Raw genomic sequence first — 72,089 nt, 5'->3', positions numbered from 1 at the left:
CAGTCAAGACTCAAGGGCCGTCTTATGAAATGAAACCCTCCGGCAGCTGTAGACTGGACTACAACAGAGTTACAGTGTAGACTGGACCCTCCGACGAAGTTGCAAACAATGAAACCCTCTGAACAATGAAACCCGCGCAAAGTTGCAAACAATGGAACTATTGTTTAACCCAGCGAACAATGAAACCCACGAGTTGCAGTCAATTTGGTCAAACGGGCGTAAAAAATGAACTTAAACGATTTTTTTCGAACCCTAAACAAATTTGTTCGTCAAAAAATTCGAGTTGGTGATGAAGTTCGAATCCGCCATAAAATTCGGCGAACTTGAACAAATAAATTCGTTTTCGTTTAAAATTCGGCGAATTTCGAACTTGTTTGTTGAAATTCGCCGAACCTGGTGACTAAGGGTGCAGCTACATAATTTTGGCATCATTTTTGGCTTAAGAGGAGGATCGCACACGCAGAACTTAAGAACTATAGGCAATTCGACTTTATTTCTGGTAGCTAGTGGAATGTGAGGGCCACCCACATGAATAATTCAAATTTTCCAAGAGATATGTTGGAGGGAAATCGAACTAGTGGAAGGAGGGGCCCATAAGAGGCTAAGAGGCCCAAAGTGATAAAAGAGGAAGGAGCTCTCATTTTGCAACATTCAGATCATTTGACAAACAAACTTACCTTTGCACGCTCTGTTGCTTAGCGAGTCTATCGGCTGTTTAGCCACGAGTCCTCCGCAGGGAAGATTCAACCTCTACGTTGGGGAACTATCCGTGCTCGCCCTAGGGAGGTTGTTCCATAGAGATTGCAGGAGTTCTAGCATGGAAAAATAGCCCATCCAACCACGCAGAGCAGGAGACTGCGTACTTTCTGGGCAGCCAGAAACATAGAGAGAGTGAGCCAATCAAGAGGTCTCTAGCTTGTTGGGAGTTACAGGAGTAGGAAAGGTAGTGGGCTCAGAACATTTTCTTTGATTTTTTCAGCCAGCCAGTCAGTGATTACAACAACATGCATTTCTAAGCAGAGGGGTTGCGCAGTGGCCTCTAGCAGCAAATTCGTGGGGCGTAGGAGAACAACCATCCGAGCAAAGGGATCATACGGGGAGAAAGGAATCATTTATCACAGGAGAAACCAACATTTGAGGGGAGTTTTCAGGTGGATTTGCAGGATCTTTTCTGCAAATCGAATTTGGCAACAGTGGCCAGAGAGGGCCTCCACGGAGGTCGAAAATCTAAAGTCAAAATCAATGAAATTCCCTTCTGGGTTTCGTCCAAGGAGTCTAAGGGGTAAAAGGACATAATTTTCCGGGCGATTTTTGGGCACCTTCCAGTAGGTTGACGTTAGAGGATCAATGGTTTCACTAGGACAACGCAATGCAAAGTTGTGCAACAACTGAACAACCATCATCTCAGCCGTTACATCACTTGGGTTTGGCCCAACTTGTACTTGATACAAGCCCAGGTGCACCAATTCATTTATATTGTACCTATGCTCTCAGATTTTATTACATATGGCTCAGCAGTTCCAGATTTACAGTGTTTTTATGGGCGTTTGATGCATGTTTTTAATGTTATGTTGCTGCATTGTTTAATTGTTCAAAATATCACTTAAATCTCTAATTGGGAACATTACATATATTTTATTAACATTAAGAGATAACTGAGGTGTCACACTACATTGTTTCTACGTTCATTATTGTTTATGGGTGTGTATTCTACATTGCAACAAATGTTTGTCGAGTTCAAAAATAAAAGTTAGTTATTATGATTTTTTGCAAGAGAACCAAATCAAGGTGTAGATGTGGGATGACTACCCTAAGAATTATTTGTATTCTATGCCCAAATACTCCCTTCACATTCCAAGATGAAAGGTTCAATTTCGAGAGTAGTTTTCCTCAAGCGCTTTTTATAGGGCTCAAAATTTGTATGAAAGGTTGACACCATCTCAGACTATATTAAGGATGGGTGTAGATTGGTCAATAACAAGACAATATTTTCTTAAGATTTTCACAATGTTGTTTCGTGTATGGATTTGTTAATAGTCGAGAGTTTATCAACTAGTCCAGTCTGAAAGATTCAATTTTGAGGGTAGCTTTCCTTAAGTGATTTTTATAAGGCTCAAAATTTGTATGAAAGGTTGACACCATCTTAGACTATTAAGGATGGGTTTAGATTGGTCAATAACAAGACAATATTTTGTTGGGACTTTCACAATGTTGTTTCGTGTATGGATTTGCTAATTGTCGAGAGTTTATCAACTAGGGTGTGAGATGGTGTGATATTGATTGATTCTCTTTATTGCTCTAACAATGTACTAAACTTTCTCCTCTTAGAGAGCCTATGTTTTTGATTTTCCATCTCTGACCTTGTAGTTACTTATTTTTATTTTTATTATACTTCACATTCCACTCCTATTAATTCTCTATAGTGGTTTTGTTAACTCTCATCACCTTTTTACATGTTGGAGATATGCCGGCTAAGCCTAACTTGTAGTTGCAGTGGGCTTTAAATCCTATTTATTATACACCCTTAGGGGTTGGTAGTGGGCCACACTACTGCTAGTGGGCGCCCACTAGCAGTAGTGTGGCCCACTACCAACTCCTAAGGGTATATAATAAATGGCATTTAAAGCCCACCACTGTGACAAGTTAGGCTTAGTAAGCATATCTCCAACATGTAACAAGGCGATGAGATTTAATAGAAGCACTACATCCCTCATATAAATATAGGGAGAGAAAATTTGTTCATAATTATCATCACACACTTCGGATTTTCAACTCTCTAGTTGAATTCAACGTTCTTTCTTGTGGAGAAATTGGGATCTAAGAATGCATTTTGACAGTTTGGAGCTCTTCATTCTTATGCGTTGTCTATCTGCAATGTATTTTTGGCTACGTGCCGAACTGCCCCTCATTGAAACAGATCACTAGCTCGATTCTCTCAGCAAAACCCCGCTCCAAAAAATCAAACTAACTGATCAATTTGGTGTATCTCCAACTGATCCTCAAGCCTCCTCTTATACGTTTCCTGTTGAGTGTTCAACGACCAATATTAGGTCCCTAATCAATGGCTAAGATTAAATTTTGCTTGATCCATGTGATTTAGAACATTCGCACATAGTTTTATATTAATATCCATTAATATTTTAATTTTCCTAAGTTTAGACTTAGGAACCCCATTAAAAATATTAATTATTTTAATATCTCTCCAACTGGGTGGAATTTCCCCAAACCATTTCTGGGTCTTGGAGATCTTATGTGCCTTAGCCTCTCCACCAATTTTCATGGCTAGAGCACATCCGATGCTACCCCAAATCAACACTCCCTCTTAGTGAGGAATGTGCTCTAGTAATGTTTCACCATGGAAACATCAAACTGATCCTCCGCACCGCTACCTGTGCTGATGCTTCGCCTGCTGCCTCACATCATTTACACTGCGGCTTCCTGTACTGCGTCCCATGGCACTGCCACTGCCAATGCTACTGCTACAACTGTATTGTAGCTCCCTCTCAATATGTTGCCCATGCTACCCCTAGCACTGCCACTACTAACTACTGAACTGCTACTCAGTTATTGAGAAGTAGGTAACTGACTTGTTTCATATACTAACATCCTAGTTAGTCTGGAAGCCTTTTAAAACTGAAGCTTCCTCTGTTGCTATTATGTGCTCTCTCTGTTGCTAGTGCATACAGCTTTGTGCCTCTCGCACTGTTGCAACCTCCACTGCACTGCCTCAGATTTTTGCACCTAAGCACTGCCTTGCTGCTCCATTACACTTTGCTACACCCGACCCCTGTCGACCTGCTACTACCGTTAAGGGCTTCCGTAGCCGGATATGATCCAAGAGTTTGGGCACCTCGAGGATCCTGCCCCTAGTATGTAGTCCTCCAGACTACAACTCAGATGTCTTCCCACCTCTTCTCTAGAGGTGCATGAGCACTCATGGTACAGCCGTCATCAGTCTAGACCTCTTTCTCCACCTTAGCTGGAGTTGCCTTAGAGTCGGAAGCCTCTCCCTTGTTTTTCTTTCTGGGACATTGCGATGCATAATGTCCCAGCTCCCCACAATGGAAGCACTTCCCCTCGGAGATATCCTTCTTTTTTCTCTTCCCCTGCTGTCTCACAAATGCTAGAGCCGTATCCTCCTCCTCCTTCTTGATTTGACCTCCCTTGCCACTACTCCCCATCTTGGTCATCTACCACATCTCCTCCCATCCTGGAAGAGTGTCCCTACCCAAAATACGTTGGAAAAATGTCTCGCACTCCTCAGAGATTGCATTCTGGGTAGTCCTAACCATAAATTTTGGATCTGGTGTAGACCCTATGGAAGTGAGTTGGTCGCGAATTTCTTGCAACTTGAGAAGGAATGGATCTATTTTCTCTCCCTTCTGCATCTGATACGACCGCAGCTGATTCTCCAATAACATCTTCCACTGCACGAAATTTCCCTGATACAAGGTTGTCAAAGTATCCCACATCTCCTTTGCTGTGTTCTTTTCAGCAATATGTGGTATGACATGATCTTTGACCCCTTCTAGTATCATGCACTTCGCCCTCACCATTGCATCCTCATATTCCTCATTCTCAGCTGGGTCGATCGGGATAGCCATGGTTCTTAAGGAAAAGTCCTTGATGTGATGTCAATCCAGGATGGCCAGGATCCTGGCCTTCCAGATGAAAAAGTTGGAAGCCTCGTCCAACCTGTCCTGATTCCTCCATCCGTTCACTGCCATTTTAGGTCCTCTTCTGGACTCCCTCTGAGATTTGAATTCCCTCTTGGAAATCTTCCTCTATGTCTTGATTTCCCTCCTGGAGATCCTTTGGCCAGGGGTCGAACCGCTCCGCTCCAATCCTCCTTGCAACTGCAAGTCAGATCTGGATTTCTTGGCTAAAAATGCATCAAGATGGCGACTCCCCCTACCTTGGTTCTGTCTCCTTAGGTATTGTTCTGCATCGACAGAAACAACATCCCAGTAGCTTCTTAATTACAATCTTCCCACAACTTCCCAAGCATGTCCACTGAAGAAACTAAGCCTTTCACGCTCTACGCAATCCCGACAATGGTAGAATTTGCACCTCCTGGCCACAATGTTGATCCTTCGTGGCTAAGAAAGATGATTGGGCACTGCGTAGGTCTGATCTAGCCCTCTCTGCCTCTGCGCTGACCCTCCTCCTGGCTTGAAATGATGACGCAGGTCCTCTGCGTCACTTCTTCTCTGTTGCTTCTGCTCTGGAACAACGTTGTCTCTTGGGACCGCTGTTACTGCTACAAATACTTAAGATTACTACTGGTGCCTTCAGTCCTCCTGTCATCTGCACTGCTCTGATACCATGTGAAAATTTCTAAGTCTGACACGTCAGAAATCCCTACTGCATTATCTGGTTTATTTTCTCGTACTTGTTCTTCTCGTTAACAAGTTATTTATAAATATAAATATCGAAAATGAACATAAATGCAGCCTTAACACATATACAGATCAACAACTGAAATAACTGAGACAAACACACAAGATACACTGTTATTTTTGGACAATCATCCCCGGAAAAACCCAATGTGGGAGAACCAGTGTAGCAGATATGAGGGTTTTATTATTATGCAGTTTTTGGATACAACTAGGGTGCTAGAAATGGCTCACCCAACAGAGAATGTCCTCGGCAGTAATACCTCTCCTCGAAGATAGATATTTGGCTGATCAATCACTGGATGAATGATCCCACAACTACGGCAGCTCTTTGCTGGAAAACAAAAGCTGCTCCAAGATTCTCTACTTCTCTGCATCACTCTGCAAGAACTACGTCACTATTCCCAGCTCACCAACACTTAGTCTGCCCTACGAAAATCACCCAGCACTGCCTCTTGGCCCTGCGTCAACTCTGGTATCCTCTGCGCAGCCACTGATGCCTCTACTTCAGCCTCTAGGCTCTTTGCGTTAGCCATGTGGTCCTCTGCATCACCCACGCTGGCCTCCTCAGCCTTTGCATAGCTCCCAGATGCCTCTGCGTCAGCCTTCCCAGGCTCTGCGCTGTGTCTCTGGCACTATCTCTGCCTCTCTGCTCTGTATTCTTGGCCTCGTGCCCAACTGCCCCTCACTGCAACAGATCACTAGCTCGATTCTATCAACAAAACCTCGCTCCAGAAAATCGAACTGATTGATCAATTTGGTGTATCTCCAACTAACCCTCAAGTCTCCTCTTATACTTTTCTTGTTGATTCTTCAATGACCGAGATTAAGGCCCTAATCAACAACTAAGATTAGGTTTGGCTTGTTCCATGTCAAGCTAGTGATCTATTGCAGCAAGGGGAAATTCGGCATGAGGCCGAGAATACATAGCAGAGAGGCAGAGATAGTGCCAGAGAGATAGCGCAAAGCTTGGAGAGGATGGCCGTTGAAGGACCAACGAGAAAAGTATAGGAAGAGGCTTGAGGGTCAGTTGGAGAAAACACTAGAGTGATCAATCATTCATTTTGCTAGAGCAGGGCTGCTAAGCAAAGTTTAATCAGTGATCAACAGCGAGCGGTAGTGGGTACGAAGCAGAGAGGCAGAGACAATACTGGAAGACCAACACAAAAGCAAAAAGAGCGAGAGCAACAACCAGTCCAAGCTATGCAGAGCCCAACAGAGTCAGCGCAGAAGCCAAAGGGACTGTGTCATCCACGCAGAGGCTGCTAGAGTGACGCAGAGGGTCTCAGATGCTTTGCAGCGCCTCAGAGGGCTGACACAGAGGGTCCTGGGGAAAAGTGTCCACAAATGCTGCCTCCCTGGAGACTGCTTGCACATCTGTCTGCTCCACTCCAATGGCTGGCCCCAATGGTGTCTGGTCATCCGCCATCATGGGCTCAACATGATCCATTAGCTGACTCTTCAAAAGCGACAGATCTCGCACACTAGGCGTGTCATCTGTCTCCTGCTCACTATGTTGAATCACTAGTTGCTCATTTGCTCCCGTGTCTCCTTCCCTCCTGGGAACAATCAGTTGCTCGTCATACTCCTCTACCACCCATGGATGTGCATCTGGGCTACTGACATCAACTACACATGACTGCTCGTGCTCCTTAGAGGTATCATCGTGTGAATCCATGGACTCGTCCAAAGAAGAGTCCTCACCCTGAAAGTTAGAAGGAATTTCCTCCTGCGCTACCTTTGTTACCTCCTCAGTGTCACCCAAACATGAGTGGTCAGGTCCCCAAGGTCCGTTGCAGATGAAGCAATGCCCCTTCCTCCTCATCTCATTCTTGCTGCATGATCCACTAGACCTGAGCAGTACCTCCCTAGTCAATTGTCTCCTGAGTAGCCCATTGTTCTGCTCAACCAACCTTTCGTCTAGGTCATAAGTGGCAGGTGAGACTAACTACTCTCTCCTCCAAACAAACAACAATCGAGACTGCAACCCCCAACAAATGGCATCACGACTTGTTATACAGGATGACAAGATGGACTGCATGTGTGCTACGACTATGTCAAAATGATGTTTCCTAAGGCTGAAGAAGCATTGGAACATCTGCAAGATAAGATCATCGCACTCAAGATCAAACATGACTTCATAAGTCCTAGTCATGGCCATGCCTTCTAAGATATCAAGCTTCTTCCCAAAGGTAGAGCCTGAACTGTTGTCCAAGTCTCGGAAACTTCCTATCATCAGTCCGAAAACTCTCCTCATAACATCATCATTGTAAGAAGCTATAGGGGCGGTTAGTCTCATGATGTTACTGAGGCAAGATGCAATTGGGAGTCTAACCTCTTCAAAAGGTTCCTCCAAGAACTTGTGTTGTATGAGAGCAAACATGGTTGGTTTTAGAGCCCAAATTAATTTCTCCCCTTATAACTAGGTCACTTTGGAAAGGAGGGCATCTAGTTCATCAAGTTTGAAGAGAATCTTCCATGCGACCCTCATGTGCTTCAAATCTGATCCAAGTTTGAAGATTTTGTGTCCTATTTCCTGCTGCTTTTGTAAATCTTTTGGCGGTTCTTGCTGGAGAAGGGTGTGGATCTCTTTTAAGAATGGTTTGTTGTTCTGTGTGGGTTTTTGGTCCAGATTGCAATCCATCAATTTACTGTTGTGTTGATTTAAGAGGTAGTTTAAGTACCCCGTCATTCAAGAGCAGCAAGAAATCAACATACAATCAATTTGATCTCTGTTATGGCTCTGGCATCAATTTACATGGCATTAAGACATACACATCAAATACTCATTCAGCCATACAACTACTCAGCAACAAGCTCACTCATTCTCTAACAACAATCACTCTCATTCTCTGACAACAACACTGACCTTTACTATGGGTACATACGGTGTTGTACATTAGATTTACTAATGAAGGTTATTAGATATTGAGAATCTGAAAAGGATATTTGACCAAGTAAGTATTATATCCGATTGGAGCATATATGTTGAGTAACAATATTGGTGCACTATAAGTTCATCTTGGACAATGTAGACCATCTAACAATTCAAGCCCATGAATGTAGAGTGCATCACTAGAGAATTTATCTCTTGACATGTGTACAACTTGGAAAGTGAGCACCTAAATTGGAAACCTTGTCCTGTAGATTAGGTGGATGACTTAAGAAATTAACGAATATTTGAAAAAAATGGCAACTATTTTGAGTTACACTCCCCTACACTAATAAAATCTACCTGTAACGATGTTTCGTAATCTTCTTTAGTCATACGCACCTCCCTTGCACCTCTACTTTATTAAAAGGTAAATTATTGTACTAATTAAATATTATTTTTCAAATATAGCTGTTATTCAAAATTTTTGTCTCTACATTGCTCTTTATTTAAGTCATTGCCATGGCCTGCCTCTTCATCTAGTCTTGATGATGAAACACATTGTCTGGTTTGAAACGCGTCAGCCAAAAAATTTTGTTATGTGATTTCTACCGAAAGACTTTTTGTAATTCATTATGGATCACAGAAGCTTGAATTTCGAAATTACGACAAAAAAATTATGTTATGTGATTTCTACTGAAAGAATTTTCTTAATTAATTATGTTTTCTTAACTCATATTGGACATTAAATGGCTTGCATGACTTCCCCTAAAATCCTTGCATGGCATGGCATGTAGTCCTTTTTAATATATAGTAGAACTTATATGTTAAGCTTCCAACTGGCTGCAGATCTTTGATGATCCTCCCAACCATAGACCACATTGTTCATTTCTTATCAACAGTGGGTGACCCCTGAGCTGGGGATTTGATTCCATCGGGTAACAAATCAGCCAGATAAGGGTACACATGTGGTACCATAAACCAACCAAGGTACCAAACCTTAGCAGGATCCAACCTATAGGCTCACACCCCCCATCAAACTTCACCCAAGTAGTGCACGCCCTTCTCTACACTTGTAGACCCTCAAGCTATGCCACCACCTCTAGGGCATCTTACCCGGCTGAACATAGATGTCCTCAGAGTCCTGTGAATTCAGGACTTCTAGCTAATTTCCGAGCTCTACAAGTATCCTCCAACGCCTAATATAAAAACCATAGAAGCCTCCAAATTCTAGTTTCACATCCCCCATCAGCCTATACCTAAGCAGTGCACACCCGTCTCCGCACCCGTAGTCCCTCGTGGTATGCCGCCATTTCAAGGTTGCCCAAATTGGCCAAACAAAGATGTTCTTAGCACTGGTGTTCCAAGCGTTCCTAGTCCTACTGCCATCCTGGGTATCCAACCCAATTGGCTAACTGGCTAACCCTTAATAAATCCCACAACTTTCTTTTTAGTGCATGACCTTTTTCTGACACTTGGCACCCTCTAAAGTCACTCAGTTACCTATAGTTATATTCATCTACTCTTTTTATTAACTATGGAATCATATCAACCCCATTTATATTCCCATGGAGTCTCGGTCCCCCATACTCTTTTCGTCGAATTCGCTCTGCAACTATTTTGTGTTTATTAATAGGCACAAGTTAAAGACATTTACAACATCAGGTTTTCTAGCCTCATAGCATATAATAAAATATATACCTGGGCACATTGGCTACAAAGCATATAAACACATAACACATAGGCAAACTGCCCCAAAATGTAAGTCTCGTCACCAGCCTAATTAATATGTTTCGAGTCACCAACATACGTCTCGCATGTACATGGCATTTACAATATCGGGTTCGACTAGGGGAGTGAGATTAATAATAGTGTCGTTGGAAGGGTCGATGTGGCTAGTGCTAGTTGGCGAGCGTTGTTATGGCTCTTGGATGCCATTCATTAGACACCCTTACATTATGGCTATGGACCACGTTAGTGTTAGTGGGGGCCCACTAATATTAATGTGTTCAATAGCCTTAAACTAAGGGTGTCTAATGAATGACATCCCAGAGCCATAAAAGCCCTATGTCATGCTTGGACAACCCCTCTCCAAAGGGTAGTAAGGTGGAAACAATTAGCTTATCCCCATTATGATCATATGTTAGGCAGAGCCAAAAACTCAACAACATCCACCTTAAGATTTCCTTGGGAACAAAAATAAAAATTGGCCAACACATCAACAAGATTCCCCTTGAAGATTAACTTGGGAAACGATATAAGGAAGTTTGGCATAAAGGATATTTGACCATGTGAGTATTATATCTAATTGAAGAATATATGTTGAGTAATGACATTGGTGCACTGTAACTCCATTTTGCACAATGTGGGTTGTCTAACAATTCAAGCCCATGAATGTAGAGCGCAGCACTAGAGAATTTATCTCTTGACATGTGTACAACTTGGAAAGTGAGTTCCGAAATTGGAAACCTATCTTGTAGATTAGGCGGATGACTCAAGAAATTAACGAATATTTGAAAAAATTGGCAAACATTTTGATTTACTCCCCTACAGCAATCAAATCTACTTGTAACTACGTTTTGTAATTGTCTTCATTTATACGAACCCCCCCAATGAAACTCTATTTCATTAAAAGTTAACTTCTTATATTAATTATGTTTTCTCAGCTCACATTAGACAAAAACTTGCTTGCTTCACTTCTCCTAAACACCTTGCATGGCATGTCATGTAATCTTCTTTAAGATATAGTGAACATTTCTATTAAGTTTCCAATTGGCTATAGACCTTCGATGTTCCTCCCAACCATAGACCACACTGTTTATTTCCTATCAACAGTGGGTCACCTCCGCTCTGGGTCTCCGAATCCATCAGGTAAAAGCTCGGCCAAATATGGGTACACATGTGGTACCATCAACCGACCAAAGTACCAAACCCTAGTAAGCTCCAACCTATAAGCCCACGCTCACCATCAACTGCACCCAAGTAGTGCACACCCTTCTCTACACTTGCATAAACTCAAGCTATTTAACCACTTCCAAGGTGTCTTACTAGGTCGCACAAAGACGTTCTCAAAGTTCTTTGACTTCAGGACTTCTAGCTAATTTTTGAGCTCTCCAGGTATGCTGTAGGCCCTAGTGCACCCTTCTCCGCACCTACAGTTACTCGGGCTATGCCACCACTTCCAGGGTTCCCAACTCGGCCAGACAAAGATATTCTTAGCACTGGTGCTCCAAGAGTTCCTACCGCCATCTTTGGTATCCAACACTGTTGGCTAACTAGCTAATCATCATAATTCCCACAAGTTTCATTTAAGCGGATGACCTTTTTCTGTCACTTGGCACTCTCTAAATTCACTATATTGACTTTGGTTATATTCATCTGCTCTTTTTAATGACTATGGAATCATATCAGCCCCATTTATATTCCCATGGAGTCTTGACCCCCCATACTCTTTTTGTCAAATTCGCTTTGCAACCGTTATGTGTTTATTAATACGCACAAGTTAAAAACATTTACAACAACATGTTTTCTAGCCTCATAGCATATAAGAGAATATACACATGGGCACACTATCCCTGAAGCATATACAAACATACACACAGGCACACCACCCCAAACAGTAAGTCTAACCTCACTAGCAAAATTAATATGTTATGTCTCACCAACATAAGTTTCATATGTACATGGAATTTACAATATGGGGTTCGACTAGGGGTGTTACATTTTATAATTTAGTCGTCACAAGGGTGGATGGGGCTAGGGATTTCTACAATAAAATTCTACAGAAGACATGATGTTCTAGGCTTCGATGTCATATCCCCAGTAGTTAATTTTTTGTCTGTGGCACATTTCCAGGATCCTTACGATGATCAGTGCTTGACACTCGTAATTGATGCCTTGAGAGTGCAACACTTTAGGATTTATCTCTTGACATATGTACACCTTGGAGAGTGAACACTTGACTTTATCTTGTATGTCACAATGACATTTTGATGTCATTAATTAGACACCCTTATTTTAAGGTTATGGACAACATTAGTGTTAGTTGGCAAGGGTTGTTATGGCTCTTGGATGTCCTTCATTTAACACCCTTAGTTTAAGGCTATGGACCACATCAGTGTTAGTGGGTGCCCACTAACACTAATGTGTTCCATAACCTTAAACTAAGGGTGTGTAATGAATACCATACAAGAGCCATAGAAGCCCTATGTCAAGCTTAGCCAACCCCTCTCCAAAGGGTAGTTGTTATGGCTATTGGATGTCATTGATTTGATACCATTTGTTTAAGGCTATGGACCACATTAGTGTTAGTGGGCGCCCACTAACACTAATGTGTACCATAGCCTTAAACTAAGGGTGTGTAATGAATAACATCCAAGAGGCATAGAAGCCCTATGTCAAGCTTAGCCAACCCCTCTCCAAAGGGTAGTAAGGTGGAAACAATTAGCATATCTTTATTATGATCATATGTTGGGCAAATCCAACAACTCAATAATGTCCACCTTAAGATTTCTTTGGCAACAAAATAAAAATTGGGAAACACATTAATAACATTCTCCATGAAAATTAACTTGGGAAACCAAATAAAGAATTTTGGCATAAAGGATATTTGACCAAGTGAGTATTATATCCGATTGGAGCATATATGTTGAGTAACAATATTGGTGCACTATAAGGTCATCTTGGGAAGTGTGGACTATCTAACAATTCAAGACCATGAATGTAGAGCGCATCACTAGCGAATTTATCTCTTGACATGTGTACAACTTGAAAAATGAGCACCTAAGTTTGATTTTTTTGGTGGAGATTAGGAGGATGACTCAAGAAATTAATGAATATTCGAAAAAATTGGCAAACATTTTGATTTACTCACCGACACCAATCAAATCTACCTGTAACAACGTTCTGTAGTTGTCTTAAGTCATACGGGCCTCTGCAATGCACCTCTACTTCATTAAAAGTTAACTTCTTCTACTAATTATATTTTCTTAACTCAAATTGGTCACGAACTGGCAATCACGACTTCCCCTAAACAACTTGCATGGCATGGCATGTAGTAGGCTCACGCGCCCCATCAAATTGCACATGGAAGTTCACGCACTTCTCTACGCTTATAGACCCTCAAGCTATGCCACCACCTCTAGGGTGTATTACTCGGCTGAACAAAGACATTCTCAGAGTTCTGTGACTTCGAGACTTATAGCTAATTTCCGAGCTCTCCAGGTATGCTCCAGGCCCCAATATCAAAACTTGGAAGCCTCCAACCTCTAGTTTCACATCCCCCACTAGCCTACACACAAGCAATTCCCACTGTTCTCTGCACCCACAATCCCTCAGGCTATGCCACCACTTCCAGGGTGCCCAACTCGGCCATACAAAGTTGTTATTAACACTGGATCTCCAAGAGTTCCTACTGCCATCCTGGGTATCTAGGACCCTGTTGGCTAACTGGCTAACCCTTCATAATTCCCACAACTTTCTTTTAAGCGCATGACCTTTTTATGAGAATATACACATGTGCATACTGGCTCCAAAGCATATACACCCATACACACAGGCACACTGCTTCAAAAAGTAAGTCTGAACTCACCAGCCTAATTAATATGTTCTCGCTCACAAACCTAAGTTTCGCATGTACATGGCATTTACAATATGGGGTTCGACTAGGGGTGTTAGATTTTATAATTGTGTCGTTGCATGGGTGGATGGGGCTAGGGATTTTTACAATAAAACCCTAGAGAAGATATGATTTTCTAGGCTTTGATGTCATATCCCAAATAATTAAATTTTTGTCTAAGGCACATTTCGAGGATCCTAGCGATGATCAGTGCTCGGCACTTGGAACCGATGCTTGGAGAGTGCAACACTCGCAGATCGATCTCTTGACATGTGTACACCTTGGAGAGTGAGCACTTGCTTTTATCTTCTATGTCGCAATGACCCTTAGATTTAATTAATTAAACACCCTTAGTTTAAGGCTATGGACGAAATTAGTGTTAGTTAGCGAGGGCTGTTACAACTCTTGGATGTAATTCATTTATAATACGGGGTTCGACTAGGAGTGTTACAATTTATAATTGTGTCATTGCAAGGGTAGATGGGGCTACGGATTTTTACAATAAAACACTAGAGAAGATATCATGTTCTAGGCTTTGATGTGTTCCATAGCCTTAAACTAAGGGTGTCTAATGAATGACATCCCAAAGCCATAGAAGCCCTATGTCAAACTTAGATGACCCCTCTTCAAAGGGTAGTAAGGTGGAAACAATTAGCGTATCTGCATTACGATCATATGCTAGGAAAAACCAACAACTTAACAACATATACCTTAAGATTTCCTTGGGAACAAAAACAAAAAATGGCCAACACAACAACAACATTCCCCTTGTAGATTAACTTGGGAAACCAAATAAGTAATTTTGGCATAAAGGATATTTGACCAAGTATTATATGCGATTGGAGCATACATGTTGAGTAACAACATTGGCGCACTATAAGTTCCTCATGGAAAATGTGGACTATTTAACAATTCAACCCCATGAATGTAGAGCGCATCATTGGAGAATTTATCTCTTGACATGTGTACAACTTGGAAAGTGAGTGCCTAAATTGGATACTTTATATTTTAGATTAGGTGGATGACTCAAGAAATTAAAAATATTCAAAAAACTTAGCAAACATTTCGATTTACTCCCCTACACTATTTAAAAGTTAACTTCTTGTACTAATTTTGTTTTCTTAGCTGACATTGGACACTAACTGGCTTGCATGATTTCCCTAAGCACCTTGCATGGCATGGCATGTAGTCTTCTTTAAGATATAGTAGAACTTATATGTTAAGCTTCCAATTTGGCGTCGACTCCATCGGGTAACAACTCCATAGGATCATGCCCCCCATCAAAATGCACCCAAGCAGTCCACGTCCTTCTCTACACTTGCAGACCTTCAAGCTATGCCAGCACCTCTAGGGCATGTTACTCCTCCAAACATTGATGTTCTTAGATTCCTATGACTTCAAGACTTATAGCTAATTTCTGAGCCTTACAGGTATCCTCAAGGGCCTAATACCAAACCATAGAAGCCTCGAACCTCCAGTTTCACATCCCTAATCCACCTACACCCAAGCAGTGTGCACCCTTCTCCACACCTAGAGTCCCTCGGGCTATGGAATCATTTCAACCCCATTTATATTCCCATGGAGTCTTGGGCCCCCATTTATATTCATCTTCTCTTTTTGTTGAATTTGGTCTGCAACTGTTACGTTTTAATTAATACACAAAAGTTAAAGACATATACAACATCAGGTTTTCTAGCCTCATAGCATATAAGAAAATATACACTTGGGCACATTGGCCCCAAAGCATATACACACATACACACATACACACAGACACACTGCCCCAAAAAGTAAGTCTGAACTCACCAGCCTAATTACTATGTTTCGGCTCACCAGTCTAAGTTTAGAGGGTATATAGAATTTACAATACGTGGTTCGAGTAGGGGTGTTACATTTTATAATTGTGTCGTTGCAAGGGTGGATGGGGTCGGGGATTTTACAATAAAACCCTAGAAGAGACATAATGTTCTAGGCTTTGATGTCATATCCCCAATAATTAATTTTTTGTCTAAGGCACATTTCCAGGATTCTTGCAATGATCAATGCTAGACACTTGGAACCAATGTTTGGAGAGTGTAACACTTGAGGATTGATCTCTTGAAATGTGTACACCTTGGGGAGTGAGCACTTGACTTTATCTTGCATATCGCAATGACCCTTGGATGTCATTACTTAGACACCCCCAGTTTAAGGTTGTGGATGACATTGGTGTTAGTTGGCAAGGGTTGTTAAGGATCTTGGATGTCGTTCATTAGACAACCTTAGTTTAAGGTTATGGACCACATTAGTGTTAGTGCATGCCCACTAACACTAATGTGTTCCATAGCCTTACACCAAGCTTAGCCAACACCTCTCCAAAAGGTAATAACGTGGAGACATATCTCCATTATGGTCATATATTAGGCAAAGCCAACAACTCAACAACATCCACCTTAAGATTTCCTTGGAAAAAAAAAAAAATGTCCAACACATCAACAACATTCCCTTTGTAGATTAACTTGGGAAACCAAATAAGGAATTTTGGCATCAAGGATATTTGACCAAGTAAGTATTATAACCGATTGGAGCATATATGTTGAGTAACAATATTGGTGCACTATAAGTTCATCTTGGACAATGTGGACTATCTAACAATTCAAGCCCATGAATGTAGAGTGCATCACTAGAGAATTTATCCCTTGACATATGTACAACTTAGAAAGTGAGTGCTTAAATTGGAAACCTTGTCCTATAGATTAGGTGGATGACAAAGTTGGATGCCCCATCTAACCTGTCGTGATCCCTTAGTCTGTTCATTGCCATCCCCGTTCTTCTCTTTGACTCCCTTTGAGTCTCGATTTTCCTCCTACAAATCCTTCTGCCAATAGTCGAATTGCGCCTCTCCAATCCCTTTTGCTCCTACAACACTGATCTGGATTTCTTGGCTAGAAATCTGCCTAGGTAGAAACTCCTTTTACCTTGGTTCCGTCCCGTTAGGTACTGTTTTTTTTCGACAACAACATGTAATATCCCTTTTCAGGGATATCCCTCAAACACAAGCAAACTCCAACCAGAGATGGACTGGGAGGGTGTTTCCTAGATATGTCGCCTCTGGAAAGAGGATGAGATTTGGAGGCCACCTGGCCCTTTCCAGACTCTATCTAAGAGTATAGAAGAAAAACACACAAGTGGTATAGTATCTAGGCACCTCAAAGAGATAAAAATAATAGTAGTGCAACATACAATAATGTATACATGGAATATAAGCAGATACTCAAGAAATGCAGAGAGAAATGCTAAGCCGTTTTATTATACTCAGTAATGGACAGAGTACAAGAGGTGATCAGAAAGATAGCACCTCGACTTGCACAAGGCAAGTGAAGAAATACACTCACAATGTAAAGAAATGGCCTCTATCTGAATTGCGTCCAAGCTGCCGGAGAATTGTTGTGTTGTTGCTACTGCTGGAATCAAGTGAGGATTCGGGGCTATTCCCCTCCTCAGAAAATGTTGAAACTCTAGAATCGACCTCTGCTCAATAAATCTAGAAAAGCCCAGAAAGCTTTTCTAAAATGGCTGACCCCTGAAAACCACCCCCTTGAGGATCTACGCTATCCCTCAAGGCTCTGCACTACCACTGAAGAGAATCCTCCAAAACTCTTCCCGAGACTCTGCCAAAATCCTCCAATATGCAAGGGCTCATCCCTTGCTCAATCTCCAAGCTCAAATCCTCCACATAAACCCAATCTGGAGCTCCTACCAAAAGAGATTGCATCCTTCTCTCTCTAGACTACGCAGTCATGAAAATGCTTAGTTCCTCCTCAACTCCAAAGATCGGTCCTCCTGCAAAAGACTGATGAAACTACCTTGCTCGAGCAGGCACTCGAAGTCCCCCGGGGCTAAGGGTGAGATCTCCGTATGGAGACACTCGATGCACTAAATAGTGCTGCAGACAGGCTAAATAGCTAGCATGCTCTAAGACGAAGTGACTAGCTCAAATGCAACATAATCGAATGCCAAAATGAGGAGGCTCCTCTCTACTTTATAGCGTTGGCCTCTATCAAAACCCTAAGGCCCACCTCCTCCAACGTAGCCTCTCTCTTGCCACGTGCTCCTCTCCATCTGCGCAGTCCCTCCAAGTGTCTATGTGGGTCCCCTTCTCTATGTGGTCCTTTGGCCCCCTTGGCTCTCCTTTTAAGCTACAACGTTGTGCTACTAGGGAGTGACTTTATTAAAAAAAAGTGAGTAATGTCCCCCTTTCCTCACCTTTTTATTTATAAATAACTATAGAAGGCAAAATTGAGCAAAATCGAATATTCCAATTAGCCATGGCTAATTAGGAATATTACAGTCTCCCCCAGCAAAATGTTGCTTGTCCTCAACCAATTGAAGTGATGGATGCTGCAAAATTTCCTCACTCTCCCAAGTGGCATCCTCAACCGGTAAATTCTTCCACCTCACGGAGAATTCCCAGACCATCCTGCTTTGCAGCTGCCTCTCCCTGGTATCAATAATAGCCTCTCGCTGCAACACCAAATGCCCCTCATCATCCGTGGGTGGTAGTTCATCTGTCACTGTCACCTGCTGCCCCAATGCCTTCTTTAGGCATGATACATGAAAAACGTTATGAATCTTGCTGCCTTGGGGCAGCTCCAATTCATACACAACCTGTCCAATCCTGCGTATCACCCTGTATGGCCCATAAAAGCAGGGCTTGAGCTTCTTAGCCCCTTCTGCTTCAGTGACAACTGTCGGTATGGCTGTAATCGTAGGTAGACCAAGTCCCCTACCTCAAACTGTCTCTCCACCCGACCCCTATCAGCATACAGCTTTTGCTGGTTCTGCGCCGTCGCCATATTATCCTTGAGAGCTCGAAGAATATCCTGACTCTCTTGGATCCAAATCTTGGCTCTCGGAGCCTTGCTAGCACCAAACATCACGTCAGCGAAAGATAAAGGATGATATGCATACAAAGCATAGAATGGTGACATACCAATGGACATGTGATGTGTAGTTGTAGTAGTACTCCCTCAGATGCAGCCACTTCAACAATGCTCGCTGCGGCCCACTTACATAGTTACGCAAGTAGCCCTCCAGCCACTTGTTAACTATATCTGTCTGCCCGTCCGTCTGTGGGTGATAACTGGTACTTGGTGTCAACTCCGTCCCCACCAACCGGAAAAGCTCCTGCCAAAACCCGCCCATGAAACGGTTGTCCTTGTCACTAGTGATGGTCTTAGGAAGACCATGTAGTCTGAAGACCTCTCTGAAGAAGTGCTTGGCCACCTGCGTTGTTGTGTAGTGTGCGGATATGGCGAAAAAATGTGCGTACTTTGTCAGTCGATTAACGACGACAAAGATACAATCCTTGCCTTGTACCATGGGCAACCCTGTGACGAAGTCCATCGAAATACACTCCTATTTCCCCTTCGGAATGGGAAGAGGCTGCAATAATCTTGCGGGATGGCTCATCTCCCCCTTGTTCGTCTGGCAAATCTCGCTCTTCCAGATATGCTGGAGTACGTCCTCCTTGAGGCCCTTCCATGAGAACCTCTCTCTAATGGCCATGTAGGTTTTGGTAAACCCTTGATGGCCGGCCAATGGTGAATCATGTGATGCCTGAAGTATCTTCTTCCTGAGCTGAGGTCCCTTAGTCAAGAAGATCCGGTCCTTATAGTAGATGATCTCATCGACCACCCTGTACCTGTCATCTGCCACTTGCCCATCCAGAACCTCACATGCAAATCTGTCCTTGGAGTACTCTACTAAGAGTCGAGCCCTCCAGTCTGTGTCCAAGCTCATAAGAGACAACGTGGCTGGTCTACGTGAAAGGGAATCTGCTACCACGTTGTTCTTACCCTTGACATACTCAATGTCATAGTCATACGCTTGGATCTTACTGATCCACTTCTGCTGCCTCTCCTGTAGCTGTTTCTGCTCCAAAAAGAACCTGAGGCTGGTGTGATCAGTCCTCACCCTAAACCTGTTACCCACTAAATACTGCCGGAACTTGGCCAATGCATGCATAATGGTCAACATCTCCTTGTTGTATATAGAATACATCCTCTCGTGCAAAAGGAGCTTTCGGCTCTCAAAGGCTATAGGGTGACCTCCCTGCATCAACACTGCGCCGATCCCCTCTCCCGATGCATCACACTCGAAAACAAATGGCTGCGAAAAATTCGGCAATGCAAGCACTGGGCAGCTGCTCATAACCTCCTTGAGCCTGTCAAAGGCTCGTTGCGCTGTATCCGACCAATTGAATGCCCCCTTCCTTGTCAGATCTGTTAGGGGTGCAACAAGCTGTGAGAAACTCTTGACGAACTTCTGGCAGTAAGTAATGAATCCCCGAAGTTCTGTCATGTTCCTGGCTCCGGCCAATCTTTGATGGCCCTAATCTTCTCCTTATGGACTCTCACTCCATCCACCCCTATGATGTGTCCCAAGTACAACATCTCTGTCAACCCAAACTCGCACTTGGAGAGCTGGGCATAGAGCTGTTGCTCCTCCAAGATGCGCAACACTGTCTCAATGTCCTGGAGATGCTCCTCCCAAGTCCTGCAGTAAATAAGGATATCATCAAAGAACACCAACACAAACTTCCTTAAGTGACTGCGGAAGATGTGATTCATACAGGACTGGAATGTAGTTGGGGCGTTGGTTAGCCCGAAGGGCATCACCAAAAACTCAAAGTGCCCATAGTGACACCTGAAGGCGGTCTTGGGAATGTCCTGCTCCCTCATGCGAATCTGATGGTACCCAGATCTCAAATCAATCTTTGAGAAGAACTGTGCTCCTCTCAACTCATCCATCAACTCATCAATCCTGGGTATGGGGTACCTGTTCTTCAGGGTCTTCTTGTTCAGGGCCCTGTAGTCAATGCACATCCTCAATGTGTCGTCCTTCTTCTTCACCAACACCACGGAAGAAGCAAAAGGACTCGTGCTCGGCCGAATGTGCGCAAGAGCTAGCAACTCCTAAATGGCCCGCTCAATCTCATCGCGATAGGCCTTGGGATGCCTATATGGGGTAGTAATCACTGCTTGTATTCCCTGCTTAAGATCAATGGTGTGCTCAAACCCTTGGTCCGGTGGCTGTCCTGGCGGAATCTCCCCAAACACTGTGGCATACTGGTCAAGGATGGACTATATCTCTGGGTGCACCGTCTGCCCTGTAGTCACTGCCTCTGATGCACGCAACTCCTCTGCCCACTCTACGTCTCCCTTCCGGAAGACTACCTCCATCTGATGAGCCGAAATAGTTTGAGGCGGATATGTGTGTTGTCCCCATATCTTCTCATGCGTCCCTGTCTTCTCATCATCCTACTCCATATCTAGGGCCTTCCAATCTGTCGTGACCTTCCCTAGAGTGATAAGCCATTGAACACCCAGTATCATGTTGATGTCCGGAATATTGACCATGAAAAAATGGTCAGTCGGTGTGTAGGTGCCCATCGTCACTGATAACTCTGGGACATAACGGGCACACACCATGGTCTGATCTCCTGGGACCAAAACTGAAAATCCATCGAAGCTCTCTGTCTGTATAGCTCTCCGCTCAACCATCTGTGCATCGATGAAGTTATGGGTTGCCCCACTGTCAACCAAAACTGATACTCGCTGGCCACGTACTGTCCCTCATATGCGCAACGTGAAATACTTGGGAACTCCTCGCAATGCTGCAAGGGCCCCTCCAGTAGGTGCAAACGCTGGACCACCTGCTGGTGGTGGTGGAGGTGGCAAAGGATCCTGTGCGGCATGACTATCTCCTGCCTCCACATCATCCTCCTCATCCTCTTCCCCGCTGCTCTCGGAGAAGACCTGAATAAAATGTGCTTTGCCAGCAGCACATCTATGTCTGGGTGCCCACGACTCCTTACAGGTAAAGCACAACCACTTCTTCTTCAGATCCCTCCTGGCATCATCATAAATCTGTGCTCGTCCTGGATTCCCCTTTGGAGGCGGAATCCTCACATCCTTTCCCTTAGGCTAGAAAGCCTGTCTCTGGGGGTAAGGTGTCCGGTTCCTGGGTAAGGAATCCTGTAAGTCCCGGGTCCTGCTAATAGCATCCTGGAGTGTGGCTGGTCTAGTGGATCTGACCAGACCCTGAAGTGGCTCTGCTAGCCCCTCAACAAACATGTAGATCCTCTGTGCCGCAGATAGATATGGCACCATCACTGAAACCCTCAAGAAGTCTGCAATGTAGGTCTCTGGGCTCCTGGTCTGTTTGAGCCTCATCAGCTCAACAAAGTGCTGTTCCGGATCCCTCCTGTCAAACCTCTCTATCATTCTCCTGGTGAACTGCATATGTCATCACTGTAGAGTGTCCGAGTGTAACCATCCTGAGGAACCACCAGTCCTGGGCCTCACCATCCAAATGTAATGTCGCCGCGTTGATGGCCTCTGTCTCCGACATCTGGTTAAGCTGGAAATAGATGTCCAGCTTCTCCACCCAAGACTTTGCCGAACTGTTTGATGAACCATCAAACGTAGGCAAGTGGAATCTACGAGCTGTGCGGTGGGTGTCTCCATCATGATAATGTCGGTATCCTCTGTGATGGTCGCGGGGTCTACTATCCCGCTGGAGCTGAGCAAAGTCTCTGAATGATAGAGCATCCCTGAACTCCTGCCCATAGGCCTGGTACTCTGCAAAATAATCGCCCATATGATTGGGCTCTGCCTCTTGTTGGGCTCCGGCCCCCGTGTCTGCTCCTAGGAAAGTAGGCATGGTAGAGCGTGTAGGGGCATGTGAGGCCATCTGCTGTGTAGTATCACGCTGAGTGGCACCTGGCTCTGGCAAATGGTGGGATGTATTCGATCCCTCACCGACCTGGAAAACCCGTGGGTTCTCACACTGTCTAGCCTCCACCGCCATGAATCTCTGCACCATCACCTCGATTTCCCTCGATAGATCCTACATTGATTTGAGGAGCATGTCCGCAAATCTCTTCCCGTCCTCATCTGCGATCAGATCCTCCTGCTCTGCGTCCACCACAGGCTCCTCCTGTTCTGGGTTCACCACAGGCTCCTCCTGTTCTGTGTCCACCACCCGAACACAGTCTCCCTCTCTATAGGTGTTCTCTAACCTACGCTCAGTATCTCAGTATTTCCTACCTCTATAACAGATGTAGGCCTTCTCCCTCGGTGTCATAGACTGCTAGCTCCACGGGCTGAGCCAAATCTATATGCTCTAACACCACTGTAATCCCTTCTCAGGGATATCCCTCAAACACAAGCAAACTCCAACCAGAGATGGACTGGGAGGGCGTTTACCAGATATGTCACCTTTGGAAAGAGGACGAGATCTGGAGGCTACCTGGCCCTTTCCAAACTCTGTCTAAGAGTATAGGAGAAAAACACACAAGTGGTATAGTAGCCATGCATCTCAAAGAGATAAAAATAACAGTAGTGCAACATACAATAATGTATACATGGAATATAATCAGGTACTCAGGAAATGCAGAGAGAAATGCTAAGCCATTTTATTATATTGAGTAATGGACAGAGTACAAGAGGTGATCAGAAAGATAGCACCTCGACTTGCACAAGGCAAGTGAAGAAATATACTCAGAATGGTAAGGAAATGGCCTCTCTCTGAACTGCGTCCAAGCTATCGGATTACTGCTGTGCTGCTGCTACTGCTGGAATCAAGTGAGGATTCGGGGCTGTTCCCCTTAGAAAATGCTGAAACTTTGGAATCAACCTCTACTCAATAAACCCAGAAAAGCCCAGAAAGCTTTTTTAAAATGGCTGACCCCCGAAAATCACGCCCTTGAGGATCTACGCTATCCCTCAAGGCTCTGCGCTGCCACTGAAGAGAATCCTTCAAAACTTAGCCTGAGACTCTGCCAAAATTCTCCAATATGAAAGGGCTGATCCCTTGCTCAATCTCCAAGCTCAAATTCTCCACATAAACCCAATCTGGAGCTCCTACCAAAAGAAACTGCGTCCTCCTCTCTCAAAATTGCGCAGTCAACAAAATGCTCAGCTCCTCCTCAAGTCCAAAGATAGATCCTCTTGCAAAATATTGATGAAACTACCTTGCCCGAGCAGGCACTCGAAGTCCTCGGGACTAAGGGTGAGATCTCCGTACGGAGACACTCGATGCACTAAACAGTGCTGCAGACAGGCTAAACAGCCAGCATGCTCTAAGTCGAAGTGACTAGCTCAAATGAAACATAATCGAATGCCAAAATCAGGAGGCTCCTCTCTCCTTTATAGCGTTGGCCTATCTCAAAACCCTAAGGCCCACCTCTTCCAACGTAGCCTCTGTCTTGCCACGTGCTCCTCTCTATCTGCGCAGTCCCTCCAAGTGTCTACGTGGGCCCCCTTCTCTACGTGGTCCTTTGGCCCCCTTGGCTCCCCTTTTAAGTTACAACGTTGTGCTACTAGGGAGTGACTTTATTAAAAAAAAGTGAGTAATGTCCCCCTTTCCTCACCTTTTTATTTATAAATAACTATAGAAGGAAAAATTGAGCAAAATCGAATATTCCAATTAGCCATGGCTAATTAGGAATATTACACAACAACGCCCCACCAGCTTCACAATCCACAATCTGCCCATAGCTCCCTAGGCCTAGCATCTGAAGAAACTAAGCCGCTTAGCTCTACGCAATCCCGGCAAGGCTGAATCACTCCTCTCGCCAACTGCGTCACTCCTACTTGGCTGAGTAGGATGACATGGCTCTTTGTGAGCCTCTTCTGCCTCTCACTGCTGCTGCATTGACCCTCTTCTGGCTCGAACTGATAATGCAGGCCCTCTGCGTCACTCCTTCTCTGCTAGTTTCTACTTAGGAGCAACTTTTGTCTCTTGTGACAACTGTTTCTGCTGCAAATTTTTTGATTTAGCTAGTGCCTTCAGCTCTCCTGTGATCTGCAACGCTCTGATACCATGTTGAAATTTCTATGTCTAACCCGTTAGAAATTTTCTTGCACTATCTGGTTTATTTCACCTACTTGTTTTATTCTTTAACAGGTTATTTAACCATATAAATACTAAAAATAAAGAGATGTGCAGTCTCAACCATCTACAGATCAACAACTGAAAGAAATAGACAAACACACAAGGGACACCGTTATTTTTGGACCATCATCCCCGGAAAAACCCAACTTGGGAAAACCGGTGCAACAGTTCTGAGGGTTTTATTATTAAGAAGTTTTCTTGAGTACAACTGGGTGCCAAACTAGCCCACTCGACAGAGAAATCAATCTGGCAGTAATATCTCTCTTCGGAAGCAGATATTCGGCAAGTCTACTCCACGAAAAACCTTCCAACGCCTCTCTGAGGCTCTGCGTCATCTCTCCTGGCCTCTGCATCAACCTAGAACCCTTTGCATCAGCCTAGAACCCTCTTCGTCATCCTACTGCTGCTCTGTGCTGGATGTCTAGCCCTCTGCGTCGCCCACGCAGGCCCTCTGGCCCTCTGCGTGGCTCCTATTGGCTTTGCGTAGCCTTCTCTGCAACTCTGTGATGCACTCACTGCCCCTCACTGCAACTTTGATCACTGGTTCGATTTCTCTCAGCAAATCCCTCTCCAAAAAATCGAACTGACTAATCAATCTTTGTGTATCTCCAACTGACCCTCAAGCTGTATGGTTTACTTTTTCTGTTGAGTCTTCAACGACTGAGATTAAATCGCTAATCAACGGCTAAGATTAGATTTGGTTTGATCCATGTCTTTAAGAACATTCTCACCCAGTTTTATATTAATACACATTAATATTTTAATTTTCCTAACTTTAGACTTAGGAACCCATTAAAAATATTAATTATTTTAATATCTCTCTAACCGGGTCGAGTTTCCCCAAACCATTTGGAGATCTCATGTGTTTTAGCCTCTCCACCGATTTTCGTGGCTAGAGCACATTCGATGCTACCCCAAATCAACAGTCAAGAGATAAATTCTCTAGTTATGCGCTCTACATTCATGGGCTTGAATTGTTAGACAACCCACATTGTCCAAGATGAAATTACAGTGTACCAACGTCGTTACTCAACATATATTCTCCAATCAGATATAATACTCACTTGGCTAAATATCCTTTATGCCAAAATTCCTTATTTCGTTTCTGAAGTTAATCTTCAAAGGGAATGTTGTTGATGTGTTGGCCAATTTTTAATTTTGTTGCCAAGGAAATCTTAAGGTGGATGTTTGTTGATTTGGGGTAGCATCGGATGTGCTCTAGCCACGAAATTTGCTGGAGAGGTTTGGGCACATGAGATCTCCAATACCCAGAAAGGGTTTGGGCAGATTTTAAACAGATCAGGATATATTAAAATAATTAATATTTTTAATGGAGTGCCAAGTCTAAATTTAGGGAAAATAAAATATTAATGTGTATTAATATGAATCTGTGTTGAAGTCCTCCAAAAGACATGGATCAAGCTAGATCTAATCTTAGTCGTTGATTAGGGACTTAATCTCAGCCGTTGAGATGTCAACAGGAAAAGTATAAGAGGAGGCTTGAGGGTCACTTGGAGGGTACACCAGATGATCAGTCATTTTATTCTCTAGAGCGAGGTTTGCTAAAATTGCTAAGAGAGATAGAATCAGTGATCGGGAGAGCAGCTGAGGGGCATTGAGAACAGAGAAATAGAGAAAGCAAAGATTGTGCCCGTAGAGCAGCGCAGCAGCCAAGGAGGGTGACGCAGAGCCAACAAGGTCTCATGCAGGGCCACGTAGAGGCAGCCAAGCGCTGCGCAGAGCACCAAAGGGGCCATCGCAGCTGATGCAGAGGCTCCCAGAGGTGACACAAAGCCTCCTGGGGCTGACACAGGCCTATAAAGGATGACGCTGGCCCAACGTGAGACAGAGAGGGGCTAACACAGTCTAGATTGTGCAGACATTGGGGTTGCAGAGCAGTTTTGTGCTGAGGAACTGCCGTAAGGATTTTCCGGGGTTTCAGCGAGGAGATTTCTCTCAAATTGTGAGGTATAGATGTTAAGGAAATTCTCTGTTGGGTAGGCCAGTTTTGGCACTCGGATTGTACTCTGATATTGCTTAATAAAAAAACCCTCAGATAGCTGCATCGGTTTTCCCGCATTGGGTTTTTCTTGGGACATTTGTCCAGAAATAATGGTGTCATGTGGTGTGTTTGTTCTTGTTTCTTTTAGTTGTTGATCTGTAATTTGTTGAGCATGCACTGGTGTTTATTTTCAGTATTTACTTTGTAAATAACTTGTTAAAGGAAAATTAACAAGTAGGTAGGAATAAATCAGAAAAAGTGCATGAAGGGTTTCTAAACTAAGTAAACTTAGAAACTTCAACATGGTATCAGAGCGTGATTGCAGATCACAGGAGGACTAAAAGACATCAGCCGAGCGGAGCAATAGCAACAGAAAACAACTGTCCTGAGGTGACAGAAGTTGTTTCTAGTAGCGCAGAAGCCAAGAAGTGTGACGCAGAGCCAACCAGAGCCAGGCAGAAGAAGCTGGGAGCTACGCAGAGCCTCAGAGAGGCCAGCGTTGTTGACACATAGGGCTGATGCAGGGCATCCTAGGGCTGATGCAGAACCAGCGTGAGGCAGAGAGTGGCTGACGCAGTTCACAAAGAGGTAGTTGCTGGAGTCTAGAAGGCTACAAAAATATTGTAGAGTGGAGCTGGTGAGGTATTGTAGTCAGAAAAGTACCTGATAGAGTAGGGTCGGAGGAGTTGTTTCCTAGGGTTTCTAGCCGAGGAACCTAGATCAGAAGTGCAGTTGCATAAGACGATCAGAGTAGGGGGCATCTCGACAAGCCGCAGGAGGATTTCCAGGAGGGAAATCAAGACTCAGAGGGAGTCCAGAAGAGAACTTCTAGACGGGAAGTAGAGACTTAGAGGAGTCGAACAGAGAACTTCCAGGAGGGAAGTAGAGGTGCATCTTGGCACTACACGTGGTAAGAGACCAGGATAGACTAGACGGAGTATCGAACTTCGCAGTCTGGAAGGCCAGAATCTTATCAGTGCTTGACAGGAATCGTGTCAAGAACTTCGCCTTGAATACAATAGCGGTCCAAGTCGATCCAAATAATATTGACAAGTATGAAGAGGCGATGGCAAGGACCAAGTGCATTATCCTTGACGGGGTCGTATCAGAACCTATACCAGCATACTTCTGTGCAAAGAAGAATGTTTCTCGAGAACCAGATGAGGTCGTATTAGATGAAGAATTCAAACGATTGATCCTTCCTCAGAAGACTGAATGAGATCAGTTGACTGCTATAGGAGCGACACCGGATCAGGAGCTTATGGTGAGGACAACCCTGAATGTTGTCTCAGAAGAGTGGGAAGTGTTTGTCTAGAGAATCCTCTACACAGGGACTCTCCTACCTTGGGACTTGATGTGGGAAGCTCTTCGCCAGGAAGAGATCAGATGGCAGTCAAAGACAGGTAGCAGTGGCAAAGGGATCAAGGTCAAGCCGGAGGAGGAGGATGTGGCCCTAGCATCTGAGGGAAAGCAGGAGAAGCGGAAGAAGAAATATCTCTCCAAGATCAAGTGCTTCCACTGTGAGGAGATGGGTCATTATGTGACCCAGTGTGCAAGGAAGAAGAGTAAGGGAGAGTCTTCTGAGACTAAGGCAGCGCCAACACGGGCAGAGAAGGAAGTTTTGACAGACGATGATCGTGCTATGAGTGCACACGCACCACTTGAGCGGAAGTGGGGAGACGTCAAGCTGTAGTCAGATGGACTATAGGCGATGAGGGGCAGGATCCTTGAGGTACTAGCCTCTTGGATTAGACCTTGCTACGGGAGTCTCGACGAGGAATAACAGGATTGGCTGGGTGGGTAGAGACGAATGTGGATGGAGCGACAAAGATAGCTATAGTGTAGGAGTCCCAAGACAATGCAGATCTAGCAGGCTACAACAGTGCGAGAGGCACAGGAGTGTTGCGCCAGTGCAGGAAGGCATAGAGAGGTGTGCAACGGCGCAAGATGCAAGGAGTTGTTGCAATAGCGTAGAGGTCAGAGAGAGGGAGCACTTGTCAGCAACAGAGGGAGCTTTAGCATCAGTGGGCGTTTCTAGCACAATAGGGAGGTCAGTTGGGAGATCAGTTACTTACTTCTCAGTAACTGAGTTGCAGTGCAACAGTGGGCAGCAAGATGCAACATGATGAGAGGAGATGCAGTGCTGGGAGAAAGGGCTAGCAGCATCACGGATGCAGAGGGAGCTGTTGTATAGATGCAGCAGTGGCAGTGGCAGAACCATGGACAGCAATACAGGAGGCAGCAGTGCAGAGGATGTTGGGCAGGGAGGCCTAGCAGCAGCACAAGTAACGATGCTGGATGATCAGAGTAGTACTCAGTGAGGAGTATTGCTAGAACACAATCCTCTAAGAGGGAGTGTTGATTTGGGGTATCATTGGATGTGCTCTAGCCACGAAATTTGGTGGAGAGGTTGGGGCACATGAGATCTCCAATACCCAGAAGGGGTTTGGGAAGATTCTAAACAGATCAAGAGATATTAAATTAATTAATATTTTTAATGAAGTCCCTAAGTCTAAACTTAGGGAAAATAAAATTGTTGGACACCTAATCCTCTATGGGTTAGTGTGGAAGCGGAGTAGACTAAGGAAGTCCAAGAGACCTTGGGATGTGGAACCCAACGGTCAAACCATGTACTTTAAATGTATATGTTTTGTTAATAGGAAATGTACTCTCATGTTTTATCTTTCCTATGCTGTTGCTGCCATGTGTGTGTTTAACATGGTATCAGAGCGGGCGATCTCCTGCCCTGCTCAATTGTGAGCTGCTTGTTTTTCTGTGGCCTTTTATGCGCATGTCAGTCCTGCACCTCTACCCATAATCCTAAAATAGTAAAATATGCATGGTAGGTCTGCAAATTCAGATGTTTTATATCAGTCTGGTCTTCATTACCTGTGTCTGAGCTACCTTGAATAGCACTGGCCTGGTCTTCATTACCTGCAACGTCCCATACATATTTGATGCTCCTGACCACCTTGCCTTCCTGCGGCCTTCCTGTGTGTCAGAACTGTCATTATTATTCCTAGAAAGACTGATTCCAGTCCTAGAAGAATTGCGCAAGAAGAAATTTTCGTTGATATACAGGCCATTTTTTGGATCCGGATTCCCCAACTAAAGTCTTGCCATTATTCTCTGCTACATACTCTCTCTACTTGACTGCATTAAACATTGCGTTAACCTACCTCTACTCTCCAGATTCCTACTTTGAATTAAAGAATGTGACTGTCAAGAGAACCTGTCTTCTCCCTGTCACAAACTTCATGCCCAATCGACTGGATTTCCATGGATTGAAAGTTTGATATTGCATATATGAAATAGTTTCGTGGGGTGAGCTTGGAGGTTGCATTGGAGGATGATAACTTTGGTGCATTGATCACATGCCCAGTTTAGTGTGTTGACGAAATGCATGATTCTTATTGCATGTTGCAATGCATTGTTATGTGTTGATATTCAGCTATTGAGAAGCCAAGCGAAGTTAAGGGAGCATTGTAGGAGCTTAGCGTTGCTGCCTCACGCATCTTGGCATTGCAATATGTAATATCAGAGTTGGTGTTGTAGTATATAATATCAGAGTTGGTGTCGTTGGTCATGTTGCCCAGGTGTATATGTTGCATGTGTGTTAAACCTTTTTTCATTGAGTTAAACATTTTTTTAAGACGATGTGTTATTGGTAAGTCTATGTGTTAATATCTAAGAGGGCGTTGCATTGTTGAGTTTGTTATTGGTAAGATTGTGTGTTAATACTAATCTTGGCTTTGCGTTGTTGTGTGTTATTGGTAAAAAGGAAGTCATGGTATGCTTTCTGCTGAAAAAAATGATAATCAACCCCATAAAGCTCCAGACTTCTATGCGTTTGTTCCTATCCAGGCCTACTTTGTAACTCAAACAAAACCCCAATTCTATTCGTAACCCGTGTTCCTATGGAGAAATGTCAAAGAGTTAGGAAGAAAAACAACTTCTATTCGACCAATTGAAGTCTAAATTCGCCCTTCGCAAGGCACAATCATCTTCTGTTGTCATCGAAGAGACTTTGTCCGAAGTCCATGCCACTAAGACTCCTTCAGAGAAGAAGGAGCGGTACCCATTTGCTGGAAGTTATTTTCCAAAGAAAAAACCTCCTTGACATCTTCAGTAACAGACGCCCATGTACAATGAAATGAATACATCCAAAGACTAAAAAGGGGCCAGAATTACGCTGAAACTGAGAAGTTTTGTAGAGAATTTCTGGGGGCTTGGAGAGAAGTTTGTAGCTGCAGTTTGTGCAAGGGCGTGTTTGGACCAAGACTAGAGACCAAATTGAGTGGAATATCAGCCCATCTTGCTCACTAACTGAACATGGACGCTGTTGGTGCAATTTGTATATGACTGGGATGAGTTTAAGAGTTAATAACACTGCTGGACATGGCCAATTAAAGGCTAATATGTATGGTTGTTTTCCCTGAAAGGAACTGATAAGTTGGAGACATCTTTGCTGAAGCTACATTACTAGGTTCCTCTAGTCCATTGTTTTTTCCAATGTATTTGCACACTAATGAAATAAAGGGACTGTTATGGCTATTTTCGTTGTGATGAAGTCAATGTACCAGTATTTATAAATTTCTGACCAAAGAAAATGTATCAACGAATTTGAGCTACACTGGTGGTGTAGTGAACTCTTAACAAAGGTACTATTAAAATTAAAACACCCATGGAGCTTATTAAGAAAGGAGACAAGGTTGGTTCTTCTGAGGTAGTTTTGCTGGCAAAGCTTGGCATTTGGCTATTTTCCTATGGATTGATTGTGCAGTCTGTATACGACAATGGATCAGTATTTGATCCCGAAGTTCTTGATCTCATAGAGGATGATTTAATAGAGAAATTCACTGCCGATATTTCTACTGTGACAACTCTTTCTAGTATTCGAAGGATCCAAGCAAGTTTGCAGTTGTTGCTGCCCCAATTGTGGCATTGTATTTAAAATGCATTATAGTTTTTGTCTACAGATATATGCATTGATTCCTTGTTACTTTGACTGCTGCATAAGAGTTTGGTGGGTTGTATAAAGGCAATGATTGTTTTGACAATTAAAAGTAGTCTTTTGTGGAAGAAAGTTTAGTTGGTTGTATTGTGAGAACATAGTGCTGGTCATGAGTAAACTCTTGTTTTTATGTGATGGATTGTAATTGGTGCTTGCTAGTTGCACACTGATCATTTGCTGCACATTTATAAAGGATATTGTTGTGTACTGTGAGTGGGTATTACTTTTCTACATTGAGTAGTAGTTGTGATCAGTTTTTATGGTGTAATTCTGACATTAAAAAAAAATGGCAAGAACCAATGAAGTATTAGAGTTCCTCAAAACTATGATATTGTCTACTACTCATGATACAATAAAAGTCAGCGAAGCTTCTCTCACAGACATTCAAGTCTGTCTACAAAATGCACAAGAGAAAATTGATTTTTTGCAGCTCGAATCTCAGCTACAGTAAGAAGAATTAAAACAGAGGGGTCATCATTCTGAACCTGTTTTTGTTCAGAAGATTGAAACAGAATCCCATAAAGTAGCATTTGTACATGCAGATGCAGAAGTTTGGTTTGCACTTCCCAAGCCCATCATCAGACCTTGGGTACAGCTTGTCCACAACAAGCACAGAACTGGGCTTGGGTATGACAAGGACATGTCCTTTCATATTCCAAACTACTCAAAACCAATCCAATTTCAAAGTGCTGGATTTCTTCAGGACGATTCATCTTCACCTGCTCCTCAGGACAGTTCACCTCCAGTTGTTCCAGATTCTGCCCCTCTTCCACAACAACAACAACAACAACAGATTATGAAATGCCAACACTGTGACCGAGTTGGCCATTTGAAAGATCACTGTTTTGATCTTCATCCAGGTAAGCACTATCATAAAACCAGTCATTCTTCAAACAGATGCTTCAGAAACAAACCTCCTGCAAGAACAAAGATTCATCTTGGATGGATCGCTTCTTGGCAATGGGCATCAACAACCAAGAATATATTTCAGTCATATGTCAGAACTTGTTCAAGAGTATTGAATAGTCTTGTAGTTGAGTTTTCTCCATCATCTTACCTTGTATCTGACAGGGGGGGAAATGATGGTCATCTACAAGCTTCTAAGTCACATCAAGCGAGCCTGCGCCACAACCTGTCATACCAGATTCAGAGTTGTAGCCAGAGACAAAGATGCCCCTGAGCATACCTTCAGTTGGTAATCTGGGACACTTCCTCTAGTAGAAGACTTCAGCTTCTTGCCAGTTTTGGAAGAATTCCAGGAATAGAATTGGGGACACTTCCTCTAGCAGAAGACTTTAGCTTCTTGCCAATTTTGGAAGAGTTCCAGGAATTGCATTAAGCATTCCAGATTTGTTGGTCATCCTTAAACCATCACAGGTTGAGATTTCCCTTTTCAGGTTGAAGTTCTCCCTTTTATGAGGGGTGAGACCTCCCTTTCATGGTTGAAGGTTTCCCTCTTCAAAACATCAGGAGCACTTCCTCTAGCAGAAGACTTGAGCTTCATGCCAGACTTGGAAGAGTTTCGGGAACTGCACTAAGCGTTTCAGTGTTGGTGGTCATACTTAAGCCATGCATTTTTGCAGATTTTGTATTACATCTCTCTTCTTGGACTCATACATAACCCTTTGGATTAAGGGGGGAATGTTGGACACCTAATCCTCTATGGGTTAGTGTGGAAGCAGAATAGACTAAGAAAGTCCAAGAGACCTTGGGATGTGGAACCCAACGGTCAAACCATGTATTATAAATGTATATGTTTTGTTAATAAAAAATGTACTCATGTTTTATCTTTCCTATGCTGTTGCTGCCATGTGTGTGTTTAACAAAAATATTAATGTGTATTAACATGAATATGTGTTAGAGTGGTCCAAAAGACATGGATCAAGCCAGATCTAATCTTAGTCATTGATTAGGGACTTAATCTCTGATACCATGGTAATTTGAAGTATGTTCTATGCTTAGAACAATTTATTTCAATTTTCGCAGTTAGCTCAATATCCTTTTCAGATTAGCAATCACATCAACATTAAAGTAAATTACATATAGAACATAAACATAAATCACAAAAGACAAGCCAAGACAAGAGAACATAAGATTTGGCGTTAGCTGCAGACAAACCCCAATGTGGGGAAACCCTTGATCAATTCTTTTTATACGTTTCTTCAATAGTTTAGCAGAGAGAGAGATAGGACAATTACAACAGAAGTCAACACTTTGACTTATCTAAATAAGAGCATAGATCATCTCTAAGAAGATGGTACATGAGATAGTTGAACTCAATTGAACTCAATTGAAGACACGCTGCTTCAACTGACTCTCCAAGGTGACACCTTCACCTATCATTGTACTGCACCTCGTCATTATGCTACACCTCACCGTGCTGCACCATGCTACACCCATCATCACTATGCCAGACCTCATAACCATGTTGCACACATCATATTTTTGCACCTTATGCTGCCACTGCTGTCCCATGTGGCATACTGTTGTCCCACTGTTAGTGACATTGCCATTCCATATTTGCTTGTTGTCCCATTGTTTTGCTGCTCTCCCATCACAGCTTGCTATCCCAATTGTGCCATCATTGCACTATGCCATTGCTGCTAGCACTATTTTCCTATCACAACTTGTTATCCCAATTGTGCCATCATTGCACTATGCCATTGTTGCTAGCACTGTTTTCCCATCACATTACACTGTTGTATTGTTGCTCTCTGGTTAGGGCATCACCATGCAAACAACCCTTAAACAACATTGTTTTCTCCTCTAAATCTTCACTTGAAACAACCCCAAACAGATTTGTCTAACCCTTAAAATTATCTCAGAAATACGTTGTCCATACAACCCTTCCACGTTGTCTAGGGTGGTCTCCTAACCACGGTTCCAAGCCTCCATCTCCACGCAGATTTCAGAGACACGTGGATGCGTAGAGCTTGCATAGGTTAGGGCTTGCTAGGATTATGGCTAGGCCTACTAAGACCTCCTCCATAGTTGCGTAGATTCTCCTTCTTAGGACTGCGTTAGGTCATCCTTCTTAGAATTGCGTTAAGGCTTGTAAAGACTGCATTTAGGGCTTCATACTAGGGCTCCTGTACCTTCTGTGTTTTAGGGATTCGTCTCTTAGATTTCTCTTCCACTAAACCGAAGAACAAGTGGAGAGAAATCAAGAGTGAAGTGTGTGTAAAATGACTCTCAAGTCATCTCCTTTTATACTAAAACGTTGAGCACATGTGGGGTTTATTTGGTCGTTGGTCGACCTTGATGAATTGTCTTATAACACAATTAAATTCATATTTTCATGAATACTTATCGGAATCGGATGATATTTAGATCAATCCTACACCTCTCGATATGAGAGATCCAAGAAAACTATCATCTTCCATAAATAAGATGACCCACATGGAGTTTGGCCCTAGTTACCAATTTTAACAATAGGCCGATGAGGGATGTGAAACTAGAAGTTGGAGGCTTCTATGGTTTGATATTAGGCACTGGAGGATACCTGTAGAGCTTGGAAATTAGCTAGAAGTCCTGAGAACATCTATGTTCGGCCGAGTAAGATGCCCTAGAGGTGGTGGCATAGCTTGAGGATCTACAAGTGTAGAGAAGGGTGTGCAATGCCTGGGTGAAGTTTGATGCGGGCGTGAGCCTATATGTTGGATCCTGCTAGGGATTGGTACTTTGGTCGGTTGATGGTACGACATGTGTCCCCTTATTTTGTTGATCTGTTACTCGATGGAGTCAAAGCCCCAGCTCGGGGATGACCCAATGTTGATAGGAAATGAACATTGTGGTCTATGGTTGGGAGGAACATCAAAGGTCTGCAGCCATATGGAAGCTTAACATGTAAGTTCTATTGTATCTTAAAAAAGACTATATGCCATGCCATGCAAGGATTTTAGGGGAAGTCATGCAAGCTAGTTAGTGTCCAATATGAGTTAAGAAAACATAATTAATTACGAAAAGTCTTTTGGTAGAAATCACATAACAGAATGTTTTGGCTGACACATTTTGAACCAACCAGTCTGTTTCATCATCAGGACTAGATGAAGAGGCAGACCATGGAAATGGCTGAAATAGAGAGCAATGTAGAGACCAAAATTTAAAATAACGGCTATTTTTGAAAAATAATATTTAATTAGTACAAGAATTTACCTTTTAATGATATAGGGGTGCATAGGGGAGGCCCGTATGACTAAAGAAGATTATGAAACATCGTTACAGGTAGATTTTATTAATGTAGCGAGGTAACTCGAAATGTATGCCAATTTTTTTGAATATTCATTAATTTCATAAGTCATTCACCTAATCTATAGGACAAGGTTTCCAATTTAGGCACTCACTTTCCAAGTTGTACATATGTCAAGAGATAAATTCTGTAGTGATGCACTCTACATTCATGGGCTTGAATTGTTAGATAGTCCACATTGTCCAAGATGAACTTATAGTGCACCAATATTGTTACTCAAATTATATGCTCCAATTGGATATAATATTTACTTGGTCAAATATCCTTAATGCCAAAATTCCTTATTTGGTTTCCCAACTTAATCTACAAAGGGCATGTTGTTGATGTGTTGGAGATTTTTTATTTTTGTTGCCAAGGAATCTTAAGGTGGATGTTGTTCAGTTGTTGGCTATGTCTAATATATTATCATAATGGAGATATGCTAATTGTCTCCACCTTATTACCTTTTGTAGAGGTGTTGGCTAAGCTTGATGTACGACTTCTATGGCTCTTGGATGTCGTTCATTAGACACCCTTAGTTTGAGGTTATGGACCACATTAGTGTTAGTGGGTGCCCACTAACACTAATGTGGTCCATAGCCTCAAACTAAGGGTGTCTAATGTATGAAATCCAAGATCCATAACAACCCTCACCAACTAACACTAAAGTCATCCACAACCTTAAACTGAGGGTATCTAATTAATGAAATCCAAGGGTCATTGCGATATGCAAAATAAAGTCAAGCGCTGACTCCCCAAGGTGTACACATGTCAAGAGATCAATCCTCAAGTGTTGCACTCTCCAAGCATCGGTTCCAAGTGTCTAGCATTGATCATCGCAAGAATCCTGGAAGTGTGGCTTTGACAAAAAATTAATTATTGGGGATATGACATCAAAGCCTAGAACATCTTGTCTTTTCTAGGGTTTTAGTGTAAAATTCCCTGGCGCCATCCACCCTTGCAACGACACAATTATAAAATGTAACACCCCTAGTTGAACCCGTTATTGGAAATGCTATGTACATGTGAGACGTATGTTGGTGAGTCGAAACATGTTAATTCAACGAAAAGAGTATGGGGGGCCAAGACTCCATGGGAATATAAATGGGGTTGATATGATTCCATAGTCAATAAAAAGAGCAGATGAATATAAGTAAAGGTAACTAAGTGACTTTATAGGGTGCGAAAGGTCAGAAAAAGGTCATCGATTTAAAAGAAAGTTGTGGGATTTGTGAAGGGTTAGCCAGTTATCCAATTGGGTTGGATACCTAGGATGGCAGTAGGAACGCTTGGAATGCCAGTGAAAAGAACGTCTCTGTCTGGATGATTTGAGAAACCTTGAAGTGCTGTCATAGCCCGAGGGACTACGTGCGCGGAGAAGGGTGTGTACTGCTTAGGTATAGGCTGATGGGGGATGTGAAAGTAGAAGTTGGAGGCTTCTATGGTTCGATATTAGGCACTAGAGTATACCTGTAGAGCTCGGAAATTATCTAGAAGTCCTGAATTCACAGGAGTCTGAGAACATCTATGTTCGACCGAGTAAGATGTGTTAGAGGTGGTTGCATAGCTTGAGGGCCTAGAAGTGTAGAGAAGGGCGTGCACTGCTTGGGTGATGTTTGAATGGGGGCATGAGCCTATATGTTGGATCCTGCTAGGGTTTGGTACTTTGGTCAGTTGATGGTACCACATGTGTCCCCTTATTTTGCTGAGCTGTTACCCGATGGAGTCAAAGCCCCATCTCGAGGGTGACCCACTGTTGATAGGAAATGAACAATGTGGTCTATGGTTGGGAGGAACATCAAAGGTCTGCAGCCAATTGGAAGCTTAACATATAAGTTCTACTGTATCTTAAAAAAGACTATATATGCCATGCCATGCAAGGATTTTAGGGAAAGTCATGCAACCCAGTTAGTGTCCAATATGAGTTAAGAAAACATAATTAATTACGAAAAGTCTTTCGGTAGAAATCACAGAACAAAATTCTTTTGCCGTAATTTCTGAATTCATGCTTCTGTGATCGATAATGAATTACGAAAATTCTTTCGGTAGAAATCACATAACATAATTTTTTGGTTGACGCGTTTGGAACCAACCAGTGTGTTTCATCATCAGAACCAGATGAAGAGGTAGACCATGGCAACGACTTAAATAGAGAGCAATGTAGAGACCAAAATTTCAAATAACGTCTATTTTTGAAAAATAATATTTAATTAGTACAAGAATTTACATTTTAATGAAGTAGAGGTGCATAGGGGAGGCCCGTATGACTGAAGAAGATTACAAAACATCGTTATAGGTAGGTTTAACTAATGTAGCGGAGTAACTCGAAATATTTGCCAATTTTTTCGAATATTCATTAATTTCTCAAGTCATCCACCCAATCTACAGCACAAGGTTTCCAATGTAGGCACTCACTTTCCAAGTTGAAATTTTGTAGTGATGCACTCTACATTCATGGGCTTGAATTGTTAGATAGTCCACATTGTCTAAGATGAACTTATAGTGCACCTATATTGTTACTCAACATATATGCTCCAATTGGATATAATATTTACTTGGTCAAATATCCTTGATGACAAAATTCCTTATTTGGTTTCCCAAGTTAATCTACAAAGGGAATGTTGTTGATGTGTTGGACATTTTTTATTTTTGTTGCCAATGAACCTTAAGGTGGATGTTTTTGGGTTCTTGGCTCTGCCTAATATATGATCATAATGGAGATATGCTAATTGTCTCCACCTTATTACCTATTGGAGAGGTGTTGGTTGAGCCTGACGTACGATTTCTATGGCTCTTATGTCGTTTAAGGCTATGGAACACATTAGTGTTAGTGGGCACCCACTAACACTAATGTGGTCCATAGGTTTAAATTAAGGGTGTCTATTGAACGACATCCAAGATCCATAACAACCCTCGCCAACTAACACTAATGTCATCCACAACCTTAAACTAAGGGTGTCTAATTAATGACATCCAAGGGTCATTGCGATATGCAAGATAAAGTCAGGTGCTCACTCCCCAAGGTGTACACATGTCAAGAAATCAATCCTCAAGTGTTGCACTCTCCAAGCATCGGTTCCAGGTGTCTAGCATTGATCATCGCAAGAATCCTGGAAATGTGCCTTTGACAAAAAATTAATTATTGGGGATATGACTTCAAAGCCTAGAACATCATGTCTTTTCTAGGGTTTTATTGTAAAATCCCTGGCCCCATCCACCCTTGCAACGACACAATTATAAAATTTAACACGCCTAGTCGAACCCTGTATTGTAAATTCCATGTACTTGCTAAAATTAGGTTGGTGAGCTGGAACATATTAATTAGGCTGGTGAGTTTAGACTTAATTTTGTGGGTGGTGTACCTGTGTGTATGTGTGTATATGCTTTGGGGCCAGTGTGCCTAAGTGTATATTCTCTTATATGCTATGAGGCTAGAAAACCTAATGCTGTAAATGTCTTTAACTTGTGCATATTAATAAACACATAATAGTTGCAGACTGAATTTGACAAAAAGAGTATCGGGGGTCAAGACTCCATGGGAATATAAATGGGGTTGATATGTTTCCATAGCCATTAAAAAGAGAAGATGAGTATAACCAAAGTCAATTAAGCGATTTTAGACGGTGCTATGTGTTAAAAAAAGGTCATGCACTTAAAAGAAAGTTGTGGGAACTGTGAAGGTTTAGCCAGTTAGCCAATAGGGTTGGATACCGAGGATTTCAGTTCTAAGAACATCTTTGTTTGGCCGAGTTGGGCACCATGGAAGTGGTGGCATAGCCCGAGGGACTGTGGGTGTGGAGAAGGGTGAACATTGCTTGGGTGTAGGCCGGTGGAGGATGTCAAACTGGAGGTTCGAGGCTTCTATGGTTTGGTATTAGGCCCTGGAGGATACTTGTAAGGCTCATAAATTAACTAGAAATCCTGAAGTCATAGTAATCTAAGAATATCAATGTTCGACGGAGTAACATGCCCTAGAGGTTGTGGCATAGCTTGAGGGTCTGCAAGTGTAGAGAACGACGTGGACTACCTAGGTGCAGTTTGATGGGGGGCATGAGCCTAGTTGGAGCGTGCTAGGTTTTGGTACTTTGGTTAGTTGATGATACCACATGTGTACCCATATTTGGCTGAGTTGTTACTCGATGGAGTCGAAGCCCCTGCTCAGGGGTGACGCACTGTTGATAGGAAATGAACAATGTGGTCTATGTTTGGGAGGAACATCAAGATATGCAGTGAATTGGAAGCTTAACAAATAAGTTCTACTATATCTTAAAGAAGACTACATTCCATGCCATGCAAGGTGTTTAGGGAAGTCATGCAAGCCAATTAAATTTTAATTAGAGTAGGGGAGTAAATCAAAATGTTTGCCAATTTTTTCGCACAGAGGCAAGAAAGATAACTCTGTTGGTAGCAAGGGTGTGACAGCTGCAGTGAGTCAAGGAAGGTGCATGAGAGGTTCTAACACACTGAGGGTGAGGTGAGTGCGCCCCTTGGAAACCTGTAATATTACTCGGCTTGGAAGGGAACAAACGAGCGAAGATGCATCACAAGCTGGAAAGCAAGTTAGCGAGCAATCCAAAGTGATGGTTAAACCAACAACACATTTCAGAAAGATTCATACATACTTATACAGAATAGTCCATACATGCATGCATAAGCAAACAATACATATATCATTTAGAGTAAACCAGATAGCATAGAATACAATACAACATATGCATGAAACGTGTTGGCTCTGTTATATTAAAAAGTGTAAGTTCCAATCATACAATACATCCATGTCCAACCACTGGTTCCAATAGTGGAATGCTACAGCCACAATTGCCTGCTCCTCCAAAGAGATGTACAAGCTCTGCGCAGTGGAGAAGCCAATGCTCATTACAATATTGTCCAAGCTCTCTCTACGATAGTCTTATCGAAAGCTTGGCCTACCAAAAGCCTTTACAATGAGTTATGAGGTTCTATCTATAGCAAAGGGTGGAGTGACCCTTGACATTCCCCTTTGTGACAGTTCATCTACCCTCATGACTCTTCATATACTCTATCACTGTTACATCCAAGTATTGACACTTGACTTACACTTGACAAGACGTTACATTACAATGCAGATGTACCCATGTGAGACAAAATGGCTTGAGCAAGCTATGCAAGACATCACTGACATTCAATCCGTTGTGGTGAGACCAACTCTTTGACATGCTTGTGATGGTGAAGGTGGTGAGCTGATGCCAAGCTTGGTCGTCCGTGATGGTGTGCATGCACTCCATGGTGACATCTTGCTAAAGCGAACTCTTGTCTCCATTGCATTCAGGTGCATTGGTATGGCTCCTTCGTCTGACTCGTTTGGTAGCATGCTCATGGTCTTTTTGGGTGTGGAGGAACCGGCAACACACTAATGCATGGCATCCGTGTTGATCTTCTAGTGTGTGCTAGTGGTCATGCACATCAACTGTCAAGTACATGTTCAGCTCCAATCAGACTTGCTTCTTGTCTTCGCCTTGGTGAGTGTGCTGAATGGGTGGGATCGCATGTGTGCGCAAATGACATGCATGTTGCTGCCTTCCCTTGCATGCGATCAACAACATTGCTCACCTTGTCTGCTTTGTTTCAGCTGCTGGGATGGGTCTATAACTTGTACGGGCACAATTTCATTCGTGAGTGCATGTTGCGCCCCCTGCTGTTCATTTGCGCAAATTCTTGAAGGCGCTGCTTAGCCTGCTGCTAAAGCAAGTCCGAATGAAAAGCATGTGAGGGAATGCATCAAGGTTTGATCGACATGCTGTCTTTCTACAATAAAATTACTGGAGCTTGTGTACTTGATGAAGCAAGACATGCTGCTGTGAAGGTTGGTAGGGAGGCTCCAAAATGAAGCTAATGAAAATTTTTGGAGAGTGGCTGTAGCCGCTACAACTCTTGGCGACACACTGGTAGAACTCCAACTCTCTGAACGGACCTCGTTCGTGAAAAACAAGTCTAAAACCTCTGGAAGTATTGTTCAGTTCTCAACTTGTCTTGGTTTCACACTAGCTTGATTGTAAGATGTAGCATCCGCTGAGCTCTTGGTCGATTGACACACATTCCAAGCCAAGTCAACACAATTGTTTCGAGTGGGGTTGAGGGGTATATTGATGCAGAAGCATGGCTCCGCTGCCAGCAAGCTTGGTTAGCACCCCAGCGGAGTTACTTGCATCACCTCTTTGCACAGGAAGCCTTTCTCTTCTTTCGCCTTATTCATTTTCATTTTTTTCATTTTTTTTTTTTTTTTTTCTTTTTCATTTTCATTTTTTCATAACTGTGCATAGCACTTATTCATTTCAGAGGCGGAAGGGGGATCCCAAATTATTGAGAGTAGAAGAGGTTGTTCCAGCAAAAAAGTAATTTATTATACCTCTGACGTTTTTATTAAGGTTTTGCCCATCACCTTACTCTACTTGACTAAGCTGGCAAGGGTTAACTCAAAAACAACCGACTAGAGTAGGTGACACTAGTTAGCGCGCAAGTGTTGTGTTTTCACCAAGGTTCACTTCGAACAATACGTATTTTCCTTCGACGTATCATGGACTAAAAGTAACAAGTTCTTCATACAAAGGAAAGATTATAGATAACCAAGTAGTGATAGCTGTAGAGGCCCTCTTGTACTTTACCCAGCTTGTTTCAAGAGTCATACATGGTTTCATGCGAAACTAATCCTACGAACGAAAAGGCAAACAAACAAACAAAAAATCAAAGGCATTTGGGGTAGCATAGGATGTTCTCTAGCCAAGAAAATTGGTGGAGAGGCTAAAGCACATGAGATATCCAATACCCAGAAAGGGTTTGGGCAGATTCTAAACAATTTGGGAGATATTAAAATACTTAATATTTTTAATGGAGTCCCTAAGTCTAAACTTAGGGAAATTAAAATATTAATGTGAATTAATATAAAACTATTGTTAGAATGGTACAAAAGTCATGGATCAAGCCAAATCTAATCTTAGCCGTTGACTAGGGACTTGGTCGTTGAGTTGTCAATGAGAAAAGTATAAGAGGACGCTTGAGGGTCACTTGGAGAACACACCAAGAGATCAAGATTTCGACTTTCTGGGGCTAGTTTTGCTGATAAAGTTGAGAGAGTGACCAGAGTTGCAGCTAAGGGTCAATGAATATGGACGCAGAGAGGCAGAGATAGCACCAACAGGATCAACGTAGTGGCCGGAGAGAGTGGCGCAGAAGCAGCCAAAGGTTCACGCAGAGCCAACGAGGGTTCACGTAGAGGAAGCCAGGAGTTGTGCAGTGTCTCAAAGGGCCAACGTGGGTGACGCAGAGGGCCAGAGCACTAACGCAGGCCAAGCCATAGTGACGTTGGGCTAACGCTGGGCCAGAGAGAGGTTGATGCTAGGGTTTCATGGGGTAGATTGGAGCTGCCAGAGTGTTTATCCGGGGCTTTAGCCGGAATATCTGCTTCTAAGTAGAGAGATACTACTGTCGAGATTTTTCTCTGTTGGGTAAGCTGGTTTTCCCGCATTGGGTTTTTTCAGGGACATTAATCCAAAAACAACGGTGTCACTTGTGTGCTTGTTTCTATTTTCTTTAGTTGATGATTTGTAATGTGTTGAGCATGCATTTGTATTTATTTCCAATATTTACATGGTAAATAACTTGTTAATTAACAGAACAAGTAGGTAGGAATAAATCAGTAAAGTGTATGAAGTGTTTCTAACGTATCAGACTTAGAAATTCCATCATGGTATCAGAGGATGGTTGCAGATCACAGGAGAACTGAGGAAATCAGCCCAACAGAGAAGCAACAACAGAAAACAACTGTCCTGAGTGACATGAGTTGTTCCTAGCAAAGTAGCAGCAAGGAAGGGGTGACGCAGTGCCTGTGTCATCAAGATTGAGCCAAGAAGAGGTAGCACAGAGGCTGAGGGAGGCAAAGGCAGGCTCACGTAGAGGCTAGGAGGGCTGACGCAGTTGGATAAGGAGGCTAATTTGCCGGTGTAGGGATTGTGCAGAGCCTAAGAGATCTAACCTTTAGTTTGGTAGGGTTTAGGAGGCCGTGGGTAAGTTGCAAAGTGGAGCTGGTGGGGTACTACAGTCAGAATAATAACTAACTGGGCAAGACCAAGGTAGAGGTTGCTACCGAGATGGATTTCTAGCCAAGGAATTCAGATCAGTGTTGCAGTTGTACAGACGATTGGAGAGGGGCATCTCGACATTGGCAGAAGGGTTTCCAGGAGGGAAATCGAGGCTCAGAGGAGTCATGCCAAGAACTTCTAGGAGGGAAGTAGAGGAGCAACGAAATTAAAATGTTAATGTGAATTAATATAAAACTGTGTTAGAATGGTCCAAAAGTCATGGATCAAGCTAGATCTAATCTTAGTCGTTGATTAGGGACTTCATCAACGGCTGAGAAAGTTGAGAGAGTGACTTTGTTCAAAGATCTTCTTAAGATGGCATAGGTGGTTTGACTATTTTCTAGAAAAGACTGGCACATCATCAAGTTAAAACACCACGGTCTGTCCGATGAGCCTAGGGAAGGCGATGTCCATAACACGCTGAAAGGTTGCACCTGCATTTACTAGCCCAAATGGAATTCTTATGTAAGCAAACGTACCCCACTTGGTACGGAACGTAGTTTTAAGTCTGTTAGATTCTGCTACCAGAACCTTGTTATATTCAGAAAAACCGTCAAAGAGAGAAAACATTTATGCTCCAGATGCTGTCTGCAAAATGTGCTCCAAAGATAGCATAGGGTAGTTGTCTTTGTTCGAGGCCCAATTCAGAGTTTGAAAATCTACGCACAGGCGGATCTCCCCGGACTTCTTCCTAACAGGAACTAAGTTTGAAACCCAAGTAGAATGACGAACCTTATAAATGATCCAAGCATCCAACAACTTAGTCAATTCTTTTTGTATGAGGGGTTCAAGTGATGGATGAACTTTTCTGAGATTTTGCTGAAATGGCTTGACCCCCTCTTTGGTCAGAATGATGCGTTGGATTATTCGCGTGTCGTATGTTTTCAAGTCATTGTATGTCCATGCGAATACATCACGGTACTGTCTAAACAGGAAAACAAAGGCTTGTCTCTCTTCTGATGTGCAACAGGTACCGAGTCTCGAGATTCACAACCTTCGCATTTCTGTCTGTTCCTAAGTTAAACCGTTCGTGCATCAGTGTGGAACTGTGGGTTTTAGTGTTCCTGGGCCCTTTTAAGCGGTTCTGCAAGTCATATAGTTTCTCAAGTGAAGCCACACCCTTGGGGATGAGGTTGCCTTTACTATCATCCGCTGTTTCTTGCAGACACTGCTCGTGCACGTCTTCATCTATCGTTGTATCCTTGAAGACGTCAGCGTTGGCCATGAAATTCAATATATGTTCATCATCAGAAAAAACATGCAAATTAGTGATGTTGTTAGGGATAGATGGCTTATACAAAATTTCAACAGTAAATCTATCCCTAGGCAGTGTCATTCTAGCAGCTACAGTACCCCAACGGAGTCACACAGGAACACAAGCATTGCTCCTTTGCTAGTGAGCCTGGTCAGTACCCCAGTGGAATTGTCTGCTTCACCTCTCTGTGCAAGAAGCCTTTCTCTTCTTTCGCCTTTTATTTTTTTTTGAAAGAGTACTATGCATAGGCACTTATTTATTTTTGGGGCGGAAGAGGAATCCTGAATTGTTGAGAGCAGAAGAGGTTGTTCCTTTAGAGAAGCATTTAAGACCTCTGATTTAGGTTTGCTCATTTAGATTTTTCCCCTTCTTCGTTTCTACTATTTGGATAAGCTTGAACTGTATCTGTAGATGTTGTGACTGTATTGTGTTTATTTCGGTATTTAAATGTATTAAATAACGTGTTCGAATTTAGACAATTAGAAGAAATAAACCAACAAAATACAGATTAATTTTCTAATGGATAGACTTAGAAAAATCAACATGGAAGTCATAGCAGCATATGTTTATAATGTATCTTATTATATCATGAATTATGCTTTTACAAATCCTCTAATATTGAGTTGTGATGACATGCTTGTTTCTACTAGGTATACTTCATTGAAAGGTACAAATATATCAAGCATGGATAGGTACATATACTCTTCTTAGTAGAAAGTAAGTAATAGAGAAGTTTCCCTCTCTATGAAGCATTTTGGGTAATTTGTCTCAATAAAGATTTTGGCCAACACCATTTTGTTTTCATTGTTGTGTGCTTTCCTTCTTCTTATAAATTATTAGTGTATGCATTGCATTAGAAGGGAAATCCCTTTTCTATAATATATGCTTCTGAACTACTCATAGGTGACGGTTAAACTTGAGAGAAAACATTTGGGGGTACATACGAAAAGAAGAAAAATAACAGTATCCTTAATTATGGTAACCCTTTTTCATATTAACCTACGATATAGATATCCATATGTTATGAGTTATAACCCTTATAACCTTTATATGAACCTTATTTTCCTAAGCGATTGACATTCCATCTAAAATATTTCTAAGTATGAAAAAAACTCCTCGAGAACAAGATCAAGGTGTAGGGTAAGAACAACAAGAGCATGATTATAGGTATAATTTTTAGTGGGACAAAAAACCAATCTTTTTCTACAACTTTAAATATGAAAATCTAATAACTTTTTGTGTAGGATTCAATGAAAACTTGGAATAAATGGTTTTATTCATCATGATAACACATTCATTCATGTTACAATCATCACCCCATCCTAGCAGCATTGTTGATGATGTATAACCTACATTCCATACAATGATTTTGTCATTTGGTTGTACTAATTGTGTGCATTAAAATTGGTTTGATCTTGACGTCAATGAAGGATCATGTCTAGCATTCCAATCATTAATATTTTATTGAACAATATCATCATTGCCATGCATTTCTAGAACATTGTCACATAGGTTTGTTTAGAAGTTTGGTATAAGAAAAATCATGTATGTCAGTAGTTGATACTTCCAAGCATGAATTAACTATTTACTCGTGACAGTGACCGCATCCACATGAGATTGCGCAGATCCATCACTGAAAAAGTTTGAGCGAGGCTTGATTTCAAACTTCTTCTTGGGACGAGCAAATTTCTTAACACAATACTCAAATCGGTCCCAAAGATAGAGAAATTTCATCTGGCTCCTCGAAGATTGAAACTGCAAGTCACACAAGCGTTGCCAAAAATCCATAATCGATTCATGCGGAGCCTTCCGTTGTTGTAATAGTTTTTGGTCAAGATGGTTTGGATCAAAATGATAGAAAGTGTCTTCAATGAGATCATAGAAGTGCTCAAGCAAGTGCATGCTGTCAGCTGGTAGGCTGCACAACCATCGAAGTGGAGATTCACGAAGTGTGTATGCAAGCAACAAGCTAGCTTGTTCGTCAGAACACCCATCTTCCTCATGAAGCATGGAAAGAAAGTCATGTAAGTACTCAGCCCAAGCTGTTACACTAAAAAATGTCACCATGACTATTTACAGTTAATATGGCTCTATCAACAGTCATGCTACCCTCTTAGGCAAGTCTTATGCCTCTGCTCTCCATGTCAAACTCCAAAAAAGAGAGAAAGTCTTTCTAAATTTATTTATCTCTGGGGACGCAGGTTCTCTCAACCTTACCTGCGGGTACGCACCCAATGTTCACAAAATCTACGTCTTTGGACGCTCTGTATGTAAAGGGGCAGGTGCGTCCCCCTGTAAAGGTTAAAATGCGCAAGTTTCATCTTTAAAAAGTCACTTGTGGTCATTTCTAGAGCATTCTAGAAGGTTGTTCGACCTGTATTGAGCGCCTCCAGATGGTTCATGCACTCCTACCAAAGAGGAACTTATCCCATCAATAGGGGAGCTATCCCATCCAAAGAGGGGATTATCCCATTGATGGTGGACCTGATTAACTTCCTCTTGAGCACTATAAATACAGGCATTGGGCTAGAAGGAGAAAAGGTTGAAAGCTATACATTTCTAAGGGTAAATGCTGCAGGAATTAGGACTCCCATTTAGAAGCTTGTGAAGAGAGATTGCCATCTTTGCTTGTTCTATTTGGAAGTGGGTGAGCTTTGTCAAAGTAAAGGAAGACTCTTGTGGACCCTGGAAGGAGCTTGCACAACACCAAGGCTCAGGTTGTAATGGTTCCTTTTGATTACCTTTAATGCAAATTAGTCCATTCTTCTCAATAACTTGTTGTTTATGAGTTATTTCATGTACTCCTTGGTCTATATGTTGAATATGCTTTGTTTTATGTTATAATCAGGTGCTATTTAATGGTTTAACTATTGGTGATTGCAGGTTTTGGAGAAAAGGAGGAGCTCATCCAGATCAACAAAACTTGGACTTCTACAACAGCGTTTGGACAAAGGTAAGAGAAAAACACTTGATTTCTCATATCATAATGCATGTTTAGAGAAGGATAGCTCTAGTTTGTTTTGTTTGTCATTAGAATGTCTTAGACTTCTAGGAAGGTCGGTTGTGTCCGCACTATTGACTGATTCCGTGTGACAAATTGGCGACCATACTGGGGATTCCATTAATGTGAAAGTCTTTTCCTTTGTATGAACTTTGCTCTGAGAAAATTGGTTTATTTTTCTGGTTTTTGGCTCTGTGACTTTGTCTTTGGGTGGGTTAGCTTAGGGTTAGATTTATTTTGGTTTTTCTTGAATTTTCTAGTAGGACGCACCCTCTGAGTATTGCACAGTGCGTCCTTGGACGCACTGTTGCTGTGTGCACAGAGCGGGCCCGCACATGGCTTAACTGGTTGCCTGCGTCCCCTGCTAAAAATTAAGAAATTTCCATTTTTTGCATTTTTTCTCTTAGATTTTGCTTTTTCTTAGTTTTTACTGCCCAGATCCACTAGTTATCTGCCATAAATCTTCACCTAAGCTTGTTTCATTGGCATTCTTCCTTTAATCTTTCATCAATTGGGTGTTTTGAGTCTCTTTCTTGAGAAATTCTTGATTTGTTTTCCTTTGGTCATTACTTGGAGGTTTCTCTCAGTCCTTTCACAATTTTGCATCTTTTTGCTTTCGTTTTTGCAAAAAAAATTCCCCCTCATTCGCCGGGGGGGAGCTAAATTGTGTATGAGTGTTAATCGCCTTTGAGTGTTTTTATTTTTGATCTTTGGAACACTCACCCAATTTTCTCAATTTGCACTTGATTGGTTCTTAGATCACATTAGAATCGTCTTGTGTTTGAGAATTCTCTTGCATAGATCACATTTGCATAATTAGAATTCTCATTTTCAGAATATGAATGAAAAATGTGCATAGATTACATTTGCATACTTTTCAAGTGAATTGTGCTTAGATTACCATTGCATAGTTTACATTCTGAAAAATCAATCGTAGATTTAGATCAACTTTCTTTGATTTGAATTTACACAAAAAATAAAAATAAAAAAAAATGGTTTGGAATTGATTTGCATTAGTTTTTCTTGATAAAATTAGTGCATTAGAGAATTTGTTATATTTTCTCTTAGTGATCAATTTTTTGCATTGTTGGAAGTGAATGGAAACTCTATCCTTACTTTAATTAGGATTCATCGAATTAAAAAGATTACATTATCATATTCGATTGCATTCAGTTGAGTCGGGTCATAACACCATTGGTTTCGTATCCATTTACCCATTTGAGTAATAACAGCCTTAATAACACAGCGCTTAATTAAAATTCATCTAGTAATTTTTACATTTCTAGGGCTCTGAAACACCAATATAGATCAGGCTAGTGTCTTGGAGTAGGAGAGTAATTAACTCTCCAAGACAGCAAAACCAAACAAGTAGCTTATCTTGTGGTAGGATAAATCCAACTGTTACATTTATACTCTGGGAAAGCTCCTCTTAAAGGAGAAGCACGAGCTCGTGTCCGAACCAGTGAGGGGATCAATCCTCCCTCATTGGGAACGACGCCAGATATGCACGTACTACAAATGGTAAACCTCGGATTAACCATTGTCGAGGAGCCAGGGGTCACTTGTCGGTAAATCTTGGATTATTGTCAAGGAGCCGGCGAGGGGATTGAGCTTGATACTCTGCCCTTGCGTGCTGTCGGAGTGTAGACTGTTCCCCCAGGTGCATTTGTTGCTGTTGGTAACCTTAGTGACCATTATCTTTAGGGTTCTACCCAAGGTGACGGTGGAGGGAAGATCCCACTGTACCTGGAGCAGACGTCGGCTAGACTCACTTGGATTTTCTGGGGGGTTCACTTCACTCGAGACGGTTAAAGTGTAGGAACTTGGTCCAGTCTATTCATTAAGCAGGTTGCCGGGGTAACTTTTCCACCCACCACTTCTGTACTGAATTCGGCGATGTTGGGCTTCATCACCAACTAGTGTTTTCGGTTCGGAAGGCTACTGTTTGTGTATGGTTTGACTCCTAGATTTGATAGCGCGTGTTAATTTGTTTGTTTTTACATTTAGAGACCATAGGTGTGAATTGTGAATTTTAATTGTTAGGTGTGAATTGTGAATTGTTATTTTTAGTTATAAATTGTTAATAAAATTCACTGAAGTTGAATATAATGGCAAATGTTCCGGAATTTACCAACCTAGGAACCCCTCCTAACAAGAATCCTAGTACTTTTCCTTACTTTGGAAATGTTGGTCCTCCTTATATGGCTACTTTGTCATTACCTGGATTTACAATAGGATTACCGATATGGTTATTTTCAACTTCGTTGGCCCAAAGTACTCCAATTGTTCCACCTCAACCGGATGCTTCACCTCAACCGAGTTCACCATCTCAACATCACCAACCTTCTGTTGACCCTTTACCTTCTTCGCCTAATTTTTCTTCCTCCATTTCTTCCTCTTCGCCTGGTAAAATCCTTGATGCTAGTAACCAGGAGGCTAAGAAGAAGAAGAAAGGGAAGAAGAAGAAGAAGAAGAAGAAGAAGAAGAAGCAAGCTAAGAAAGAAGTCAACCAACCAACCATGGCTGTAAATGTTAGTTGTGTTGAGGAAAATTCCGACATGCATCGTAAACCCAAATACCCTTGCAAGCTTTGTAAGGGTGACCACTTCCTTGTCAATTGTCCTAGTATTCCAAAGGTCTTGGAAGTATGGTCGAAAAAATCTCATCAACTTTCCGTTGATCCATCAACCAGTGATAGTCAGGTTCCTGGGAAAAAGGGTAAAGTTAGGTTTCCTTGTAAGTTATGCAAAGGGAGTCATCAAACTCACATTTGCCCTCACATGGATGAAGCCTCAACATTGTTGGAAAAACTTACTATTCCACAGCAAGAATTTCCAACTGGTTACCGTAAACTTTCTCCCAACCTACCGTCAACTGACGGAGTGATTGATCTAAATTCAAGTATAGTCAATCACACTCTTCCATTGGAGAGTGAAACTCATGTCACTCAGGTTGATGATCCATTAGTTGATCAAGTGGTCGATTCAATTTCACAAACGGTCGATCCCAATTTCCCTTTGGAGAGTGAACTTCATACCACTCAGGTTCTTCTTGTTACATCAGATTCTTCTATGCCGGGGGGCATTTCACCTGTTTCTATAGAACCCCCTCCAAGCACTGAGGTCTTTTCCTTTGATTGGAATAGACTAACAGAACCTCGTCTTCCTTCCTCCATCCCTTTCCAAATCATTGTCAAGGCTGGTGGTAGGGACATACATCGTACTCAGGTAGATGAGGGTGCTTCTGTTAGTATTTTATCCTCAACTGTTTGGAAAGCTTTGGGTTCCCCTCAGCTTGCGCCTATTACGCAGAATCTGAAAGCTTTTAACCGAACCATTAGTGAACCTTTAGGGATCCTTCCTAAGTTTTCCCTTACCTTGGAGGGTAAAACTGTCTGTATTGATCTTATGGTAGTTCGAGGTCCCTTGGATTTCAATTTACTCCTTGGACGAGACTATGTTTATGCAATGAAAGCTGTCGTATCGACACTCTTTCGCGTGACGTCTTTCCCTCACAATGGCAGTATCGTGACTGTAGACCAGCTTTCATTCCCTAGTATTGTTTCAACTACCAATAATATGACACCCCTAAATGTTCCTGATTCTCAAGTGGTATCTACCCTGCCACGGGTTAATTATGTGGCAACTGGTCCCATGTTTTCAGTTACCGATGTAAGTGAGCCTCTCACTGTTTGCTCATATTCCTTTGATTTAGATCCGGTAATTGACATGGAAAACTCTATGGGATTATTTGAACACGATGTTCTTATCCCTTTTGAGTCCCTTGAAATGTGTTCCTTCCAAAGAAGTATTCTTCCTTCTGATGAAGACTTCTTGGAAGCCATGATCAAGGTGTGTCCATTGACATGTCTTTCTTCCGGTTGGAAGCCATGATCAGTGGCAGTGAGGATAGTTTCTTCTGGTCTCAACCTCATTAAAAAATGAAACTGGAAGTCATGAGCATAGTTCCTTGTCTTGTGTCAAGCTCATTAAAAAATGAAACAAGGAGTTGTGAGGAAAGTTCCTTTTACTGTGTCAACCTCATTAAAAAATGAATCAGGGACGAGGATAGTTTTTTCCTGTATCAGCCTCGTTAAAAAATGAATCAGTGTGTACGAGGATAGTTTGTTCCTCTCTCAACCTCGTTAAAAAATGAAATTGGATGGAACGAGGAAAGTTCCTTTTACTGTGTCGACCTCGTTAAAAAATGAATCAGTGAGTGTGAGGATAGTTCCTGTTACTGAGTCAACCTCGTTAAAAAATGAATCAGGTATGAGGATAGTTCTTTTACTGAGTCAACCTCATTAAAAAATGAATCAGCTAGATTTTAGGATATGTAGGTAGATTGTAGAAAGTAGGATTTTGAGGACAGTTCCTATTACTGAGTCAACCTCGTTAAAAAATGAATCAGGGTTATGAGGATAGTTCCTGTTACTGAGTCAACCTCGTTAAAAAATGAATCAGGTATGAGGATAGTTCTTTTCTTGTGTCAACCTCCTTAAAAATGAAACAACTCCCTTTTCAAGTTAAATATTGAAAGTAAATCTTCATTCCATCCATTCATCTGGTTGAATGCAACGAAGCCTGGGGGGCATGTCCCTCGCTTTGCATCATTATGCTGGGGGCATGCGAACTTTTTGAGCATAGTTCCTTGTCTTGTGTCAAGCTCGTTAAAAAATGAAAGAAGGGTAGGTTAAATAGGTAGATTGTAGAGTGTAGTCATGAGCATAGTTCCTTGTCTTGTGTCAAGCTCATTAAAAAATGAACCAAGGATTTTAGAGCATAGTTCCTTGTCTTGTGTCAAGCTCGTTAAAAAATGAATCAAGGTTTTTAGAGTAGAGTTTTTGTTAGGTAGATTGTAGAGAGTAGTTATGAGCATAGTTCCTTGTCTTGTGTCAAGCTCGTTTAAAAAATGAAACAAGGGTTTTGAGGATAGTTCTTTTCCTGTGTCAACCTCACTAAAAAATGAAACAACTCCCACAAGTCTTTCCAAGATCTTGAAAGTAAAGCTTCATTCCATCCACCTCATTGAATGCAATGAAGCTTGGGGGGCATGTACCTTGATTTGCATCATTACGCTGGGGGTATGTGAACTTATAACAAGCATAGTTTTTCGTTTCAAGCTTGCGTAAACATGAAACTGAATCCGAGCATAGTTCTTTTCCTGTGTCAAGCTCGTTAAAAAATGAAACAAATCCTCCTCTACTTGAGTCGAGAGATTGACGAGATCTTATAAATGTTAAGTTTTTAGGTTAGTTATTTCAGTTTTTTGCATAATTTTCTTATAGTTTTAGGTCGAGTCTTTCAAATGATCTCGTTCATGAACCTTCATTCCATCCAGCTTGTACTTAGTTGAATGAAATGAAGCTGGGGGGCATGCACTCTAGCATTTATGCTTAGGGGGCATCAAGCACAGTTTTATCTCTGTTTCAAGCTTGTGTAAAAATGAAACTACTCTGAAGCATAGTTTTTCTCTGTTTCAAGCTTTTGTAAAAATGAAACCTATCTCGAGTCAATTTTAGTTATTTTCAAGACTCGTTAAACTCATGAAAATCCCGAGATTATTTTGCTATCTTTCATTCTCGTAAAACAAATGAAAATGCCGAGTTCTTTCCGTCTTTTCCTGCTCGTAAATTAAATTGAAATTCAGACATATGAGTACATTTTTATCATTTTTTCGAACTCATTAAAACTTACGAAAAAGTGAAAACCATGAGTACATTTTTATCATTTTTTTGAACTCGTTAAAACTTACGAAAAAGTGAAATCTTGGAGTTCTCTTTTAAGCCCTTTTCAGACTCCTAAAACATGAAAAGATTGCCGAGTTTTTCTTTTAAACTTGTTAAAACGGAATTAAAAGACGGTCCCCTTATAGCCCTTTTCTTACCGTAAAAACAGGAAAAGGTTGCCGGGTTTTTGTCGTTTCAAACTCGATATTGGAAATAAAATGACGTGTCCTTGATCGCTTTTTACTTTTCAGGTCAGTGGCACTAATTATGAAAGTACTCCTTGGTCGCAAGATCAAGCGGTTCCCTCAGGTATTATTTTATACTTTTTCGGGCTTGAGGGACACAAATCTACGAAAAAGTTCAACTTGGAGTCTTCTTAAGTTTTTCAGACTCTCTAAAATTGAAAAAAGCCGAGTTTCTCCTATACTGGGCTCGTTAAACATTTCACAGTAAAGGACCTGTTCAATTACAAACAGGAACGAACCACTCCTTCCTAGGGTTCGAATCAAAACTAGGTTGGACTCATCCGAAGGATGAGCTTATAATCAAGCATATGTTATCCTCCTCAAGCTTGTTAAAAATAAAGAGGTACTTGCCAGAAATGGTGGGGGAAAAGAGAGAAGAATGAGCCTATTTGTTACCTTTTGTCTCAGAAGAAACTTTATTACCACTCTTGAACACGACACTTTTCATTCACCTGGGTTGGGAAATCCTTTACCTCACAGTTGATCAAACCACTTTGAAAGTCTTCAGCCGGGTTCCAGGGATTAACTTTGAATCGTTTAGCACCAAGCCATCTGTCGTGTCGTTATGTGTTCAAGAGGTCTGCAAACAAAACTTTCATCTGCAAAATACTTGTCATCCATTTGACCATCCCTGGGTCAGTCCTTACAGCAACATTTCTTCGACTTGAACAATGATTTCGTGTTGTGGGCTTGCCTGCAACGGGTCGCTTTCTATCGACATCAGCACATTATCTAGAAAGATGACTTAGAAATCGTCAGTACCTTGAAGTCTGCATGCATCAATGGCAGGTTTCTCGCCTTTGACGTCAGTTTACATCATTGACTTTCGATCAAAGGATTCCATGAAATGTTCGACATCAACTCATTCATTCACATCTCATGGATTGTACTGGGTACTTTGAGAACCATTGACATTACTGGTGGTCTCTCTCACGCTTGTTAACAGTTTACATCATCGACTGGTAATCAAGTGGTTTCTACCATGTTCGACATCAACTCATTTATTCGCATGGCTAGAATCGTACCAATTCGAGAAGTAGAAATGAAGACCCTGGATCTAGTTTCCACCATCCAGGCTGCGAGGAGTTTTGTATTCATTATCTAAGTAGACTAATCATAAACAGATGGCTGCGCCCATACTGTGTCTACAAAAGTCTATGATTATGATGTACTGCAAGATCATTCCTGTGTCAGAGTAGTTAGTCTGTTAGTTAAAGTTTTAATCTGAGTATGGGAATGCCTACCTCAGTGATGATATAATCTTATACATGTATTTTGTGTTGAAAATTGCAGGTTCTGACCAGGCTCTCCACGAGATAATCCTTGAAATGATAAAGCGCTTCACCCTTCCTAGATAATACAAAACCCTAATCTATTTCAGGCTTCGCACTTTAGGGGGCAATCTGTTACACTAAAAAATGTCACCATGACTATTTATAGTTAATATGGCTCTATCAACAGTCATGCTAGCCTCTTAGGCAAGTCTTATGCCTCTTCTCTCCATGTCAAACTCCAAAAAAGAGAGAAAGTCTTTCTAAATGTATTTATCTCTGGGGACGCAGGTTCTCTCAACCTTACCTGCGGGTACGCACCCAATGTTCACAAAATCTGCGTCTTTGGACGCTCTGTATGTAAAGGGGCAGGTGCGTCCCCCTGTAAAGGTTAAAATGCACAAGTTTCATCTTTAAAAAGTCACTTGTGGTCATTTCTAGAGCATTCTAGAAGGTTGTTCGACGTGTATTGAGCGCCTCCAGATGGTTCATGCACTCCTACCAAAGAGGAACTTATCCCATCAATAGGGGAGCTATCCCATCCAAAGAGGGGATTATCCCATTGATGGTGGACCTGATTAACTTCCTCTTGAGCACTATAAATACAGGCATTGGGCCAGAAGGAGAAAAGGTTGAAAGCTATACATTTCTAAGGGTAAATGCTGCAGGAATTAGGACTCCCATTTAGAAGCTTGTGAAGAGAGATTGCCATCTTTGCTTGTTCTATTTGGAAGTGGGTGAGCTTTGTCAAAGTAAAGGAAGACTCTTGTGGACCCTGGAAGGAGCTTGCACAACACCAAGGCTCAGGTTGTAATGGTTCCTTTTGATTACCTTTAATGCAAATTAGTCCATTCTTCTCAATAACTTGTTGTTTATGAGTTATTTCATGTACTCCTTGGTCTATATGTTGAATATGCTTTGTTTTATGTTATAATCAGGTGCTATTTAATGGTTTAACTGTTGGTGATTGCAGGTTTTGGAGAAAAGGAGGAGCTCATCCAGATCAACAAAGCTTGGACTTCTACAACAGCGTTTGGACAAAGGTAAGAGCAAAACACTTGATTTCTCATATCATAATGCATGTTTAGAGAAGGATAGCTCTAGTTTGTTTTGTTTGTCATTAGAATGTCTTAGACTTCTAGGAAGGTCAGTTGTGTCCGCACTATTCACTGATTCCGTGTGACACAAGCCACTTCCCCTTCACCATCATATGTGTAAGTGGACAAGTGATAAAAAAACTCCCTCGTGATGGGGACATCTTTGTGGTTTGAAAAACATCGCGGAGGGAGAATAGTGCAAAACTCCATGAAAGATATGCAAAGGTTCAAACAGGATGAGAGGACACAGGTTGTTGTCTGGCCCTCCTAGCACCAGAAATGTTGACGGTGTTGGACCTGCCAACATGTCAAGGGATCTCCCCGGTAAGAAGTCCCAATTAAACCTCATACCGTTTGGTGTAAGAGTCCCAGCAATGGGTCGTACGGTAATGTCTTGACTGCAATTTCACACAGAGGAGAGTAAGGTAACTCTGTTGGTAGCAAGGGTGTGACAGCTGCAGTGAGTCAAGGAACGTGCATGAGAGGTTCTAACACATTGAGATTGAGGTGAGTGTGCCCCTTGGAAACCTGTAATAGTGCTCGGCTTGGAAGGGAACACACGAGCGAAGATGCATCACAAGATGGAAAGCAAGCTAGCGAGCAATCCAAAGTGATGATTAAACCAACAACACATTTCAGAAAGATTCATACATACTTATACAAAATAATCCATGCATGCATGCGTAAGCAAACAATACAGATATCATTTAGAGTAAACCAGATAACATAGAATACAATACAACATATGCATGAAACGTGTTGGCTCTGTTATATTAAAAAGTGTAAGTTCCAGTCATACAATACATCCATTTCCAACCACTAGTTCCAATAGTGGAACGTTACAACCACAACCACCTACTCCTCCAAAGAGATGTACTAGCTCTGTGTAGTGGAGAAGCCAAGGCTCATTACAATATTGTCCAAGCTCTCTCTAAGATAGTCGTATCGGAAGCTTGCCTGACCAAATCCTTTACAATGAGTTATGAGGTTCTACTTATAACAAAGGGTGGGGTGACCCTTGACATTCCCCTTTGTGATAGTTCATCTACCCTCATGACTCTTCATCTTACTTTATGATTGTTACATCCAACTATCGACACTTGACCTACGCTTGACAAGACATTACATTACAATGCACATGTACCCATGTGAGACAAAATGGCTTGAGAAAGCCATGCAAGACATCACTGACACCTGGTCCATTGTGGAGAGACCAACTCTTTTACATGCTTGTGATGGTGAAGGTGGTGAGTTGATGCCAAACTTGGTCGTCTGTGATGGTGTGCATGCACTCCATGGTGACATCTTGCTGAAGCGAACTCTTGCTTTCATTGCATTTGGGTGCATTGGTATGGCTCCTCCATTCGACTCGTCTGCTAACATGCGCATGGTTTTTTTGGGTGCGGACAAACCGACAACACACTAATGCATAATGTCCGTGTTGATCTTCTAGAGTGTGCTTGTGGTCATGCACATCAACTGTCAACTACATGTTCAGCGCTAGTCGGACTTGCTTCTTGTCTTCACCTTTGGTGAGTGTGCTGAATGGGTGGGATCGCATGTGTCGCACAATGACATGCATGTTTCTGTGTTCCCTTGCATGTGATCAACAACACTGCTCACGTTGTCTTCTCCATGCTAGCTGCTGGGATGGATCTATAACTTGTACGAGCACATTTTCATTCGTTAGTGCATGTTGTGCCCCCTGTTGTTCTTATTCCTGCTGCAACTCATTCGCTTATCTGTGTAGCTCATGTTCTTCCTTGAGTTGCTGCTTCAGCACATGCAACTCCTTCTTTTTTCCATTCTTTGTCTTCTCGCGATCTTCATGTTGCGTTGTCACTTCATAGCCTGAGTCTCCAAAGTTGCTTTCAACACCGGTGGATCTGCTTGAGCTTGCAACTTTGTTCCCCCTATGTTGTCAACAACCTTCCTCTTGCATTCGTTGCATCTGGTACGCTACCTTCAACTGCTGTTCATGATGCTGCTCGTTGTGATGCTATTGCCGTAATATCTTGATGTCCTTGTCTACGAACAACTTGATGTCTTCATGGGTAGGCAAGTCCATAGACACTTGATCGGCTGCATCCCCAAGTGTGCTTTGAATGGTGTCTTTGACTCTGCTCTCTTGGAAACCATTGTACTTGTACTTCTGAGAGGCCGATGGGCACCTGCGATACTTGGAGACATGGAAACACTCATGGCAAGCAATTTGTCAGTCGAAAACCAAAATGAACTTGAAAACTAACTTGCAACATACTTGTGTGACTGGTCAGGGGGTGCAGAGAAAGGTGTGCACTGCTTGGGTATAGGCTGATGGGGGATGTGAAACTGGAAGTTGGAGGCTTCTAGGGTTTGATATTAGGGCTTGGATAATACTTGGAGAGCTCAGAAATTAGCTAGAAGTCTTGAAGTCACAGGACTCTGAGAAATTCTATGTTCGGCCAAGTAAGAGGCCCTAGAGGTGGTGGCATAGCTTGAAGGTCTGCAAGTGTAGAGAAGGGCATGCATTACTTGGGTGCAGTTTGATTGGGGGCGTGAGACTATATGTTGGAGCTTTCTAGGGTTTTGTACTTTTGTTGGTTGATGATACCGCATGCATACCCGTATTTGGTGGAGTTGTTACCCAATGGAGGAAAAATCACAGCTCGGGATTGATCCACTGTTGATAGTAAATGAACAATGTGGTCTATTGTTGGGAGGAATATCGAAGTTCTGTAGCTAGTAGATAAGTTCTATTGTATCTTAAAGAAGACTACATGCCATGTCATGAAAAGTGTTTAGGGGAAGTAATGCACACCACTTCATCTCCAATGTGAGCTAAGAAAATAAAATTAGTAAAAGAAGTTAACTTTTAATGAAGTAGAGGTGCATAGGGGAGACCCGTATGACTGAAGATAGTTACAAAGCATCCTTACACGTGGATTTGTGTAATGTACCTTCCTAATTGTTTTCCCAAGGTGAGGAGAAACCATTTTTGGCAATTTTGTTCTTTTTGGCTTAATGCATTTTTGATGGAAGAACTTAGGAGAAAGGGGGTCGATGTGATTTTTAGTGGATTGTGGGGGCCACTCACCCACCCAAAATACACACCCCTTGGAGGGAGGTAGATTTTCCTAAGTTGGGGATCGTAATATTTGATGGGACCCACGTGGGGCCCAAGGGAGCAAGAATAAATAGAAGGAAGTCAGTAGCATTTGGGACCTTTTCATGACTTGAGAATTCATTATTGCTTTGGCTGTATAGCTAAGCTACAAGTGTTGTTTAGCACAAGAGCTTTCCAAGGAGTGAAGTTCATCCCTCTCTTCGGCAGACTTCGAGTGCCACCCTAGTAGAGTTTTCTTTGCCATTGGAGACAGAAAAAATCACCCAGTAGAGGAGTATGCTGTCTTGGCCAGCAAGGAAGCGGTTTGGGAGCAGTAGGGACGTAGTGGGAGAGACTGCGTGTTGGGTGGAGCAGTAGAGCCAGGGAATTCAAATGTGAAGGTCGTTGGAGGTATTCTCATCGAGCTTCCACTTCTTAAAGGAGAAATTACAACAGGAAGGCAAGGAAGATACTCAGGTCGAGTTGCTGGTCGAAGGGACTACGTCATCCTCACCTAGGGCTGCGCAGTCACTAGTGGGGGTAACTTGGAAGGAAGCTTAACTGGAGGATTGGGGAGATGGGTTGTGGGGAAATTGTTGGGAGGCCGATTTGGGGAGGTTTTTTTGACATTGTGGCAGCAAGTTACAACAGTTCTAGTTACAGGCATTGATTTCCAGTGTTGGAGGAGGCCCAATGTCTAAGGGGTCGAAATTGGCAGGTCAACACCAGGGAAAACCCTTTTTGTGTTTTTCTGGGATTTTGGAGAGGAGTACATCCCCAAAACTGCATAAATTTCTGGGTTGTTTTGAGGGGGTAAATCAAATCTTGAAGTCATCCAACAGTACAGATTTGAGGGGACAACACAGTTCTCTCGGGAGCAACGAATTCATAGCAGTTGGGTATGTTTGTATTGATCACTTGAGGCTTGTAGCTTTCCTTGTGCAAGCCCAGGTGCACCTCATTCGACTTCTATTGTACTCCAACATATTTGTTTAATGAAAAAATGAGCTAGTTGGGTGTTTGATGAGAAATATTTGTTCCTGTGTTCATTACTGAATAAAATTTTATTGTGACTTTTATTATTTGTCTTTTATATCACTGCAAATCTTCCATTAGGAATATTACAATTTTATTGGTGTAGGGGAGTAAATCGAAATGTCTCCCAATTTTTTCGAATATTCTTTAATTTCTTAAGTCATCCACCTAGTTTGCAACATAAGGTATCCAATTTAAACACTCATTTTCCAAGTTGTACACATGTCAAGAGATAAATTCTCTAGTGATGCGCTCTACATTCATGGGCTTGAAATCTTAGACAGTCCACATTGACATGGATGAACTTATAGTGCATCAATGTTGTTAGTCAACGTATATGCTCCAATAAGATATAGTACTTGGTGAAATATAATTTATGCCAAAATTCCTTATTTGGTTTCCAAAGTAAATCTTCAAGGGGAATGTTTTTGATGTATTGGCCATTTTTTATTTTGTTTCCAAAGAAATTTTAAGGTGGATGTTGTTGAGTTGTTGGCTCTGCCTAACATATGATCATAATGGAGATATGCTAATTTTTGCCACCTTATTACCTTTGGGAGAGGGGTTGGCTAAGCTTGATGTAGGGAGTCTAATGAATGGCATCCAAGAGCCATAACAAGCCTAGGCTACCAAAGGCTTGAAAAAATAAAACTAGGGACTTAACAAAATGGTGGGAGTTGTTTTCTACGTTGTGATTGATGTATTGGGAAGATTTAGGGTACATGAATCACCTATTACATGTGATATGAAGACCCCTGCAAACGAAAGAGTGTTATGATAACCTGGAAGATGATAAACCCTTCATGGCTAGATATGTAGAAGAATTGGAAAATAGCGTATGTGAAAGCCTAAATGAGATAATAAATCACAACCATGAAATGGGTAATATTTAAAGGAAGATCTGACAGAAGAAGAATTCGGTTAAAGTTGAAAAGGGAAAAGAGGAGAGAAATGTTAAGGCTTTCAAGAGTGGTCAAGACTTCTTCAAATTAAAATCAACAATGCAAGAGACATTTCAGCGTGGTGCAATGCAATGAAAATATGGAAAGCCGGATTTTCTTGATTATAACATGTGTGGAAGTGTTATCATCTTTGAGAATGATGGCTTCTCTCATATTGAGGTAAATTCACGGTTTCTCCAATTTCTAGTCACTTTTATAAGTGGATTTATGAGAAAAGTAACATGTGGAAGAAAATGGAGCATTTTTCCATAAAAACATTTAAAAAAAAAATTAATATATTGGATAGGATTATACCTAACCACCTAATATTCCTCAATGGTTGGAGAATTTTTTTCAATTGGTCCTTTTTACTTCTTGAGTACATTTCTCGTTTGTTGATTGCAACTTTCAAGCATGTTCTCTAAGTAAGATGAAAATAGTCATCTTAATTTTTTTTCGGATCTAGCACCTGTAGTTAAGCTATTTTCCTGAAATATCAAAAATAGTAATTTTCAATATTAAATAAATAGATCCAGTTCATGTTCTGGAGTTAGGTAACCTAAAATAAGGATTGGTCATTCTAATGAAGCTAGGTGAAGGAACAACCCTTCTAGTAGAGTGAGACCTTTCATCACAGTAATAAATGCAAGTGATTTTCGTTTGCGTGATTCATTTCAGGTAAATGAAGCTTCTTACCCTGCCAGATTGAAGTTGGGTTGAAAGTTATGCTCTTAGTTCGTAGCTAGATAGAGTGAGTGATTACTGAGAGAAAATTTACATTATACTTTGATGTGGGAAAATGTCATTCTAATGAAGCTAGGTTAAGGACCAACCCTTCTAGATAGGGTGATACCTTTCATCACAGTAATGAATGTAAGTGCTTTTCATTTGCACGATTCATTTCAAGTAAATGAAGCTTCTTACCTTGCTAGATTGAAGTTGGGTTGAAAGCTTTGCTCTTAATTCTTAGCTAGATAGAGTGATTGGTTACTAAGAAAAAATGTAGGTTACACTTTGATCTGGGAAAATGTTGTTTGTTCTTCACTTATGCAAATTGTTAGGTTATCCCATGCTTTTTGAGGCTTGATCTACTAGTTTAATATATGTACTTATTCTAGTAACACCATTGCAAATGATTTTCGGAGTGATAAGTGTACCAGTTGGCATGCATGGGTCAGCTTCTTGCAAAATTGCTATCTCTATCATTGTCAATGTGAGTGACCCCATGATAAAAATATTTCGATAGGGTGGGCTAAATGATTATTTTGATTGATTTATAAAAACAGGGTCTTGAGCAGCTCGCACTAAGAAATTGGAATTTTGGCATTTCAACTTTTTGAGCATTAGGGTACTAGTATTTGGATTCGTTGTTCATTTCCTATCAGATATTATCATCCATTTATTTGGGTGTGCAGGGACTTGGAGCCTCACAATCTCCTAGTGGAGATAAGTAAAGGGGTTTGTATGCCTTTCTTGGTCTCATGAGGGCATTCACAGGTCATCTTTCTAGAAATTTCCCTATAGCCTCCTGTTGACGGTGTTGGACCCGCCAACATTCAAGGCATCTCCCCGGCAATGTGGAAAAAGTGGAAGTCGAGATTAAATCGACAAGGGTCCAAAAGCTGAAAAACTCATTAAAGTCAGGAGTTTTTTGGAAAAGTCTGCAAAATTAAAAAAACACAAAAATATTCATTTTTTTTAACATCTAGAGTATCCACAACCTCAAATAAATGCATTTCTACATAAACATGTAAAGAAAGATAATATATAATATGTATATGAAGTCTAGTGCTACATCACATATCAAAATAGTGAATCAAGTCCTGAATCTTGAGTCTTGTCTGAGTCTGAACTCTCAAGAGTCAAAATATCAACAAAAAATATAATAAATGTATATCATGAGTCATCTAAAAGCCATAAAGTAATCAGTCACTGAGATGCTCTTCCCCTTTTATGGGAATAGGGAATGGCTTTGCCTTTTCCTCTAGAGGAAGAAGGCCCAACCCCTGGAAATACAAATGGAGACAGTCGTCCTCTGGAAGCCGATAAAGATGTGGCCTCTGTCCTATGCTGCTGCTGCCCATCCTAGATGGTGTCACCTCCTCCTCATCATCCTCATCCAGCTCTTCATCCTGACCCTGATGTTTCTCCTCCTCCTCTACCTCTGGCTCTCCCTCCCTTGCAACTACTACCTCTTCTAGATCCACACCTAACCAATTCGGGATCGAGTCCATGGTCAGCCTCTTAGTCTCGACCCTCCATGCAGCGGTGGTATCAATATTGTCCAATGAGATGGTTTCCATATCAGGAGGTGTCTGAAGTTGTCTCACCCACAATTGAAGATTGTAGTAGATGTAGACCATGTCATTGAGGCGTTGGGACTCCAATCTGTATTAGGGTCATAGATTGTAAATTAGTACTTAGAAAATTTAAATATTAAAAATAATCATATGAATTCAAACTTTTTGCTGTGTATTTTGTCAAATACACTCTAGTTGCGCTCACACCTAGAGGAACTGCATGTTTGGCTGAGCACTCGAACGACAAGCTTTTGGAGATGGGGTACTCTGCCACCTAGCTTGTCCACCAAGCATCTACAAGTTAAAATAAAAATTAGAAACATAAAGAAAAACATTGAAATTCTAAACTTGAAAGTTTGAAACAAACTAAAGCTTACTTGGCGTTTTGGTTGTTTTATTCTTAATAGTCACGGTAAAACCAAATGTGCCACCCCCCATCCCATATACCTCCATTTCTTTATAAATATCTTCAAGTTCTTGCTCAGATGACACCATCGCCTCGACACATTCTGGGTCGATCTAGGAATCTGTGCAGTTTCTCCTAGGAAGATAGAGCAGGCATCAGGAGGCAATGGCAAATATTTATGCACATCTTTCGAGGGCAGGGTTGGATCGGGCTGAGGGGGAGATGTTGGTCAGAACTGGGGAGTTGTTGGGGGAGCTATACTAGTAGGGATGTACCGGTGCTGCTTTGATGAATGTGGGAAGATTTCCCCAATGATGTCTAAGCCCCACTGTTGGAATGGTTTGTCCACTGCAACAGGGTTGCTGACCTTCAATTCCTGGTGGCGCATTGCTGGCAGACCGGGCACTTGCAGGCATAAGCGTGTGAATTCTTGAACAATGTGGGCCAACAGAAACCATCTCTCATGACTCTATGACACAAGCATTGCTCCTCTGCTAGTGAGCCTGGTCAGTACCCCGATGGAATTGCCTGCTTCACCTCTCTGCGCAAGAAGCCCTTCTCTTCTTTCACCTTTGTAATTTTTTTTTTGAAAGAGTACTATGCATAGGCACTTATTTAGTTTTGGGGCGGAAGAAGGATCCCGAATTATTGAGAGCAGAAGAGGTTGTTCATTCAGAGAAGCATGTAAGACCTTTGATTTAGGTTTGCTCATTTAGATTTTTCCCCTTCTCCATTTCTACTAGTTGGATAAGCTTGAACACACAAAGCAGAAGACTGAGTACAGGCATGGGGCTTCCTAGTTTGGACACAGGTTCATGGTTTGACCAGAGCTTCCCTTACAGACGGATCTTGTTTTTCATCCAGGCTTCATCAGCCAAAAGTTGCAACCAACCAAAAAGAAGATGGACACAAGACTGGCCAAGCGCAGCAGTGTCACAAGTCTCTTCAACTTCAGCCACATACTTATTCAAAAGCCAGAACACAATATAGGACAACACTTATTTACAAAACGAAAATTACAAGACATAAAAGCAATGCAAAGAAAAACGAGGCAAAAACAACAAAGTAAGGCAAAAAAATAACAATATCATGCTATGTACATAGGGCGGGGCGTGGCCCCAGGTCATTGAAAATAATATGTTAAATATTGGCCATTGACAGGAAGGTTGTCAATCTTCTCGTCAAGTGATTGTAAGCGATATGTGTATTGGCCAAGTTTTTTGTGAATTGTGTAGGTTTTAACCCCATATAGAAATTACTTCCATACGAATTCTAAAACACATAAAATAAAAAATGTGAGAGAATAACACATAAAACACATATACGCAGAGATTTTCCCCTGGATCCCAAAACTGTGATTACCAGCTTGATTTTTAATTATATTCCTTTCAATGTTATAATACATATTTATACATGCCGAAGCATCCAATACCATGGACCGAAAACCATCGCGTCCAATACCATGGACTGAAAACCATCGCGTCCAAAAAACATGTGCTAAAATCATGCAAAAAACCATAGGTGGGTCCGCACAACCTAACATAAGCTCCAAAACCAAAATTTTACGAGGTGCTGCCTCGGACCCTATAAAGTGGGGTTACCTGTGCTAGTCATGGAAAGAATATAACACAACCCAACAAATTGTGTATGGACCAATCCACAGGGACTGGAACTTCGTAAGTTTTCCTTTGTCTTCATGGAACTTCATATGTGTTTAGAGAGGGCTTGGGTGTAACTCCGTTAGCCCAAAGCGCATTCACCAGAGTGGAATGCCAGGTTCACTACTCTGAGTAAATGGTCTTTTTTATGATGTGAATGAGATTCTTGTATGTAGATTCGGAAAGACCATTCCGCTGTGGGTAGTAGTTATTCAAGGATATCCTGTACTTTCGACTTCGCTCAAAGATTTTCTTAAGATGGCATAGGTGGTCTGACTATTTTCTAGAAAAGACTGGCACATCATCAAGTTAAAACACCACACTCTGTTCGATGAGCCCAGGGAAGCCGATGTCCATAACACGCTAAAAGGTTGCACCTGCATTTACTAGCCCAAATGACATTCTTATGTAAGCGAACGTACCCCACTTGGTACGGAACGTAGTTTTAAGTCTATTAGATTCTGCTACCAGAACCTTGTTATATTTAGAAAAACTGTCAAAGAGAGAAAACATTTATGCTCCAGATACTGTTTGCAAAATATGCTCCATAGATAGCACAGGGTAGTTGTCTTTGTTCAAGGCCCGATTCAGATTTCGGAAATCTACGCACAGGCGGATCTCCCCGGACTTCTTCCTAATAGGAACTAAGTTTGAAACCCAAGTAGAATGACGAACCTTATAAATGATCCAAGCATCCAACAACTTAGTCAATTCTTTTTGTATGAGGGGTTCAAGTGATGGATGAACTTTTCTGAGATTTTGCTGAAATGGCTTGACCCCCTCTTTGGTCAGAATGATGCGTTGGATTATTCGCGTGTCGTATGTTTTCAAGTCATTGTATGTCCACGCGAATACATCACGGTACTGTCTAAACAGGCAAACAAAGGCTTGTCTCTCTTTTGATGTGCAACAGGTACCGAGTCTCGAGATTCACAAACTTCGCATCTTTGTCTGTTCCTAAGTTAATCCATTCATGCATCAGTGTGGAACTGTGGGTTTTACTGTTCCTGGGCCCTTTTAAGCGGTTCTGCAAGTCATATAGTTTCTCAAGTGAAACCACACCCTTGGGGATGAGGTTGCCTTTACTGTCATCAGCTGTTTCTTGCAAACACTGCTCGTGCACGTCTTCATCTATCGCTGTATCCTTGAAGACGTCAGCGTTGGCCATGAAATTCAATATTCGTTCATCATCAGAAAAAACATGCAGATTAGTGATGTTGTTAGGGATAGATGGCTTATACAAAATTTCAACAGTAAATCTATCCCTAGGCAGTGTCATTCTAGCAGCTACAGTACCCCAACGGTGTCACACAGGAACACAAGCATTGCTCCTCTGCTAGTGAGCTTGGTCAGTACCCCGGTAGAATTGTCTACTTCACCTCTCTGTGCAAGAAGCCTTTCTCTTCTTTCGCCTTTGTATTTTTTTTTTGAAAGAGTACTATGCATAGGCACTTATTTATTTTTGGGGAGGAAGAGGAATCCTGAATTATTGAGAGCAGAAGAGGTTGTTCCTTCAGAGAAGCATTTAAGACCTCTGATTTAGGTTTGCTCATTTAAATTTTTCCCCTTCTTCGTTTCTACTATTTGGATAAGCTTGAACTGTATCTGTAGATGTTGTGACTGTATTGTGTTTATTTCGGTATTTAAATGTATTAAATAACGTGTTCGAATTTAGACAAGTAGAAGAAATAAACCAACAGAATACAGATTAATTTTCTAATGGATAGACTTAAAAAACTCAACATGGAAGTCATAGCAACATATGTCTATAATGTATCTTATTATATCATGAATTATGCTTTTACAAATACTCTAATATTGAGTTGTGATGACATGCTTGTTTCTACTAGGTATACTTCATTGAAAGGTACAAATATATCAAGCATGGATAGGTACATATACTCTTCTTAGTAGAAAGTAAGTAATAGAGAAGTTTCCCTCTCTATGAAGCATTTTGGGTAATTTGTCTCAATAAAGATTTTGGCCAACACCATTTTGTTTTCATTGTTGTGTGCTTTCCTTCTTCTTATAAATTATTAGTGTATGCATTGCATTTGAAGGGAAATCCCTTTTCTATAATATATACTTCTGAACTACTCATAGGTGATGGTTAAACTTGAGAGAAAACATTTGGGGGCGCATACGAAAAGAAGAAAAATAACAGTATCCTTAATTATGGTAACCCTTTTTCATATTAACCTACGATATAGATATCCATATGTTATGAGTTATAACCCTTATAACCTTTATATGAACCTTATTTTCCTAAGCTATTGACATTCCATCTGAAATATTTCTAAGTATGAAAAAAACTCCTCGAGAACAAGATCAAGGTGTTGGGTAAGAACAACAAGAGCCTGATTAGGTATAATTTTTAGTGGGACAAAAAACCAATCTTTTTCTACGACTTTAAATATGAAAATCTAATAAATTTTTGTGTAGGATTCAATGAAAATTTGGAATAAATGGTTTTATTCATCATGATAACACATTCATTCATGTTACAATCGTCACCCCATCCTAGCAGCAATGTTGATGATGTATAAGCTACATTCCATACAATGATTTTGTCATTTGGTTGTACTAATTGTGTGCATTAAAATTGGTTTGATCTTGACGTCAATGAAGGATCATGTCTAGCATTCCAATCATTAATATTTTATTGAACAATATCATCATTGCCATGCATTTCTAGAACATTGTCACATAGGGTTGTTTAGAAGTTTTTTATAAGAAAAATCATGTATGTCAGTAGTTGATACTTCCAAGCATGAACTAACTATTTACTCTAATCAATGCCTATAAATTGTTGAAATTTGGTACCAGAGGACAGGGGGTTCCCTTAGGCTTTGATCTTTGGCCTAGGGAAAAGTGTCCAAAAGAATTTAATTTTTCTCCTAAAGTAACTTTATAATTTTATAAAGTTAAATCTAATTTAAAAGTGACTTTAAGTGATAAAGTTACTAAGTCTAATTTTAAAGTAACTTTTATAAAGTAAATGAAAAATTAGAAAGGAAAAGTGACTTTGGAAATAAATGACTAAGTGGGTCTTTATTAAAGTGGGGTGAATTAAAAAATAGAAAGTGAGATTTAAATGAGCATTTAATCTCAGCCATTGATCTAAATCTATTTCAGCCATTGGATTTAGAGATCACCCAAAAGTCACTTGGAGTTATATTAAAGGAGAAAAAGGAGGAAAAGGTCATTCATTCTTTCATGAGCAGATTGGGAGAAGGAGAGCAAGAGAGCAAGAGAGATTTCTGAGCAGGGAGGAGAAGGAGACAACAGCTTGGCACACATTCCAAGGAAGCAGTTGAGCAGATTTGTACAGTTGATTCAGCACATAGTGAAAGGCAGATTTTTGCACAAAAATCGAGGAGCAGTTTGCTGATTTTTCTGCACACAAAACAGAGGCCATACAACATTTATTGCTGTTCTGTTTGCTGTAATTTCCAGATTGCTGTGAGGCACGAGAAAGGAGATAAGTTGTAAATTTGCTTGCAGATTTTTTGCTGAATAATTCTCACTGTAAAAAGGCAATTTTCAGAAATAAAGAAGAGCTCTCAAACTGGTTTTCCCCAAGAGTTGTAAGGGGTTTTTCCAGGGTCAAGTTGACCAAAAATATCAGTGTTTTAATGTGTTTTAATGGCTGTTTTTGATTGCTGATTTTTAATTCTGCAATTTCCAGCATTCTGAAAAATTTCCAGAATTTGTGTTTTCAGCAATATTTTTTTTTTTTTCAGTCTGTTAAATGTATGGTTATGGGAATGGGCATTTAACTACATGGGAGAAATAAGGAGAAACTAAAAACCGGGGTGGGAAAACAGAAATTTTTACAATTTGGTTGTACTAATTGTGTGCATTAAAATTGGTTTGATCTTGACGTCAATGAAGGACCATGTCTAGCATTCCAATCATTAATATTTTATTGAACAATATCATCATTGCCATGCATTTCTAGAACATTGTCACATAGGTTTGTTTAGAAGTTTTTTATAAGAAAAATCATGTATGTCAGTAGTTGATACTTCCAAGCATGAACTAACTATTTACTCTAATCAATGCCTATAAATTCTCCATTAGAGTCCTATAGTATCTTCTAGTGGCTAGGCAATTCCCTACTTAGTCAAATGATGCATGGTACCATGAACAAAGTACTTGGATTTCCCTTAAACAACAATTAATGTATCAGGGTAGTTTTCCAAAATCAAAAGGAAGATATACATATTGTAATTGTCTTCCCTTGCATGTCCTCACTTATTTTCTATTCTCTAATCCTTCTGTTGGTTGGATCTCAGGGCAAATAGGGACCTTTTTAAGCAAAAATATTGACTAATCCCTTGCACCATGTTTCTCAAGGTTTACATCATAGTTCATTATTTTTTTTGAACCTTGCTCATACAGATTACTCTGCCCATGTTGGCAATGCATTTTGACAACTTGAGACTTTTCATAGTCCAATCGAGTGCATGTAAAGTCATATGAGGAAGGATTTATTAGGGTGTAGATGTCTCCTTGAGAATTTCTATTGAGACCCTTGGCTCCATTGTTCTCATAATTGATGACATGTGATTCAATCAAGCCTATATGGTTACCAAGCAAGGATGGAGGACCATCCATGTCATTTTGCTAATGAGTCTGAGTGACAAACTTAGGCATGGGACACTGCGATAAACATTGGTTTTATCATTAGAGATGACAAAATCCTTTAAATGAATCTAACATGGGTGTTAATAGACGAACATTGTTTCTTAGATCATTATGTTACTTAAAATCCTCATATGGACCCTTTTCCTAAAACTGTTGTGCATATGTCACATCCTAAGAATACATAATCATACCCAAAATAACACACGAAGGAATTGGCCAAATGTTGACCTCGAAATTTTAGCCCAAATTCCCCTTAGCTCCTCTAGCTGCTGGCTGAGTTGGGACCCCTGTTTGACCCCTTAGATCTGCCTAAGAAATTCTATAAAATTAGGATTGTGATCCTTGCCCAAAACCCAGAAAAACCCAGAAAGGGTTTCCCTTGGTTCCAACCTTCAAAAATTGACCCTTCATAGCTCGGCCCTCCTCCAATTTCGAATTTTGTTGTTGTGACTGATCTTGTCAATCTCCGCTCTCTCAACTCCAACAATCCTCGTCAAATGGCCCTCCAAGTGATCTCTTACTTCTCCCACCCAGCTCCAGCTCTACAATTCCTTCCTCTGACTCCTAGGTGAGCCCAATGATGGCTCTCTGTGTAGGCCTAGGTGATCGTAAATCGAACTGCTCCCATGCAGCAACCTCCTGCTCCAAAACTCTCTCGTAAGGTTGATCCTCCACTGTAGCTTCAATGGCCAAAATCCCCCTGCAGTTGCTGCCAGGATGAATCCACAAACAACACTTGTGTGTTCCCCTTCTGCGTCCTCCAGAAACACGAACTAGCTGAGACAAATGCTTAATGATATGACTGTGAAACTCCACCAACTCTCCTCCAAGGTAGTACAAATTTCCTTCCTAAAGTGGCACTCGAAGTCCACCGAAGCAAAGGTTGAGATCTCCTCTCGGAGACACTCATGTGCTAAACAAAACAGTAACCCAGCTAAGCAGCTCGAGCAACTAAGGTTGAGTTCAATATGTCAGAAGATAAGATGTTGAAATGAGGAGCTTTGCCTTCCTTATATAGATTTCGTGTAGCACTTTTCCCTCCATCGTGGGTCCCTCACTTACCATCAATTTCCCCTCCATGCAAATCGAACTAGGGAATGCGTATTCTCCTAGTGTGGGTGGCCCCCACGTACAAATTAACCACATCGAAATAACTTCTATTAAGTCTAGCCTCCTAATAAAATCGAATGGGCCCCATCACTTCCAAAACCAACCCCAAGATGTAGAAATTAA

This window comes from Pinus tabuliformis, chromosome 5_2 (genome assembly GCF_031772625.1).
Source record: "Pinus tabuliformis cultivar Carrire ecotype Pingquan chromosome 5_2, CPIR1, whole genome shotgun sequence".
NCBI lineage: Eukaryota > Viridiplantae > Streptophyta > Pinopsida > Pinales > Pinaceae > Pinus > Pinus tabuliformis.
Note: the sequence above shows the minus strand (reverse complement) of the source record.